General features: G+C 32.0%; 4 protein-coding genes across 6 annotated transcripts in view; 1 reads left to right on the top strand and 3 right to left on the bottom strand.

The window, feature by feature from the left end:
• LOC137923239 (venom protease-like) overlaps positions 1–7142 on the bottom strand; it is a 9924-nt gene extending 2782 nt beyond the window's left edge. Inside the window, exons 1-8 of the mRNA XM_068766430.1 lie at positions 6959–7142; positions 6324–6394; positions 4937–4984; positions 4036–4159; positions 3093–3155; positions 1940–2028; positions 1060–1239; positions 38–257 (exon numbers count right to left, since the gene is read on the bottom strand). Of these exons, the coding sequence (XP_068622531.1) occupies positions 38–257; positions 1060–1239; positions 1940–2028; positions 3093–3155; positions 4036–4159; positions 4937–4984; positions 6324–6394; positions 6959–6998 (835 nt within the window). The 5' untranslated portion in view covers positions 6999–7142. The remainder of the gene's footprint in view (positions 1–37; positions 258–1059; positions 1240–1939; positions 2029–3092; positions 3156–4035; positions 4160–4936; positions 4985–6323; positions 6395–6958) is intronic.
• A 9119-nt stretch (positions 7143–16261) lies between these two features.
• LOC137923381 (trypsin-like) lies at positions 16262–28884 on the top strand. 3 transcript variants are annotated; one of them, XM_068766623.1, is made up of 11 exons: positions 16262–16336; positions 16406–16461; positions 17410–17509; positions 18621–18682; positions 18849–18960; positions 19659–19715; positions 20388–20446; positions 21758–21940; positions 26113–26317; positions 27460–27617; positions 28678–28884. In XM_068766623.1, exons 1-11 carry the CDS (start codon positions 16306–16308, stop codon positions 28861–28863), a joined length of 1209 nt encoding a protein of 402 aa, XP_068622724.1. In that variant the 5' UTR covers positions 16262–16305; the 3' UTR covers positions 28864–28884. The 3 variants fall into 3 exon arrangements, with proteins under 3 accessions (XP_068622724.1, XP_068622723.1, XP_068622725.1); XM_068766622.1 differs by having other exon boundaries at positions 20385–20446; XM_068766624.1 differs by lacking the exon at positions 19659–19715 and having other exon boundaries at positions 20385–20446.
• Positions 28885–34254: 5370 nt separating this feature from the next.
• On the bottom strand, positions 34255–39322 carry LOC137923508 (serine protease snake-like). Its single transcript, XM_068766768.1, has 7 exons — positions 39176–39322; positions 38159–38221; positions 38003–38085; positions 37210–37383; positions 36146–36362; positions 35173–35339; positions 34255–34497 (listed from the first exon to the last, which is right to left on the bottom strand). Exons 1-7 carry the CDS (start codon positions 39228–39230, stop codon positions 34255–34257), a joined length of 1002 nt encoding a protein of 333 aa, XP_068622869.1. The 5' UTR covers positions 39231–39322.
• Positions 39323–45764: 6442 nt separating this feature from the next.
• LOC137923353 (serine protease snake-like) lies at positions 45765–56849 on the bottom strand. Its single transcript, XM_068766578.1, has 10 exons — positions 56791–56849; positions 54669–54844; positions 53052–53125; positions 51831–51969; positions 51545–51607; positions 50738–50814; positions 49706–49885; positions 48589–48805; positions 47262–47425; positions 45765–45993 (listed from the first exon to the last, which is right to left on the bottom strand). The coding sequence occupies exons 2-10, from the start codon at positions 54715–54717 to the stop codon at positions 45781–45783; spliced, it is 1176 nt and encodes a 391-aa protein (XP_068622679.1). The 5' UTR covers positions 54718–54844; positions 56791–56849; the 3' UTR covers positions 45765–45780.
• Between the last annotated feature and the right edge of the window lie 15240 nt (positions 56850–72089).

Raw genomic sequence — 72089 nt, 5'->3', positions numbered from 1 at the left:
CCTATACGTAACAATGTCATAAGTAATGGAAACTTACCAGTTTCAATAACTCCCCATCCAGTAAGTGTTGCTTTCGTTCCTAGAGGACTGGTGTCGAATTTAGTCCAGAGGCATGCTGGTTGCACGTATTTATTAAATGTGACGTGACTTTGCAGCTCTATGATAGCAATATCATTATACTTCTTTGGTGCTTTATAAAGGGGATGAACAATAATTTTTTTGATTCTCACGTCGACAGGATTCAGACCATTTGCATACTGAAAATATTCAAAATATTAATCTACTAACTCATTGTTGAGTTATTGATTGTATATAATCAAGTAATTAAAGACAAAAATATGTAAATCGATCGAACGTGTTTCATTTATGGGTTTAAATACCCGATCCTGGCTTATATCATTGGTTCACCTATTGGGGGGCCTATTCACGCTGCGTCGGCTGCATGAGCCACTGCCACTTCAGATAATAAAAATCTTAGCTGGGTTGAATTGTAAAAAATTCTATACCATTCTCTACACAGGGGTGGTCGACACGTCAAAAAAAAAAAACCTATCATACAGAGTAAGATTCATGGAATGCGAAGTGTTGTTAGAAGATGAATATCATGGCAGAAAAAAGTCATTACAAAAATTTGGGAAGAGAACCTGTTCAATTTTCTAAAAATTAAGATTGCCGTAATTGCTATCAACCGTCGTAAAATCGTGGCACTTTAAAAAGAATATATCATAACAAGAAAACCGTATCTGTGTTTGTTGTAGGTACTTCTCAGAACAAGGCGTGTTTGGAACACTGATAGCTTTAAATTGAAGGATGCCATTATAGGGGAGCAAAGTTTGATTCCAATTTCAAACAAATTAGACCCTTCTGACATTCATGACGTGTATGAATATGTGAAATGATCCTTAGTGGATATTAATACAAATAAAAATATAAATATATAAAGTGAAAGTTTTAACTAAAACTAAAGTAAGCGTTGTTATTTATCGACAATGAAAACTTAACACGAGTTACATTCGCGATAGTCAATGGAATAACCGATCGTCTATTGTTTATACTTACCACATCAATGATATTTTTGTCTCCCAATCGGACGATTTCAGGCACGGTGTTTGCTACGGTTGTGTCCCTGGAAGATACTTTAGAGCAATGCGCTGCGGTTAGCATGAAATTAGAGCTTATCAAGGAACTGCCGCATTTGAATATCCACGTGCCGGACGACGATTTCCAACCAACAGCACCCTGAAACACAATATTCTTGTGACGCATACAAAAGACGATATGAAAAACTGTTACAGTGAATTGAAATGTAAAATGAAATTGAAAAGTAAAATGTAATAAAGGAAATATTAAGAGTCTTTAAGAAACTTTAGCTTAATAACTAGACGTTGTTATGTAAACACATTATAACTACAATCCTTAATTACAGAAATGTATAACGTCTAAAATTCTAAATCATCTGCTCTTCAATTGACTACAAATTTAAGCTCTCTGTTCTTAACGATGATGACCCTTTTCATCGAAACTTGTCGGGCACTCTTTTTCGTCATCTTTGCAGGTCTTCTGTTTCGGCTAATGTTGTATCGAGACTTTAACGAATCAGCCCTTGAGGTTGTGGCGTCTTCTTCGCCGTCTATCCATTTATCTTACATGTAAAGATATATACTTGATAAGGAGTGTTTAGAAAATATAAACAAACACCTGTGTGAAATTATCCAAAAATTTCTGATTGAAAATTGTAAAATATATATGAAGTACATAATATTATTTTGCGTAATACTAAAAATTATTTTCTTCCTCATTTTCTTATACGGATTCCTTTTAATAGTTATTTATTCACATTAAAGTCCAGTTGCTGGACTTAAATAATAAAAATGAGTATTTGGAATAACAAGAGATCTTAGTTTTATTTTAATTAGTATGTTATTAGAGAATAACTCACCATGTGGGGGAATTCGCCGGGTTCAGTGATTCTTCCACCAATTGCATAATGCGGCTTAGGATTTTGATGTTGCAGTTTATAATAAAAGCCTGTGAACATAGACGTTAATACATATAATTAAGCATATAAACAAAAAAAAATCATGACGAGACATAGACTTTTTTCGTAGTTAGTCTAATGTAAAAGAATTCTCTCGAAACTCGAAATTCTCTCGAATCTCCGAAACTATTGTATTGGAAATGTGTTGAAATCATGGAAATAATGTTAGTAGCGTTGAATCGTTGAGCGCTCATCCCCGAAATATTTATCTTACAGCTGTATTTTTAATACATAGAATATATAATTTTAACTATAATGAAAGAATAATAACGAAACGCAAGCCAATCTGATTCAAAGAGGAAAATAAGAGAAACTGTTAATACACGAGTTTCATATTAAATTTGAGAAGTCTTCGCATTGAAATCTGTAATGAACGCCTCCACAAGCTCACCTGTGGATAGTATTATGAAAAATACGTTCTTAACTGACTTTTAAACGGAATATTACTAAAAAATTTCAAGTCCCTAAGTCCTACAGTTTCAAAGATTTCGTGATGACTCATAGGTGGAAACCTCTAATGTACATATGCGCGGCCCGCACTGCCCTTTGTGACTGGAATTTTTTAAAAAAGCATTTTTGCTAATATTTAGTATATCTATAAAAATATTGTGACCTAGTCTTTTATCTATGATGTGTATAGTTTGAAAATATGAATAATTTTAATGAATGCTCGCTCAACCGCCTTGCGGATAAAATTTCGTTAAATTAATATGAGTAACATTACTATTAAATTTTAGCTGTCTAAACATTATGGTTTCAGATATATCGTGATGAGTCAACTCAAAATATTATGTATATATGTATATAACTGTGTTGTTAAACTGTTAAAAGGTGTGTTCTTGTAGTGTTTTTTCCTGTTTCTTTTCCGCGACATCTTGCAAAGCTGAGTGGAGTCAAAAGTAAAATAGATTTAAAAAACTAATGATAAGTTGAAGATCAATAAGAGTTCTTTTAAATGTTACAATGTCGATAAATGAATTATATCTTTATTTTTTATTTTGTATTTGTGATTTTGCTATGTTGATTAATTAAATTTATCATTGCTCACACTTACATGCTTGGCTTTGTTTGAAGTCATCTTCGCGCCTCTTTACTTCCCATATATACTCGAAGCATTCTGTAAATAACATGCATGGGCAAATTGAAACTATCCCATTAACATAAACAAACACGATGCTTACACATATGATCCAACAGATGCAGAGAACACGTTCACGTTGTTTGTGTGCATGTAAAATTTGAATATGTATATATATATATATATATACATTTACATGCACTTTTGATTCGTCGGTTAAATAATTAACATTATAAACTAAACTATTTCCAAGTCCTAATGCTGGTTTGCTAAAAAGAATCGGCCAAAAGCTTAAAATTTGCTCTTTTTAAATGAATTTTGATAATTTTAAATGAAATCATTATAATATAAAACTTGCAGACGAATCAACAAACAAAGTTTCAAAATTTTCGATCAACCAAAAACTCCGAAATGCTATAATAAGACTTATTTAATAACGTCCTTTAAAAAGAAAGATATAGAAGACGCTGTCTCTCACTATATGAGAGAATAAAAAGATGCAGATGTCTTAGTCAAAATTACTCGAAACTTGTTAGGTTCTTAGCAAATTATACGAAATATAAATATAAAAGTCCCAACTAAGGCTGCCAGAGGACAAAATAACAAACAAATTGCATTTTTCAACGAGAGAGAGTGAAGCTAAACATCGCAGTTGAATCCTTTGACCTCAAGGTCAAATAACAAACCGCTTCTTTTTAAAAAGATATTGAAAAGGTCAGTTCCTTAGCTATTATTTAATAATAATAATACAATCTAATATTTTTTATTTGTATATTAAAGGAATGTAAGGCTCTTCTCTTTTGTCCTATAGATAGGAACATGTGAGTAGTGTATAGTTACTTATATTTACTTATAACTATATTTATATCATTAAATACATATTTCTATAAAGTAAATAAATAAATAAATTTTCACTGACTGGCTTCGCTTATTCTGCGACCGGGAACTTCGAAGTTTGGCTTTTCTATTTCCTTATAATTACATGGATTGTTTTCTTCTAACTCAGGATTTTCTGTTGTCTTTTGATAATTTAACAGGTTTGCCTGAAATTGGAAAGAGTGGTTTTAAAGAGAGCGTCGATATGTTAGTACTACGTCTATGAGGCTTATTGACTAGTGCCATCTATAGTAGGTTTTAGAGAAATATTATAAAATTGTTCCATATATTATACAAATATATATATTTACCAATGGATAGAGAAACATAAAGGAGTATCAAAAATAATATTTTTGGCTTAGAATACAATATTATAGTAAGGTTTTACACCTGTCCAAATTACGGGAAAATATAAATGGATTAACAGAGCGAATAAAAACCATAATTGAAAAAATATCGACAAAAACATTTCTTGTGTAAATAGAGCAACAAGAGCATTATATATATCCGGCGATAAATATTACACATCGACCTTTGGAAAGAGACAGTCGGCTATTTTCGACATCGTAGAGAGTTATCTCTGTCGCACGAAATACAACGACTGCCAAAACGTTATATAGTTAGTGAGGGACAGAGATAGTGCTCTATGAAGCCGTAATTATCTTCAGTGTGTAATTCGGCAAGTCGGTGAAACCTCTTACGAAAGATATTTCCGATGTGCCAAATCACACGCCTGTTTTAATATACGCTCAAAAATGAAAGATTAGTACAGTTCATCAGTTATTTCTAGTAAATCACAGAGGAATGTAATTTAAGGTTGTCTGGTGTATAAGACCTATGTATTAGGTACGCCGGTGTATAAATTTTGAATAAATAAACAAATGATATATTAAAGGAGAAAAATGATTAAAAGTAGTTGTAAAATTACAAATTTTAATACTCACATTAAATGTTGTAAATTTATTATTGCCACCAAACGCCGGAAAGTTTTGCTATAGTGAACAATAATCGTCATTAAATTGAAATATATTGAAGTAAATTCTATTTATAAATAAACATGGTTATTGATCATAAATAATAGGAAGTTTGGTCTGCGAATATTTTAAAATCATAATTATTGAGGAAAATGTATTACTAGTTTTTTGTTTATATAAGCAAGGTTTAATAAGCTGGGTGATTTAGGTACTGGGTGATTGAATATGGATATAAATTAGAGGAGTCTATGTAAAGCTCAACTATCAGCTAGAAGCTTTAAAACTTTTACATTTATTCCCAAATAATTGAGTGATCACTGGAAAATGTGTTACATTAGTTTATTTATTTTTTTATTGTAACGCGACAAACCAATAACTTCTGGCAGCACAAGGTCTGCACGAGCATATAGTAAACCATAATTAATTTTAAATGAAAAATTAAAAAAACCAAATTATTAATAATTAATCTTATTATTTTTTTTAATAAATGGATGTAATACGATTTTTTAATTATTTTTCTTACTACATTATTATTACGTTATTAATTCTAAAACCATTGACTTTTTGATAGGATGATACCATACATATATTGTAAGCAAATCAGCTAATTAGTGGCGTAGCTAGGGGGTGGCGAGCGGGGCGGCCGCACCAGGCACCACAAGCAGGGGGGCACCAAAGTTGAAAATAATTTTTTTAAATTTTTTTTTTGAATGATGAATAATGAAATGTTAAAAGAAAAATGAAAACTATAATTTAAAGTAAATAACATAAAAAGAATATCGAATTTTACTATTTTTGTGCTAAAGAAGTTGTTAAATAATAAGAAGATTAAAAACAAGTAAACGGTTACAAAAATATAATATACACAGTGCTTAAACCTTTCATTCGCAAAACACATAAAGTGTTTATTGTGTTATTGCAAGATTATTTAATGATAAATAGATTAAATAATCTTGCAATAATGTCAATAGAACATGAACTAGTCGACACTATTGATTTTGAAATTGTGATTAATAACTTTGCAGGCCAGAAAGCGAGGAATGTTCGTTTTAAATTTACCCAATAAATTTTATTAAGATTTAATGTATATTTATATAATTATTTAATATAATTATTTAATATATATTTTATTATTATTTTGAACCAAAAAAATATATATTAACTACATTCTGTTTTGAATTTTGAAATTATTTAGACTAAGCCAAGCACCAAGCCCCAATCTGCCCCAGGCCCCAAATACCATAGCTACGCCACTGCAGCTAATATTCACACCTATAGCTTATCACCCTGTATATTATATATTAGTAAAAATATTTATCTTTTTTTTTATCGAAGTGCTTTAAAACGTAAAACTTACCGGTCGACTGTTTTCTGTCTCTTTGAAAGGCTTCGGTACATTTTGTCCGTACGCCGTTTGCTCGAATATTGCTGCAAGTATGAATATATAGTTAACCAATTATACAAAATAAGCAATTAAGCATTCAATTTCCGTGTACAGCATCATCATCATTTTAGTCATGGGACGTCCACTGCTGGACAAAAGCCTCTCCAGCTTCGACGGTTTTAACAGGGTCAACTTTAATAATACAGCAAAATTATCTTATATCATATAATCATTAAAGTAATATATATTTTGGTTATATTTTTGTCACTTTTAGGAACGTCTTCACACAAATTTAATATGGATTAATAAAAGTGATTATTTTCTCATTTTTCCTTATAAGCCATTCCGGTATTTTTACCGGTTTTGAATAGTGCTTATGTTTAAAAATTAAAAGAGTAAAGTATCATAAATACGATTTTTACATGTGATCAAATGTCTTTAAAAACTAGCTCGAATCCTTAATATAAAATTTACGAACGTTTAATAATAATTTGTTAAAATTAATATTGAAACGTTTCCTCTAATATGTAAGCTTGATATTTAATAAAAATGATGCCACGGTTTAAATTATATGATTTTAATAAAAAATATCAAAATGTATAACTTACCTAAGGTAAATATTATGAGGTAATATTTAATGAACGTCATTGTGATTTCTTGTATTAACTATAATTTTAGATACAGATTATGTAATTTTAGGTTATATTGTAATAAATAAATATACACGCGTGAACCAAGAGTCGGACTCACGAATGTAACTTGCGAAGATGAATTGCAAAGTATATTTATTCAACGTGGTTCCGACAAAGGTATTGTCAGATGTGTTAAACCTGTTTTGTTTCTGTCGGACAAGTCAACTGTACAGTTGTAATTATTATTGTTGCGATGTTTTTAATTTTTATCAATGTCCGTTCAAATGCTGTTAAACACACACAAACGAAGGGCTTACTTCATTTGGTCAATCTTGATGTGCCTAAATCTAATTTGTTAACATGAGTGGCAACAATATATCACCATGTTTCTGCACGTAATACATTATAATCTTCTTCATAAGAAAATAGTGTCTTAGTGATCGCAGACAGGAGCATTTAGTTGTGAAATAAATACATTTAAAAAACTTTTAAGTTAAACGGTTTTTTGATACCCATATTGTGGTGGTTATGGAAAAATATGTACCTAATCCGCCATATTGGAACAGCGTCCATCTTGAATTTTAAATTTTGACATTATCATCGTGTTTTACTAGTGTAGACCTTTCATTTGATACCCAAATTGAGGGGGTTAAGGAAAAATATGTAATCCGCCATTTTGTACCGGCGGCCATCTTAAATTTATAATGTTATTGATTTTATTATATTGTATTGTCATCTAAATTAAATGTGTGTACCAATTTTCAGATCAATCTGACAACAGGAAGGTGCTTAAATTTCAATTTTTAATTTTGACTCAAATAAATTCCGTACGGGTCGAACTAAATAAAACCGTTTAAAAAATAAAGATTTTTTTAATACTTAAATAATTCCGAAGTTATTTTTATGTTTATTCATTTATGTCAACTGATATACACCCCCTGCAAGGGATAGTCCTTCCTCAAAGATCGCTACAATATTATGTGTAGTATTTGTTAATCCTTTATTTAAATAAAGCCAAAATAAAGAATGTTAAGGAAACATGACAAGGAAATAGCATGTTTTAAATTAAATATTTTTATCCTATTGTCCTTGACAATCATTTAGAGACGTCTATTAGCAAGTTATTACTTGACTATTAACTAACTCGACCGGTTATTTATTTACGTGACAGAGAATCTCATAATTTCTCCCAACAAATCACACTGCATAGTATTTCTCAGTTACGGGAAACCACAGCATGGTTTATAATTGACTTCTTTGTTTACAGAAGTTAGAATTATTGTAATAAGAAACATTGTATGATTTTATAACGTCCGTGATGACGTCATGAGTTTTTGCTAAGGCGCTATATTATCTATTATACTTGTCTATTTTCATTCATTTACAATAATCAATAAAACCTATGTACTATTTATGCAAGTCATAGTTAAGAATCTTCAAACCAGACCGACAGTTCTTTACACCATAATTAGACTGAATACACGGCCATTGATCATTACTTATAAAACATGTATATAACATTTTGTGTTTATGTTCTGTAGACCTTTTTAGCCATACTTTAATTGTATTGGTAGAGCATTTGTGTTCAAATTTTCCTGCCATTTTTTTACCAAAATATCCCGCATGTATAAATTTACAGGTAGTGGTAATAAAAGACCCCTGCGATGTAATAAAACGTTTAATAATTCAAAAAAAGATTACTATTAAATACAATTTTGTACAATGACATGTCACAAGTAAGCTAAATTTTCATTTATAGATTTAAACCGTGCTATTTATAATGTATTTTATCCTTATGAAGTGTTATCAACCGCTTGACCTATGCGTGACTCTCTATATCTGGTATTTCAATTTGTATTTATTGCGTCGCTTTTAAAACGGAACTTTAGCTATGTGTGCATATATAGTTTATATTTGATCATGTTAGAAATAATCCATTCGCAGATTCTTCTTAATTTTATCACCATTGGTCTAGAACGGTGAAAAAAATTAATATTTTTAATAGGTCACCACAGGCTTAACGTGGTGAACGGTATGACCATCTCACGCATCACCGCGATCATCATCATCATTTAAGTTGTAAGATATCCATAACTAGGCCTCCAAAAGGGATTTCTCAGGGACAACATCAAATAGTTTCTTTTGGAAAATGTATCAATTTGCACCATCGTGGTGCCCACTTTTTCTGTTCATTATTAGTATAAAATGATTGCTATGTGAGGTTGTGTGAGGTTTCAAAGAGACCTAAATCATATTACAGAGTTAATGGTATAGCAGCAATAGGTATATTGATAGATAATGAAGCGAGCGTGTACGATTTGTTGCCTTAGTCAATGCATTTTATATTGTTGCTTATTTTAATTGTAAAGTAGTTTTAGTTTCTACGATATTGATGATTTACCATAGATATGTATCGTCAAATGTGTTGCTAAGCGGAATATTTATAAACGGCTCGACCATTACATCTATTTAATTTTTTTTATCAAGATTGTGCATTTTTCTTCGTTTATATAAACCATAGAGTACATTAAATATCTGTTCGTCGAAGTCAAACATCTGATATGTGATAGGGTGTAATGAAATAAATTATTCTAGATCATAAAGCATTGTCAAATTGTCGTGGTAGTAGGCAGGCTATGTCACGTGGAGACCAGATGGTCCCTGGGACCTTAAGGGTCTGGAAAAGAGGCCACGGACCGGCAGGCGCAGCGTGAGGTTAGCCTACAAGAAGACCGTATGACCGTAAAGGACGAATGACCGTAGCCAGGTTGCTTCCAACCTGTCATATAAGAAATCTATAGAAAAGGCCTATCTATCATAAAATTAATAAATAAAGAGAATCCTGAGCTCTGGTAGCCCCGCGGTGGAAAACTGACAGTTGTGATCGTAGGTCGTGATTTCCATTCTAAACATACAGTCTTATATATAATTCACACTGTGTATTAATTATATAGGATTGCCACTGCTCACAAACAAGTCAATCAAGGGGATAGATAGTAGCGTCATCACCTTACTGCCAACGATTGTCGTTATGGTATATCCGCCAGAGATATCTTGGGGGGCGCTTTGTACGTCAATAGGCTGAAACGACGACGATGTTGTATTATTTTTTTATTGGACTGTATAGTAGACCAATAAATATCAATAATACGAAACCTGTCAGCGCAATTATTTATAACACATAGAGTTATACCTATTATAATTCTGACAATAATATTTTATATTTGTTTAAATAAAAATATTTTATATATATTTATTACGTTGTTAACGATCCAAATGTTTGTCACGTATGGATATATGCGTCCGGTGCAACGTGTTTGCAGTCGGGGGAGTACCGCCAGAGACAGACGCCTCGTCTGAGTCAACGAAAGGTTCTTTTTGTTGTGTATTAGTTCATTAATATTTCTTTTCAATGTATATATTATTTCTGATTATAATTGTGCCATTAATGGAGTGTTTGCAAGGGAAATAACCAATGTATATAGTCATGGAGTTAATAGTGAATTTATTCATTTAGTTTTCACTGGATACGTGGAAAAGTTCATTCTAAGGGTTTTCGTTATTGGACGACATTATGTTAATTAATTTTAATGTTATTCAGAAAAGATAACATTACAAATAATTATAAGTTAATATTACGGTATAGAACAACGTTTCTCTTGAATTTAAGAAGACAAAGCATGCAAAGAAATTAGATAGCAAATGTACAAAGAAATATTAAATTGTAGATTGATTAAAAACAGAAATTAAAAACAATCTATTGATATAGAACAAAACAAAATTAGGAATTAATTCTTGACAAATATCATTGCAATTTTTATGTCTCGACATTTTTCATATTGAGATGTTAAATTTTGATTTGAACTTCGGAGACGTCTCGTTTATATCTAATTTTTTTTTTGAAATTTGTATCTCCAACTTTAAAAAATATGCCCGGATTTCATTTTATTTTTTAGCTCTTTATAGAGATTAAAAGTCGGACTAAATAAATATCATATTTAATCATCAAGTTGACATCTGCACGTCTTGTATCAAAGCGTATTGACTTTAAAATAACTTTATCGTAACGGTAAATGACCTTTTACTCTGTCTTGTAACCTTAAGGTTGTCAGTTTAAGTCCCATATTGTCACAGCATGCTATAATGTAGCAATAATTATGGAAACGTGTTTTTAACAGATGACCAATGTATATTCATATATGGAAGGCTCTTGATGACACATTAGTTCGGTATTAGTCGCCTGATCCAAATATTATTTTTAGCGACACGCTTTATGTCCAATAAAACGTGTATGTACTGGACTGCATTTTTCGATACTGAATTGATACGATGATAAAACTCACAATATTTATAAAACGATGTTGTTTTGTAAGTATAGTGGTACCAAAACCGCTGTACCATGCCTTGGGCGTGAAGCGGTGGGGGCTGAGGTAAAAAGAGAACGAGCGCCGCCGTTGCGAGCGTTGATTGCGGACTGACGGAACGGCCGATACTTTCCCCGCCTCGCCGCGTGCATTCCTAAGGCTCGGTGCAATATTACTATAGCATAGAAGTCTAGAGTCGATTTATTTAGGCACGTCTATTGTATAAATTTATAAAAACTCTACCGAGAACAACACATCTATACGTAAATTCGGTTAAATAAAATTTAGTTAACTTACGTGCCATGAATTTTTAATTACGAATTTAAAAAAACGGAAAAGAACCGAAGTAGCGATACTTAGGCATATAACATATCATCAGATATTATTACCGGCTTGTAATTATACGATTGAAATTTGAATTCACGTTGGATGCAGGTAACTTCGAACCGGTCTTATTGGTAGAGGCTTATGTCCAGCTGTGGACATCCTGCGGCTTAAGTGGTGAGAACGATGATGATTTATGAGATGACATGGTATAACTCCAAAAAATCTCGCTTTGAATCCACTGATTTTGGCGCGACGCCTTCAGGTGGGGCACCTTATTTATCTTATTACGCGGTTGTCCCACCTAATTGACTTTTCTCGCGGGCAACGGTTTTTGGTCCCTTAGACGAGGCAGTGCCTTTATTAAATGTACATATATTTTTCAGAGGATTGCCATACGGGCCATTTTATAACTTGAAAGCTAAAGATTCCTTGAGAGATGTTTTTAAAGAAATTCATGTTGTAACGTTTGCTTCGCAATACATTTATGTATGTGCCATAATTTAAAATGGTATATAAAAATAGTGACAGACATGTGATAAATAGAAGAAAAAAAAAACATTTAACGACTAAATTTCAACTTAAAAAAAGTTCCAAAATCAATCTTAGACCTTCCTTTTCTTGGTTATAAATATAAAATAATTAAATAAAGCACATTGTTAAAGAAATATTATTATAAATTTGTCTTCTAAAAATTAATAAATCCTTCGTCGGTCTGGTTGTACGTATAACATATCTCCACAAGATATTCTAGATCTTCCATCTCATAAAAAAATATATTGATAAATACACCTTATCTCTGTCGCATAAATAATAATATCACCTATCTCTGTCGCATAATATATAACTAGTAACAAAATGTCATATAGGTAGTGTGGGACAGAGACAGTGCTCTGCGAAGCCGAAATTAGCTAATTGTCTCAAAGTTTTTGTCCAATAGTCGATGTGCAATATTTATCGCCGGGAACTGTACTGAGTTTTTTAATTAACACCCACAATTTTATTTACATTAATGTGTATATATATGTATTTAAATATATACACTTATATATGTATATATATATATGTATATATACATATACATATTTATGTACTTTATATACGTTTGTAATATAAATATCAAACTAATTAAAGTATGTAGAATGGTTACTAGATGACGCCACTTTGACTGACACTTTTATTTTATATCAGGGTCAAGTTTAAAATAGAGATTCCGAATTTGATTATTAAGTAGCAAGACGTGTTATGTCGTGCTTGTTAAGAATGAGAGTGTTTTTTTTAGTTTCCGGAGTGTGATTTTTACATATAATGTATGAACAGTTATGTGTTTCTTTCGATATATTATTAACGTCCAGTGACTTCGTTTATATGAATTTACGTGGCGTGTGATAACTAAATGAATTGTAACGGATTCTACCTAAAATATCTTACATTGTTAAAAATCGATTAAACAGGTTTGGGCGACTGTATGTGAGGTCTTGTTTAAAATAAACATAAAAATATCGATATTTTGAATTCGATTGAATTGTTTCTCTCGATATTTTTTTTTTCAAATATGTATTAACAATCAAATAATAAAACGCTACGTTGTAATACAAATAATAAAACGCTGGGTATAGATCAGACTATAAGCTACATTGTATAAGAATAGATTTTACGATTTTGAAGCTTCTTATATATTCACATTATTTTCTACTTTAAATAATATAAAGTAATATATATAGTATATACATCAAGAGATAAATGTACAAAGAGCTCATTTTAATTGAAAATTATTCGCTTATAATAACACCCTTTAGTTTAAAATAAAGGTTCAAAAGTTTTATCCTGCAATGGTTGCAAGAAATCAATAACATGCACAGGTCTCTATATTTTAACTTAGTCTTAAGTTAGATCTGTTTACGAAACGAACAATACCCGTGTTTACTTTTCATGCCACAGTTCATTCATCACTCATTTCAACGCTGACGCCTGTTAAGGGGTCAGTGTTGCTATAAAGCGATTTTAGCGTATTAATAACGATAAGATATTTTGTTTGTTAATAATTATTTTAAATAAGCTGTGTAAAGGCACTCTCTTAGTTTTATCACTATGTTAGCCGAGAGATGTCCTCTGCAACACGTAACTCCCTCTCCCTTGCCATAACAGCCATTATGTCCGGACCACATCCTGAATATATATTATAAATAATGTTTCAAGAATTACTTAAAATACGTAGAGTAATTCAATACAGTAAAATGTTGTCATTATAATGATAATTTCAGCCATAGGACGACTACTGATAGTTAGATATACACCTCCTACATAGATTCCCAATAGGACCGGTTGAAAGCGGCCTGCGTTCGGTGTTTTGTAACGACCTTAAAAAGGTAATGTGTACACCTTGAGGACAAACGTCGTACGCTGCGCTTGCCGGTGAAAAATATAAGGAAAACATTTACATATTCGGTCCAATACTAAAACAGTCATTATTTTATTTCCATAAATCATTATATTTATGTTAATAAAATTATTATTAAATAAAATTCAGGTGCAACTTCACCTACATTTTGACATTATATACATAGTTGTAACAAGGAATGTGTAGATGCGTGTTACCAGTCGATTTATGGTTTTAGGGATATCATAGGATATAGGGTGACTAGTTATAGGAATAAAAATAAGGGGAAGAGTTATCACTCATATGTAAGCAGAAAGTTTTAAAGCTTTGATATCTTTTTACAATCAAACTGTATATAGTCATTACTCTGAGACTCAATAAGAATGCGACGGACCAATAACTTCTGCAGGGACATATAGTAAACTATAATATATTTTAATATATAGCTATTCGAATTTCGAAAGTGATTTTTCATAACGTTATTTATTATTTCTAAAACTACTAAAGAGGAAGTTTTTACGCATATAACTAATCAAAACAGTACATAATTGATTAATTCCGGACAATCAACCTTGCGTGTCAATCTACGGAGCCTTATGGCTTGGAACAGTAACCATCTCAACCTCATTATTAATATGCATTTTTCCAATTACTCTTCATACTGTTACATTGTTATTTATTCCGTTAATTGTTATCATTTATCTAGCAGTTATTAGTGCTATTTTCCTTAATGTGGCGTTTAGCTTACAAAACGACTTTAAATTACGTTCATATGTTCTCTGATAGTGTCGAGCAAACAAAAGCTAATCTATTTATTTATTTCTTTGAAAGAATAACAGCTGCAGGAAATTAAAATTACAATCCCATATATTTCAGTACAATATTGGGTTACAAATATTCCTAATGACGATTAATAAACAGTTTTAAAAATAATGGTTACACATCTCCTTATTGGTAGGTGGTGAAAAAAGATCAATTTTATGCTGCTTACAGATAATATTAAAGTTATTGTTCGCACGCACAATATAACTATTTTTCGCACAGTTTCCGTTAAAATTAAACCATTAAAATATCAACCGGCTTTGTTAAATCGAAGTAGGCTTGTGTATCACAGGGGTCGCCCACCCTTGATTATTCTAGATAAAAGCTTTTATGGAGTTTCTTCCGTCACTTCTCATACCTGTCACGCTTTCAGTGGTAGTACTGTTGGCATCAGCAACCGGCCAAGTCGAGTTTCTGCCCTCTAGGGCGCCTTCTAGGAATTCTAACCTTTAAATGCATGACTTTTATTTATACTTTTAAAAAAAATATTTATCTTGCAGATAAGAACACTAAAAATTCAGGGAAAAATAGAAAAAAAAACATGTATATAGTATATTTTATACTTACTTTTTTTTAAAAAAAAACTTATATTGCAGATATACAACACTATGCATTTACTTTTAAGTGTAATACTCATTTTAAATTTAAGTGGTATGTTGCAGTTTTACATAGTTATGCATTTAAGGGCTAAACAGTTATTAACGACGCGAGGCAGTCCAAGCCACGAGTCACTCCACGGGCCAACCCAATCCGATGAAATTGTAGTATAGCGGCCCGAATAGAGGCTTCTCATTGAGACCTCGAGCTTTGCTGCCTTTAGAGAGGCTTTAGGCTAAGTGTCTCACCGCCCTACCTCATCGAACCCGCGCAAATCAGCAAATGCTACTTAAGCAAGTTTACTTAAGCAGCAGTGTTAACTAAGTAAAAAACCTATAGATAGTTGAGGCATGACAAGGTCTATTAAAGTTTATTTTAGAATAGATCGGGAGAATTCGTGATGATTTGATTTACAATTATATTTGTTAATTTTATCCATGTTATTAAAAAAGTTCGGGATACTTTCATAGTTTTACAATTTAGATCATAAAAAAGTGCTTTATTTCAATTGCATATTTATATAAAATGTCCCAAGCGCTATAGCGGTTTTATTTATTATAACGTTATTATTATACGTTATTATAACGTTATTATTTATTATACGTTAATTTGTGTTGTAATTAGCAATGTAATATAGCGTATTAGCAGTCTATTATAGCGTATACTTTAAAAAAAAATAATAAATTCGAACGAACGCTTTGCATAGGTACGGCCAGATGGCGTTTTTAACAGCGTAACCCTTGTAGTTTGTACATACCATATCAATTATACTTATTATCAATTATTCTAGAAATAAAATAAATGGACACATTACAGTACATGGATCTCTTACAATAATGATCAGTGTCGTATTGCTGTTTATTATAGGTAATGTCTTTTTAAATTAAATAATATATTATACCGGTGCAGTATTATTTCAAATATTTACGTTTTTAGTTACGTTTATATCGCAATCAACGCAAAGGCCAAGGGTCCATACAAGCGATTCTGAGGTGAGTTAACAGTTCATAAATATATATTTATATATGTAAGTATATACAATTTTATAGATAAATATATTTATACATAAAACAACATCGATTTAATCAATAAAAGTAAGTAAAGACATTCTTTTTTAACAAGAACTATGTTCATAATAATTATATATTTATGATAAAAACAGAAAACAGGTTAAATAATTAAAATTAAATACAAAATAACACCAACTGAGAAATTAATAAATTTACGAAAATAGACTAAACATGTACTAACACTAGTAGAAGTAAGCTTTATTTAATAATTATTACACATGATATTAGAAAAGAAAAGATCAAAGTAAATATTTTGCGCGTCCGTCTGTGCGTGTACGTGCGTGTGCATATGCGTGCGACTACGTACGTATGTGTGTATATATATGCGCAAGCGAACCTATTTAACATATTATGGCTTTTAATTTTATTTAATAATTTTGCTATGTTTCAAGTGCCTTGCAGCACATGTGGCTATGGGTACGACTCAGCTGTTGCACGTCCATATAACATAGTTATTCCGATGCCATTCATAAGTCGTTTCAGCGCATAAACGCCCTTTGTATGACATTGGCCTTCCCCAAAGATATCTATGGGGGGATATATCACAGTTGCTACGCTTGGTAGGCGGATTGGAGATCGCATTGTAGTATTATGGTACGTAGAGGACGCTAGTCTCCCATCTGGAAACTTGTTTGTAACCAGTGACAATCCTATATAACTACTGCACAAACAGAATTTTATAAGATTTTGTCTCGGGAATAGAACACGAGACCAATGATCTTAAGTCTCAGTCTTCTGCCACTGGGCGACCACTGTTCGAGTAACACATAGGTAGTGCTATAGCATTAGACAAGAAACGATAATAAAGCTTGTATATTTTAAATATACAGTTAAAGATAAGTGGCTTTTTCAAGTGTAACATCTTTTCAGTTCCATCTGATATTACTCAACGCAAGTCGTTTACCGGATCCAAAAGATATCAAAATTGATATCGATTTTAGATCACGTCCTGAGAAACGTAAAAATGATAGTAAGTAAATGTAAATAAATATTTTTATTATTTTCAATAAACTAATGGTTCTTTCAGTAATGATTATATAACTAATAAATATAATTAATTTATGATTAGATTCTCTGATTATTGTCACCGGCAACCAACTAAGTTCAATTTGGCTGGACGTTTATGATGTACTTCTATAATAAAGGATACCAAGAAGGAGTTAAAGATAAGACATTCAATTGCTATAGTGGTGATGAGCTTAAATGTGTGATAAAGATTCAAATCGATTGAAAGAAATTCAGTTCAAATTTAGAATAAAAAAACCTATGTCAACAGACGATTTCATAACTTCTACTTTATTTGGTGATGAATCTATGGTTTCGTTTATTTCGTTTCAATTATTTTTTGTGATGGCTACAAACACATTATGTCACCAAACAAAATGGAATCGAATTTTCATATAAAATGTTAACGAACGTTTTCCCCGACATATTTTACATAAAAACCGATTTATTTTTACCACTCCGTCATTGAAAAATTGTATACTAAATGGCAAAAGGTTGTTGATAACGAAGGCGAATATATTGTTTGAAATAAAAACTTGTCAAAAATGTATTTGTGTGAAATTAACTTCAGTTAGCGACATTACTTTGCGGTCCCTCTAATATACATATTACGTTATACTGTTCATTATCATTATCTAATAGACGCACATTACAAGGCTTCATACAAACAAAGCCACGATGACCGGTCTTGCGTTGCTTATATCCAGCGACTTCCGATCTCGTCGGTACACCTAGCAGGAGTAAAAACTCCGAAGATGTCGGAAGTCGGTAGACCGGTCGGAAGTGGGCAGACCCACGCTGCTTCTACCGGCACATGGCCATTCGCGACTTGCTACCACATCAGAGGAGCATTCCCACTTCACGATGTTAGAATGTCATAAATAAATATATTTGTTGAGAAGTATGGAACAAAAAAGATGTATTAAACTACACCTGGGAGAAAGAGCAAAGTAAAGTTTTTTTTTCTTTTAGATTATTACATCTATGTATGTATATTATTTAACACTTGGTTTTAAGTTAGAAGGAAACTGTAATAAATATTTGTGTTGAATAAAATATAAAATTTTTGTTCTCAGATTTTTTTATAGACGTTACGAAGAAAATTTTTAAGGAATCGGATAAAAAAATAGGTTCTCAGGTAAGTAACAAATTTTATATTTACTAAGTAATTTTTGGAGCAGGTGAAAAATGAGAAAGAGAAAGGAAGATGAAGCTAGGTTCGGTTTTGTAAAGCGTTATCTCAGTCTTAAGCAATTATCGATATATCGTTTAAGGGTTCTACAGGAACATAAACATTTTTTCAGTTCCCCTCATTGTTTCTCAACGACAGTTTGTTACCGGATCCAAAAGACATAAAGATAGATATAGATACGATCATTGAGAGTCCTGGAAACTTCAAAAGAGTATCCGAAAGAAGTAAGTAAAAATATCGCCTTAGTAACTAATACAAAGAGAATTAACTTAGTCTTTTCTTTTATTACTTAGTTCTTCGTGATATGAAATTAAATAAATCTAATGTAAGCTTAACCTAGAATCAAACTGATAATTTTGAGCGAATATTTTGACTATATGTCTATTAAAATATGCTTGTTGTTACCTTTATTTATCAGGAGAACTGGAAAGTAATTTCGTTTCCGTCGACATATTTTACAGATTGATTTTTACTTCTCCGGCATTTAAAATGTGTATACTAGATGGCAAAAGGTTGTTGATAACGAAGATAAAGATATTGTTGATTAGAAATAAAAATTTGTGAAAAATGTTATCGTGTGAATTTAACTTAAGAAAGCGACATTACTTTCTGGTCCTCCTAGTATTTATATTACTATTTATTCAGGATCATTTAAAAAGATTACTTGAATACGTTATGAGTAAAATGCCAGAGGAGCCCAATTTATTAAAAACTAGGATTGATTTTTGGTGGTCAATCTAAGATATCCTTATGAGAGTTATTTTGGAACTCCCGTGCCTTTAAGTTGAAGGATGCCAATACAGGAGAGTGTAATATGATTCTCGTTTCAGTTAATAAGGACTCTTTTGGCTTTCTTCTCCATAATGTCATACATAAGCCTTTTCTTTGACCTTAATTTGAATAAACCTTCTTTTCGTTCCAGAATGCTACGAATACAAACAACTGACTTCGTCGTTAAAAATAACTAAAAGAGGGCGAAGTTAGTAGAAGATGCCAGTTTTAATCTATGTATGAATATTTCGATTTTAGGATACAGAATTTATTTCTGCTACAGATTTTTTTAGAATTTATAAACATTTCTGGTCGAGGAAGATAACGTTAGAATTTGAATCCGTTTTCTTTTTAAAGCTATCACTGAATTAATAACTATGTTTTCTTTCATTCTTGCGTTTACTATAAAGTAAAAACAATATTTACATTTATTCTATAGCGCTATATGTAAATCTATCAGTGATATTCGCGATAGTCTGTATTAATCATTTACATTCAATTGTTTTAACCGTATAAATGACATAATGAATATTTTCTATAGTAAGTTAATTAATTTCCTTTTTCCTCAATAACGGTACCCAATAATCAGGTCAAGAATAAAATGCTTATTCAGTTTATAGAAAAGATACAGTTATTCGAGAAATCTCCTTGTTATATTGATATGAGAATGTACATTTTAGAGAAACAACTCAGTTTTGGCTGGCATTATTTTTCTGTCATTATTCTGGCACTACTTTTCTTTGAAATTATTTTTCTAAACAAATGGTTGCTTTTGCTTCTATATTCTGTATATGTATTTTAACTAGTGGACTTGGTAATTATATCATCTTCAACAGCTTATATGACTTTAGTGTATCTAAAATTAATTCCTATCTAGCAGGAAGAAATCTTTCAATACTCGGCGGTCAAAATGCAAACATTCAAGACTATCCTCATATGGTACAGTATTACTTTATTTTAATAAATTAGAGCTTACACATTGAATTTCTAATAAGTAGTAAAATAATTTATTTAAAAAAGTAAAAAATAACGCGCATATAAGTGAAGCGTGGCAGAAAGACATCAAGGCAATTAAATACAGTGGTATGAAGCACCGACCAGTGCCAAACACCAAGTCTTTGTGACTCGGTGTTTGGCACTGGTCGGTGTAACTTTACTCCTGAGGATGCCTCGAGGAGGGGTGAAACACGTGTTGAGTGAATAAACGGTGGTAGTTGTGTTTCGCATTCTTTGTCGCATACGCATTAATCATGGGGCTGGCAGGCGGTGCACTTCATTACCCGCCTACTGCTGCATAAACGAAGTAGCTATATATTAATCCCTTTCTTACTTAGGATGGACTTCCTCAAAGTAACGTCTATTTATTAGATAGTGGAATATTAAGGATTAGGATGGAATTCAATAAGGTTGTGGGGTTCTTCCTGGGGCCTGTAGGTTTTGAGGTAGTAACAAAAGAACAAAAAAAACGAAGTCCGAAGTAGAAATGTGTATTTTCGAGCTTCGCCTGTATTTATACCGATGTAAATGAACTTTATTTCTGTGTTATTCCCCTTTTCGAAATTTGTAATGCCATGTACGGAATTGACGAATAAATATTTATTGCAACTGCATTATTTAGATTTGCATATGGTATTGGAGAGTTCACACACATAAAGTAAGTAAGTCACATAAATTACTTTCCTTAATACGCTATGTTAGGTTAAAGTATTGTTACAAAGCACGAGTTACAGAACCCTCTAAACAATAAACACCGAAACCTAGTAAACGCCAAACAAAAAAAGTGCCGTAAACACGCGTGACCTAAGTTATTTATAGATTTTAGTGTGCGGTTCTAGGAAATTCTAATTGAGAACTATCGCGAACTTATTGGAACCTTCTCCGTGGTATATAAATAGGTGTACTCTCCATGTCGTGAGTTCAGTGTTGTTTTTCGAGTTATAAGATTAAGATCTACGACTATTGTGACTATTTGGTAAGTTATTTGGACAGTGATTTGTTGAGCGATTTGAAAGCTAAGTTTGGACTAAGCGAAAGTATACTTAGTGTTAAAGTATAATGACCATCTGATTGGTGAATAAAGGACTCCTTGTGATCCAATGGCGTTTCAATCCGAGTCACAGTATAAATATATTACACACAAATCTTGGAGTTAGTTCTTTATAATATTCATCTGATTGGAATCCTTCAACCTAATTTATCCGATTGTAGTTAAAATTTCTAGAACAGTGTATAATCAGTAATTTGTTACAGGGAGCCTTAGGATGGAAGTTAAGCAATGAAGAAGATTCTTGGATTTTCTTATGTGGTAGCTCTTTGATTAGCCTAAACTACGTTTTAACAGCCGCACATTGCATCCTAGTGTCGAAGAGTACCAATAAATATGTTGACAGTAAACCAGATATTGTCAGATTTGGTGTCACTAATATTCAAATTGTAAGTAATAATTATGAGAATATTCTCTAAAATTATGTTTGTTTTTATCGTGTTCAATGATCTATATTCCTGTTTCTAAATTGTAGAAATAGAAATATAACATGTTATATAAATATAATAGGAATTTACATTTCTAAAATTTGATTGTAACCAAATTGTACCAGGTAAATTAGTTGTATCATTAATGAAAAAATAAAAAGTTAAAGAAATAGTACGACACGAGGTAAAATAAAAAAATTCTTCGTAACCACTCCCTTCTATTCTTTACTTTTGTATTTGGAATGGCGATTTATGCTGTATGGTACAGAGTTATAGATATTCATAGAAACTATGACCGAATATATTCAGACGTTTTAAATAAGACAATACACATTATTGTGAATATGAATAGCGTACAGATTCTCCAAGGACAGTATTGTACAGACTATCGTAATCTTGAACAAATTTAAAATCAAGAAGCTGCAATACTATTGAGTTGTAATGGCCAACTAAAAATACTGTATTCTGCAGTGAATCCTCCTCTACCGTATGTCGTAATCCTCATCGCTGAGGATCGTGACCGCCTCCTTGGATATTTTCATAGAGAGGGTGTATTGAGAATTTTTTAGCTTGTGGGTTTCCACGTCCTTCCACTCTCAGGCTTTTATAGCTTTTGCCCTATTGGAATCTTATAGCTGCTTCGTGCTTTAAATAGCAACGAAGACACTACAGACCTATGGAAGACCACCTTTCTAAGTCTCGATGTGGTCGTATGTGTACGCATACACAAAACAACGTATCACGCATACATACATAATCACACAAATACACATACATGGAAACCATCATGTTTCATGCGTGTTTGTGTTTTTATAAGTTAAATTACTGTAATTATTGTGTTCAATAAATGTATTATAATAATAATAATTACAATAAATTGTCGGGTAACTTGACTGCCGCCCGATGATTGGTGTTGATAAACGTTCAAGATGAACACCAGAGTGATACTCAGTGGTGCACCTTCGAGAACTATAGATAGACCTTATATATATTAGAGAGCCTCTACCTGGTTCATCTGGGTGGTTATCATGGAAAGTGTGTAAGAAGATTGCATGAATGATCTTAAAAAGACTGAAAGAGGAGTAAAGAAATAAACAGAAATATGTAAAATAATTAATTAAAAATTGTAAGTTCTCTGTCCTTAAACGAGATAGAAGAAAACTAGAGGCCCCCTATAACGGTAAGAATAATAAGTACTATAAAAATATGTGATAAAGAATGCCCCCATACATTTTGGAACATTTTCATAGAAATAAAACAGTTTAGTAATAAAAATAAAACTAATGAAACAAAAATGTAAATAGTAAACAGTAATTTTAAAGATTGTGGTGAAGATAGCGAGAGATATGTGAATAAAAGAAAAGAATATACAAGAAAATGTGAAGGTTAAATGAATATATCGTAATACAAATTACGAAGAAATAGAGAAGAGAGGGATAATAAAATATTAAAAATGAAGTTAAGTAAAAAGATAAGGGACAACGAGAGATCCCAAAAACATTGTCTTAAAAAAGACCCAGAGGTCTTCTCTCTGTCTCAATGTCTTTGTCTCTCCAGAGAGAGAAGGGAACAAGAGGCCGTAAAACCGAGTCATAAAAAAAACCTCGGGAGAGAAGGGAGCCAGAGACCCCAAAAACGGAGTCATAAAAAAGAACCTCTGGAGAGGAGGGAACAAGAGGCCCTAAAACCGAGTCATAAAAAAAGAACCTCGGGAGAGAAGGGAGCCAGAGACCCCAAAAACGCCCCAAAAACTAAGTTAAAAAAAGAACCTCTAGAGAGAAGGGAACGAAATTCCCCAAAAACAGAGTCATAAAGAAAAGAACCTCCGGAGAGAAGGGAACAAGAGTTCCCAAAAACTAAAACATCATATACACAGTAAAAATTAAGAGAAAAAACCTCTATGGAGATGGCAACTGTCATCGTCTCTGTTTTATGGCATTGACCATTGACATAACAGAATTTTTTTAAATAAAGATTCTTAGTGTTTAAACGAAATATTATTAACAGTGTACAATAATACAATTCATCTCGTTCTCGAGTGGATGCAGGATTATGAAAGGAAAATGTTTTGTAATCCAGATCTCAGAGCCTTAAGCCGAGGATTTCGTGAACCCGGGATGCCTCGTACCCAGCTGTATCTATTTAATCAAGAAAAGTTCATTTTATATTTCTCATTCACTCTCATTCATTTATAGTGACCAATTGTGTACGTAATGAGAAGAATACAAGAATAGACCTATTTGATAGAATCTAGAACTAGACAGATATTATAACAGAGTTAGTCTATAATTAAATCTATAACTATAAGAATTCCAAGTACACTCTCAATTGATAAAAGGCAATATCAAATATTGATTGGTTCTTTTTTTGGGATCACTTTTACAAATGTCTTAAAACCAGTAGTATGAGTAAGTAATTCGTTCCCAAGATTTATTATCGCTTAGGAAAACTTTTCCTTTTTATAATAATATTTGTATAATTGTGTTAAAATAGGTTTTTTTAAACACATTTTCTGTCATTACTTTCTAAATTCTTAAGTTATTTATATACTTTTTGTTTCGAAAAAAAATGTTCCTTTTCGTTATTTCATGCTTGCCATATTTGTAATATAGTACTATTGCAGCAATGGTAGCCCAGTGGTAGAGGACTGAGACTTGTGATCACAGGCCGCGCGTTTGATTCCCGGGATATAATTTTATATGTTTGCCGCATACGCATTTATCAGCGGGCTGGTGGGCGGTGCACTTTGTTGCACGACTACCACTGCATGTGCGGAAGTGGCTAAATATTGGTCCTTTTCTTACTTAGGATGGACTTCCACAAGATAACGCCTGATTCCATTAAATCTTATAAAATTTACACTTTGTGCAATGATTATATAGGATTGCTGCTGCTCACAAACAAGTTTCCACAGGATGGACAGCAACTGCCACCATCGACCATTCTGCTAAGTGTGGCGATTGTGGTATATTCACCCATAGATATCTTTACGGGTGGTCTGTGCCTTGCAGTAGGTATTTATGGGCTAAAATAAATGCACGAGCGAATGGAGATAGGTCTAAAATTAGAGGAATCTGAAGTAATATCTGATTTGTATAACGGTGATATATTACTATATTTCATTGTCTTCATGACGTGTTTTCAATGGGAGAAAACGCATTAACCTATTAGTTAACTAAAATAATAATTTTGGGATATTGCTTCCTGCAGTTCCGTAGAATTATGTAGATGGATCCTTCCGTATATAAAATTTATGAACATTAACGTGTCAATGATTTGAAAGTTTTGTTATAAGAATTTAAATTGTTCATTACCAGAGTTAAGTTTATTGTGAGGTTTTACTAAAATAATGCATAAGAGAAAATTATAATTTTACCTACATTCAAATTATTTAATTTGTGATAATAACTAAATTATCTTTATTATAATTTTTCCTTATTAACTGCAAATATTAAAATGGAGTTAATATTTAACTTATATTTGGCTGCATTCATTTTACCCACATTGTCCTTTAGTTAGATAAATGCTTATTATTATAATGTCATCAAATCAATATTCCGGATAATTACATCACTATTTACTTAAATTATTATGTGTATTGAAGGATTTCTTAGTTACGCAATATTAAATGTTATAATATAATAAAGGTTTCCGTTGCGGGCATTAATTAACTTTTAAGGAATATTTAGTATAAGTTAACTTCTGCAATCACATGTCGGAGTTAACATTTTGAAAATTATTTTATTTTAAAAATTCACCAATTAATAATCTATATTCCTTAAACCTGATTTTGGAAATTTCCATATTTTTTGTTATTACTGTCAAAGAAAAATTGTAACTGTGCTAAATACAAAAATTATTATGCTTCAGGCTCATATTTTAATTTTTTTTATTCCGTTATAGAATTTAGTACTGATAATCATACCTCTCTATATTTTAATAAGTTTATATTTTCTTTTACTTTTTCCATATTTCTTTAAATACATTCGCTTTTTTATAATTACTTGTTTCTTTTATTACTAAACTAATTCAATATTTTGCTTCTGTTTATTTATATATGTATAAATTATATTAATATATGTTTTCTGGAGAAAGATTTTTGTGTTAAAATACTTTAATAATGTCTTTTACAGCAATCGAAACATGACTTCAAGTTGAAGAGGTTTATTCAACATCCTCTCTATCAAGCGCCAGTGACTTACTTTGATATTGCATTAATAAAACTAGAACGAGAAGTGACCATTAATCATAAGGTTCGACCAGCATGCATTTGGAGTAAGCAGGATTTGAATGGAATAGAAGAAGTCATTCTTTCTGGTTGGGGATCCATTGATAGAGGTAAGCAAAGTGAATTTCTTTCAGACGTAGGAGTAATTAAAGTCATTTAATTTGGCAAATTTAAGAAAGAAGAAGTTCACGTACGGATCTGCATTTACTACCATTAGATTGCATGCATGCATTTTACAAGAAATTAAACAGGTACGTTTTTTAATTATTGCAAATCTTATGATTGGGTTTAGGGTCTTGAAGTAGAGACTGGCGGAACGGCAAGCGTACCGTAGGATACCCACGCACTAGTGCAGAGAACCATGTTAAAATCATCTTTAGACACTAGATACAAGCTACTTCTGATATTATTAGAAATCCATGGTCTATCCTAGTAACACTGGACGTCCTGCAGTTGACCTTAAGTCATCTGTACCTATGAATCAGAATCTTTGCTGGAATTTACTGGTACCCCCTGGTATGATCAGATTTATTTCAGTAGAGACGATGCCGCGTAATTAAAAGGAGCATCATGATAATTTTAGTCGGCGCAAGTCTGACATTCTCGTCGAGAAGGGGATTCAACCAAAAAAATTGTCGAATATTAATGTTAACTAACGTAGTTTTTAATTAGATTCAGAAACTGATGTTCAATAACAAATAATAAGTACATACTGATGAAATAACGACAATTATTAATAATATTTATAATAATAGTTGACATCATGATCAGAGAGATCAGTCTATAGACGCCCACTCCAAGGCCTATGCCTAAAGATCGCTATTCCTTGACAATGTTGTCGGTTAACCTATTGGTGGGCCAGCCCACGCCATCTGTCGACAAAAATAAATAAATGACAAATTGAATGTAAATGCAACTTTTTTACAATTTTTTTTATCTTAACACGACTTAAATTAATTAAGTATTAATTGCAAATGAATTCTGAAAACAATTTTGTTTATTCAATACTAACTATCCTCTGATCTCTTCAAGAACCAATGGACGTTCCCACAACCATCCTTACAAGGAAGAAATTTTACCAAATTTCAAGTCTTATGATTGCTTGATGTGTCATGCTCATAGGTGGAAATCTTTTATATATAATTATACAAATAGTAGATATTGTATATAGTAGTAGCAGGATACAACATATATACTGTGTGTTGTTGTTAGTCTATTTTATGTATGTATATATGTATGTATTGTTTTGTAGATGGCGAAGATCCAAATACAGTGCTGCAATCGGCAACTGTAGAAATAATCGATAAAGATATCTGTAAGCCGTTGCTTAGTCGCAATAGAAATTTTCAAACACTCCGTGAACATCAAATATGCGCCGGAAATTTGTCCGGCGGTGTCGATAGTTGCGAGGTAAGAAATTTATTATACAACAACTTTTCTGCCAAAAACCTAATTAGAATAAGCATATACTAGAAAAATACTAATGTAGATAATACAATTATATCACGACAGTTTTAATAATAAGAAAGTAATGGTGTATTTCCGGAGGAGCAATAGAGAGGTCTATGATAGGAGTTTGGCAGCGAATGTGGCAATGAATGGGGCAAATCGTTCGTGTAACCTATGACCGAAAGGTTTTCGAGTAGCGGCGTTAGCAGAATTCCCCATTAAGTGGACTGACGACAAAGTTAAAACCGCGAGAAATCGCTGGACGCGGGCAGAGCAAGAGTCTTAGCCTTGTAGTGGGCGTCCTGGCAAAAAAGACGATAAGGTGTATTTATACTTATACTAAATATTTCTATTAGGGCTCTAAATAATAAGTGTTACATAATTAAAAATAATATTCGAATGTTATCTGTGATATAAAGCTATTGTAACAGCGTAAGTATGTATCGCCCATAAAAAATAAATGAATTACCCTAGATTTTAGGTCACATGCATTTGTGTACTATTTCTGAAGTTTGCGCAATGGCGGACTAATAGTCCTATAGATATTCTCTTAGAGAGGTGCAAACATAACAAGTAGACAAGTGTGTAAATATGGACAAAAAATAATACAAAATTGATAAAATACTGTATATTATAACCATGATAAATATTATATTTAATTCGGAAGTGTACTATAAGTGTTGCCATTTTAACATTTAATACTACTTATTATTTTGTATTAGCACAAATATGATAGAACAACATTTTATTTTCCGTTACGAATTTATTCATTTAAATATTTTTTATAGTTTTAGAATTCGAATGGCTTTTATTGGACTGCTGCGTAACTTAAAAAAAGAATGTCAGATGAGCCCATTTTGACGGCAACCAGAAAAAAAATGTAATCTCTTTTCATGGCATTCTTCAATTTAAAATAATAGGAATCCATAAGAAATTTTGTATATTTTTACTAAAAATATCCATGACTGTTTAATACTATACTGCTATATGTCGTTTTATGTTACCATTATATACTTTTTAGGGCGACTCAGGAGGTCCTTTACAAGTGAAGCGGGACTTGCACGCGTATGTCGTCGCTGTGATATCCTTTGGTCACCGATGTGGTCTTATTAGGACACCGGCTATTTACACCAAAGTGTACGCCTTCATAGACTGGATTGAACTCGTCGTATGGGGAGATGAGTTAACGGGACTCTTGAAGATATAATGCAGAATTTCTCACCGAAACTTTTTAGGGTTATGTTATAAATTTGTAAATTAAAGTTTAAAAAATATTAGTTGCCTTTTTAAATTGTATTAATCTTGTCATTTTATCATCATCATCATCATTTCAACCCTCACATATTTACAATAGAACCGATTAGAAGCGACCTGGTTCCAGCATCGTCCAGCGATTTTGACAAGGTCACCTCGAGGCGGAAGTCCTATGCTATAGCCAGTGCGTAGTCTTCACTACAGAACGTCTTAAAATTGTATTAATTTAGTACTACGCTATATCTTTTCAGAAACGAGGCTTGTGGTATAAATGTCCAAAAGAGTTTTTGAATATGTGCAATACGTATCTAATCCGAAACAAAACAGTTTTACACAGACAACCGCATTTAGATTATTGATCATCTTAACAACTTAGCTGCGGTAGATAAATGGTAAACTTTCATCTGCAGCGTTGTAGAACAATGTGCCCCTAACGATCTTTCTGTCAATGCATAGCAGCTCTTTTTTTCATATACTGTAGAATGCTCTGAAATGAATCATCCTAGGTTTGAAGTCACACGCATTTGTGTACTATTTTTAAAGTTTGCGCAATGGCGGACTAATAGATAGCCCTATAGATATTCTCTTACAGAGATGCAAACATAACAAGTAGACAGGTGTGTAAATATGGGCGAAAAATAATACAAAATTGATAAAATACTTTGTAGTATATCCATGATAAATATTGCATTTAATATCAAATTACTAATAAACTTACACAAAAAAAGAGAGCATTATGCTCTACATAATATACATAAATAATACTTATGAATATATACTACATTTTCATCATATCAGCCGATTGACGTTCATTGCATGACATGTCATGTGCATGAGAGATCTCTCCCGAAGATCGACACTATGATCGGTCTTACGACTGCCAGACATTGATTATTTCGTCGAACTAACTAGTGGTGTGCCTACCCATGGCGCATACACCGGCTCGTGATCGGCTCAGGTATCTTAACGGCTGCCGACTGCACGAGCGAAGTGCCTCATTCACTTCAGACGAGAAATTCTTCAAGTTACGAGGATGTTTTTGGTTCTTCTTCGAATCTCATCATATGTGATTCGATCTCACAGCGAAACTCCAATTATACTTTGTGAACTTGAGCCTTCTTATATAGCCTACAGTAAATAGCCAAGTCTTAGAAGTGATCACCAACAACACTCATTTTTCAAAGACCTTCTTTCTTTGGGTTACAACTTGTCAATAATTTTGCTTAAAAAATGGTGTAAATACAGTGAGTATTTCATTATGTTTTACTTTATTTATTTAGTTATTAATTCGTTATGTTTAATTTGTTGCAGAATATGCCATATGTTAGATACTATATATATCGCGTACATGATTATTCTTGTTCCGCGGGGTGTTCTTTCCGATCAATACGTCGTTACTAAATGGTCGTTTCTATTATGGCGTCGATATTATTATTATTTATTTTTGGTAATTATTATTTAATTTAATGTTTTTATAATATTTGTAGTGTTTCTTTTAACATTTTTTTTAAATATTTTCAGCGATAGCTGTGCTGGTGTCATATGCGTAAGTTATTTTTATATAAATAACATTGCCTAAAAACTACAATGAACTACTTCAATTTTGTACAGGATGTTTAGTTATGAATGTTAAAGTTTTAAAAGCTTGAATGTTTAGTTAATTTACTATAAATCAATGGTTAAGTGCTTCGCCCAAAATTAATGATATCAAAAATAATTAATAACCTAATGATAATAATTACAAGTACAAGTTACGTAATGAATTTAATTAGTTTTTTGTTTACTTTCTTTAGCTGCAGACTTTGTACTGCAATAATGAAACAGGTGTAAGATTTTTGCTAACAAATGATTTGCAATACATTAACTCTTTCAAATAATTTACATCTTTACTCAAAACAATCAAGAAACTAATATACTTTCTATATAGTTTTGTTGTAATATTCGTAGCTATGAATTATTTAAGGGCCAAACACTAGAAGTAAAACATGCCCAACTAGAGATAATACCCTTTTAAATGTCAAAAGAGCTTGGGAATTAATTGCTTAAATTATTATTAAGAAATTTTGAAAAAAGGATAACAATAAAAAGACTGAGAGTTTGTAGTGGACTCTTCTTAGATAAGAATTTTTTTGGAACCCTTGAAGCTTTATTTTAAATTAACTATCCCCCATCTGTAATGTCATAAAATTTCATAAAATTCCATTGTTTCATAAAGTTCCACAAAATTATTAATGGAATCAGGCGTTACCTTGCGGAAGTCCATCCTAAGTAAGAAAAGGACCAATATTTAGCCACTTCCGTACATACAGTGGTAGTCGTGCAACAAAGTGCACTGCCCGCCAGCCCGCTGATAAATTCGTATGCGGCAAACAATGCGAATCACACAAACGCCGCCGCCAAATTACTCAACACGTGTTTCACCCCACCACGGGGCATCCTCCGCTACATCGATTAGTGCCAAACACAGAGCCTCTGTATACTGCATGTGCGGAAGTGGCTAAATATTGGTCTGTGGAATATTAAATCGGCAATGTTAGCAAACAGTGAAGGAATACATTCAAAGAGAAATGGTATATCCTGGATTTGAAATTGTAATGATTGTGACCTCCACCAAATTACTCTGCACCCATTTTGTATCTCAGCAATATTTTGGAACTCTTCGAAAACGCTTTCTGAATTATAAAAAAAATATTTGAGAAGACATGGCGGCGGTCCCAAAAGTTTATACTGAAGTTTATACTGAACGTTCCTGAAGGTCTGACGGAGACTACAACGATATAATTTTAAATAAATAAATTACATTCCTTCTGTTGTTTTATATTAAAATATGTGTTCCACATATATATTTATTTCTTAATATATTTTTTTTAAAAAGAGAACTTTATTATTGTCAACAATTAATAATTTCGTTTTGTGCACAGTTCTTGGAAACGAACTCGCAAATTCTAATTACTCGCATAAATCATATCTCATTGTCAAAGTGAAACATTTTCTTTTATAAGTTTTTTTTTTAATATTAATGTGTTTGAAATTAAATAACAATAGTTTGTATGACTTTCAGTGTTTTTCATAAATGAAATGGATTCTTATAGACGCAGACCCTGGTCGGTAAGACATTTTACTTATTTGATATTTTAAATGAAAATTTAACAGCGCTTGAGGAATTTTCGTAAAATTATTTATTTGCAGGATTTGATTTTGATTTGATTTCTTTTTTATTAAATAATTTTGGAGTTAAATTAGCGGAGTTTTGTATGATCTCTGGCATCAAAAGATAGCATGAGATAGTGGATTACCGGAGCCTGAGTCGGAAATTTTAGTATTAAGTAAAAAAGTAATATATTTGAAAGTTAAAGTAGTTTTAAATAACTGTCTAGATAAGAATCTGAAAGCACATAATAATCAGCAAAAATTACCGTCTTATAATTAAACGATGTTAAAAAAATTCATCCTAAAATAATATTTGTTCAGTTAAGAGCAGATCACTAATTAGTTCATTCAATACTTTCAGAATAGAGCCAGAGATAGATCATACCTACCTACAACTTACCGCAAGAAGAAAAAAAAGGAGCGTTCGCAAAGCATACTTCAATATCCGAGAGAAGTAAGCAAACTTGCTTATTAAAATAGTCAAATGTATTAATCATCTCGGAGAAAGTAGACTGTAAACCAAAGACCGGATATCAGAGGTCAGGGTCCGGGTACCGGGAATCAGGGATTCAAGTTTAAACATAAGGCTATATTTCGAAAGTAATATATATAATCTTTGAATGATTCCTTGTGTCATTCGATAAATTCCCATTTCATTTATGAAAAAAAATATACATTTACGTTACATATATGTATTAAAATGTCTTTCAAATTATTGATGATACGTTGTAAATTCAATACAATTTTATTTATATGATTTCAATAAATATAATTAATATCAAAATTAATATATTTTTGCGTACATTTTAAATATGTATTAAATAACGGCTTGCGAAATAATATCCTACACTGCTAAATCCAGCGTATTAATTAGTGCTTGTAATTCTGTAAATCAATTTCCTGTTCTATGTTAAGGCGAGGAATTATTAATTTACACTTGATTATATTCCAGCGCCCGGTTGCTTTACTCATTTGTGTATAAAAGTAAAATAGTTTTGTTTAAGAAAAAAAGGTTTTTTTTAAGTTTTTTTATAGCTTAATGATTATATGTTATGAAGCCTGATTTTTCTTTATTATTTAGAGATCCTTGGTTCTTTAGTGGTAGATTACGACAGGCCTAACAAGGCTCAAAGTCACCCAAAGAGCAATGGAGAGGGCTATGCTCGGAAATTCGTTCCGAGATCGAATGAGAAATGAAGAGATCCGCAGAAGAACTAATATCACCGAAGAAGCGTGATGAATTGTTTGTCTGTATCGCTAGTATCGCTTGTGTAACCGTTGGCCCTTGGGCCGAAAGGTTTTCGACTGACGACTATGAGCCGGTAGACGTGGCGTGGGCAGGCGTTCCACTAGGCACACCGACGACATAATTAAAGTCGCAACCTTAGGAAAGTAGAACAAGCAGTAGATCCTTGTAAACGGTGTCCGCGGCAAGTTTTCGTTACTATATAAATATTACGACTAAAACTTTTTACAAAATTAAAAAATTGCACGTACAATTATGTTTATTAATTAACGTTTATTATTTGAAATAAAAGTAATATTACTAATATTATGTTACTAACTGTTACCATCTGCGCGATCTTAAACAATGTAAAAATTTAAATATTATATTTTTCATAAAATCCGATCTTTGCTGAACTGTACTAAGACAAAGAAAATATTTTAATTTTCATTTTAAGTTTCTAAGTCAGATAGGTTCTAGACATATCATGATATGTTAGTTCATAGATAGAAAATACATATATAAACATATAAATATATAAGGATATACATCACACAATAACATAGAGCAGTAGGGAACCAGAGATATAAGACTGACTTGCGGTCCTAAGTCGCGGGTTCGATACCCGGGATACGGTTTTAAATATAATTTACATTTTGTGCATTGTTTATATAAGATTGCCATTGCTAGTTTACTAGTTTCTTGCGGATGAAATATCCTCTGCGTACCATAGTACAAAACTACGGTCGCAAACGCGCTTGCCGTGCATGGCAATTATGGAATATCCCCTCAAAGACATCTATGAAGGAAGCCTTTGGCTTGCAGTGTGCATCTAAGGACTGAAATGATGACGACACAACATAAATTCAAATTAAATTAGGAAAGTTTAAGAGAACCATTCCTACAATTAAAATAAAAACTAGGCCTTTTTTAAATTTTAATTATGTATTTCAAAGTAGACGGTACAAGTTAAACCGGTCCGTATATGCTGGTGAATTTTTTTTCTGTTAAATATTCACGAACTTCTTCTTCATCCGGCCATACAATCTCTTCTATCCAGTCTATAAAGCTCGATACGCGCGTGTAAATGTTGGGATACGTGGGAGAGTGACAGCCGTAACTTTCAACTTCAACACCCGTTATATAGTGAACCGTAAAATCCGAGAATCCTGGATTACGAATTAGCGTCATTAAAGGACCTCCAGAATCCACCTGAAAAGATTTCATCGGTTATTAACAAATTTACTAACCTGCTTAATTAAGTATAGAAAAGTAAGACATGTCAAGTGTACTAAATCCATCTTCTAGAAGATTCCATTATGACATGTTTTTGTTTTGTCTTAAAGTATTTTATAAAGCCATAGTGGGGGTGTGCTATGGATTTCCCTATGAGATCGAATCAGGAATGTGTATATCCGTAGACGAAACCGATATACCTCAGCGAATTGAAGAGTTGAAATGGTAGGCCATAAGGAAAAAAATCCTTCTAGGGTGTTTAGATGCTAGAGTGGAGACCACGGGCCGGCAAGAACAGTGTAAGACGTTCTCTGCCAAGGAAGTCAGACTCTAGGAGCAGGCGCTTCGAACCGGTCTTATTGGAAATCTATGGGGAAAGCCAAGGTCCAGCAGGAGACCTGCTGAAGTTATGATGAAGATGATTATGTATGATTCAGGAGTTAAAACTTCCAGTAGGTTATAGATGTCGCTTATCATCAGACTGTGTATTTGCCACATTTAAGGCTAATGTCATCGGAAGACGGTGGGTACAGGCCGTTTTCAGCTGATGCCATTGGAAATATCTGTGAGATTCCTATGTCTTAACCATGGACGTCTTACAGCTGAAATAATGACAATTTTACATAGTTTAAAAATTGTTAAGTAGCTTACCTTGCAAGTGTCGTTACCAGAGTAGGTCGCACATATCTGTTGTGATATTTGATAAGATTCTGGTGTGTTAAGACTTTTAATTTTTTCCTCGCACGTTTTGGAGTCTATTAAATCTAAATCAGCGATTTCATATTGTGGTACATCCTTTGCATTTAAAGGTATTTTATCTGAAAAAAAATAGGGTCAGATAAATAACTATAAGTTAAGTTAAATTTTCCAAAAAAGAATTGAAAATACTATCAAAACCAATGTTAATATTAAATCAAAGGAGAGACAGCATGCGTTATGTAAAAATTAGATAGTCAGAAAATAAACGGTGTTTTAATAATAAATTAAAAATATTTAGAACTAATCATTATTGCATATATCTTATAATGTCATCGATTTTAGGAGATAAATATCCTGTAAAAGACTACATTAGTACATGGAGCTCGAAAACACGTTAGACATTGTTGGTTTACTTTCCGTTTTAGAGCCATGGCCATTTTATGGCATATATGTGTTATTACTGTGATCGAAAAGAAAAGTGAAATTGTCATTTAAAACTCCTCAGAAACTTAGGAATAAAGGAATATTTTTTCTAGGTTGTTAAACTGTTTATTAAAGGAAAGGATGAGAATAAGACAGCCTTGGTTATCATAGTGGTTGTGACGTACCCACGCCGCGTCGTCATGAGCAATATGCCCCGCCCACAGCTTTGGTCATTCTATATTTACTTACAAGATGTACAAATGACCTCTTTAAGGTCCAGGCTGTTTACACTCCATTCTTTTTCATTGAAATCTAGAGGGTAAGCCTATGTTGAGAGGTGAACGACCTGAGGCTGAAGCGGTGATGATGATAGACGCCGTAGGAGTTGTAGTTTTCCGTGGATTATACATATCGCTTAACATGTCAGTGTTTATATTGAATATTTACGGGATCATTGTTACTTTTGTTGCGTAAATTAAGAAAGATTTTAGAAATGACTTACCTGATTGCACCACTCCCCAACCAGCTTCGTAAGCCTTTCCAAATAGCTCCTCGTGATCGTTAGGCCAAACGCAAGATGGATTGGTGTACACTGTAAATGGGACTTTAACTTTTAACTCGATCAGCGCTATATCGAACTGCTTAAAGGGATGTCGGTAATTTTCATGAATAATGAAATTTTTTATATTCACGTCAATCGGTTTCTTCCCGTAATTATTCTGCATGAAAAAATATTTATTATTCAATCTGTAATACAAAATGTATGTACACAAAAATATATGCCAGATTTCCTTGACCACGAGACTCCAGAACGACTAAATCGATTCTATTCTTTTTTTAAGTTTCTTAACTCTCTAACCATGGTACCAATGATAAAAAAACAGATAATCGTACAGCGAAGAGTTTCAGAAAGTGATTTGACATTCGCACGTTTGACAGTTAATGTGTTGCATGCATATCATCTGTATCGGTTAGTATGAATCCAGGCCAGGGATAAGCAACCATTTTAATCAACGGGTCAATGTAAATTTATAAATTTTTTGGTGGGTCGCACATAACGTAACATTTATAGCTTACAAAATGTTATTTTTAATAAACATTAGAATAAGAAAATATACAATTGTCATGTAAAATAAAAATAAACAAGATATGAACGGAAAAACTAATAAACCTGAAAATTTTTAGGAATAATTGGCCCCATTTTTTATACACATACATATATAAATATATATATATATAAATATATATATATATATATTTATATATATATATATATATATTTTATATACATATATATATACACATATATATATATGTATATATGTTTATTATTAAACATATATACATATATATATATATGTATATGTTTAATAATAAACAATAATAAACAATAATAATAAATAATGTTTACTGTTGACAAGTACAGAGACTAATTTACTTTCTGGTTGCGAAGAACAGTTCTTTAAAAGCTGGGATGGAAAACAGACATATAGCCAAATGCCGTTATATAAATTCCACCTAAACATTAGTCATTCATATGAATAAATACAAAGGAAAAATACTTACAGAGTTTAAAATATTATTCGAGCCAAGTCTCACTATTTTCGGTGAAGGGTCAGCGACCCTTGCGTCTGTTGACGTAGCGCAATGCGCTGCGGTCAACATAAATCGGTCACTAATTAAGGCGCTTCCACACAAAAATATCCAAGCACCATTAACAGTTTTCCAGCCGATTGCGCCCTGTGAAAATATTCCGATTTACAACCACAATAATGAGTAGTGTTCAATACTTTGAGACTTATTAGCCATTGAGAATTTTGCATGGTAGGATTAGTTATATACCCATAAAGCTCAAGGAGTGAAATATAATCAACCATAATTAAAAAAAAAAGATATTTTTTTGGTTAAACTCAAACGAAATATTCTCTAAAAAACAAAAATCATTATTATCATTATTAACAAAGTGGTTTGAATTTTTTGTGGGTGAAGGTCCTTTGTTGCACTTGCCAGTGGTCTTCAGAACCTTAATGTCCCAGCGGCTATCAGTTTCATGCGCGATGTCGCTAGGCCATAATCACTTCAATTTGCCAAGTCATTGGACTATATTTACTTTCGTTCATCTACAAATCTCTTTATTCCTGATTCGATCTAGTAGAAACATCCTGAGTATAGACTCTTTGGCTCCAGTAACTTGATAACGATAATACTATACTAGAATTCAAAAAACTAATTTAATAGGATAGTTATAGAAAACTATCTATGCAATTAAACCATATGAGTAATACTCGTAATGGGAACAGGAATAAAATTGGTCATAATTGACGCAAGGCTTTTTAAATAAATTGTGAAAATACGTTACCGTATGAGGGAATCGCGTACTTGAAACTTCTTGGCCATTGTAAATAGCAAAGCTTACATAAGCGCCTTCTACACCTGTTTTGCCTTAAAACATAAAATCCAACTTGTTATGAAAGAATTGCTAAATATATTACAATCGATCTAGAAACAAACTTACATCTTATTTTTTTCAGGAGGACTTGATCGTAAAATTTCCTTTTCCATAATTCTTCGAGACATTCTGAAAACAAATATAATTTTAATTATAGTTTTTTTTATAACATATTTCTACGAAAACTAGTTGATGCTAAAACTAGCCTGTAATTCCTAATTTAACTATGCATATATTTTTATTTATTTAATATTACTGAATATTTAATTCTAGTAGGTCGATGTTAAGCAGTACTAGCTCAGCGGTAGAGAACTGAGACATGGGATCGTAAATCGCGGGTTCGATTCCTCGGTTTATAATCTTATATAATCCATATTTTGTTCATTAAAAAAAATTGCCACTGCTCACAAATTTCCAAAATAGGGTAGCAACGTACCATAACACCTTACTGCAATCCGGTAAATCCTTCTATAGATTGGGGGAGGCTTTTGCTTCATAGTGGGTGCCCAAACGCTGAAAAAGAAACTAGAGGAGGAAGAGAAAGAGTATGACGTTTGCAGCAGTACTTGTTATAAACTGTCTTAGCTATCAGCGTTCTTTTCCTTAGCGGAGGAGAGCAGAGAAATGAATAAAAGCTTTGGAATAGAAACGTGGATAGAAGAATTTGTGTTAGAAATTGAAGAATATAGATTGGGGCCCTTTACCCACTGTAAGATATACATACTTGTACCCAGTACGGCTATGTTACCGTTCAACGCTAGTATCGCTCAGTTCGGATTTATCGAGATTAAGCTATGGACGTGGTTACCATGTATCTATATATCTATCTATCACAATAAAAAAATTATATTTGGTAAATGTATATAGGAAGATCAAAAGAAATGAAAAAAAGACGTGGTACGCCGAGGAGAAGGTACGAAAGGCGGTGACAAGATTATTTTTTCCCGCCATCTATGTCAACAAGCTCCCATATTCATACAACATTCATAACCGTGCCTACATACACCGATTATAACATAGATTTTCATTGTATACATACAACAGACCTAATAGATAATGCTGGTAACTTAAGTTCGTACTTACTAACTTCACTTATGCGACGACCAGGCGCACTGAAGTCAGGCATCTCCTGTTCCATAACATCACATGAACTCGACTGGAATAGCTCATTCTCCGGCAATTCGTCTAATACTTTGAAAAGAAACTTTGTATTTTTTTCCACCGGTGTTAGCTTTAAAAGAGAAATGTGAATTAAATTTTATTAAAGTTATTAGATAAGTATTTTTTAAAATAAACGAACAACGTATATAATCGAAGTAAATAACGTAAGTAACAAAGTTAGCGTTACGTAAATAATAAATAATATCACTATAAAAAGTAGTACCAGTTCGAGATTTGGTTTATAGGGTAATGTAATGGCTTCTATTACTGACATGCGTACACTTTTAGCGTTTCCTAATCTTTATTTATTACATATTTTATTAAATGCTGAAACCTTTGGTAAGTTTTAAAAATGTTGTAAATTTATTTTTATGGAAACATTATTTTTTTTCCTTGACTATCTTATACTACTATTTCAATATTGGTGCAGTCAGCATTTAAAAAAATTTCCTTAAAAATACAATAAACAGGTTACGTTACCCGGCGATAAATATTGCACATCAACCGTTGAAAAGCGACAATCAGCTAATATCGGCTTCGTAGAGCACTATCTCTTTCTCACACTACCTATGTGATGTTTTGTCAGTCATTGTATTTCGTGCGACAGAGATAACGCTCTACGAAGCCGAAATTAGCCGATGGTTTTATTCTAAAGGTCGATGTGCAATATTTATCACCGGGTAATTCTGTACCAAAAGTAAAACAAAAAGCAATATTTTCTAATTATTACATGTTTCAAAGGCATACTAACTGTTTCGTTTCCTTTTTGCTTCTTATGTGAAATAAAAACCGAATAAGCGGAGACTTGAAGGTATGTAAACAGGTGAAAGGACACTGAAATAAGAGAGAAAGAGGGATGTTAAAGTAAATTTTAGATTAGGTCGTGATTTTGTGTTAATCTCCAGTAGCCTTATAAAATTACATTCAGAATATAGTTTTTATTTCGTTAAAGACAGACCCATCTGAAAAGCCTACTGCAAAATGAACCAAGTTTGATGAGAATTTACAGAAGATCCAATATAGAATATATATTTATTAGTCTTCCTGGACTATTCATAAGAGTGTATGTCTCCTTCATCTCTCTCCCCTTTACCCTGTTTTAGGCAGTGGTTAAACATGAAAGAATGTATTATGGCAGATTGTAAATCCTATATTACTTGATATCAACGGTCTTATAAAATCAAGTTGGCAATAATTAAAACAAGAAGACAAGGAAGGAAAATGCACCGAAATCAATTATGACATTACGTGTAACGTAATTATTTATTATGAACTAATTATAAGGAAAATAAGACGAAAACTATTAAATAACAAAATACATAATACAAATTCCTTGGTAATAAACATACGGGTAAAGAAAAATGAATAGTCAGATGTATAGCTAAATGAAAAACTAACACGGCTAGTCTGATTCGGGTAATCTTATTTCTATTATTTTTGTTAAGGCACGAAAAACGTTTTTGATTAGATCAAAATGAAGAAAGCGTGTAATGATGATTATATATAAATCAAAGTCGTACTGGTTATAATCAAAAGTATATAACTCAAGAACAATAGTACCAATTATAAAGATTTTGTGTTTTTATATTTGTCTTCGTTCGGAATGTGATAATAAGCATTAAAATGTAACATTCATTATTAAACAAAATATAATCGAAAAAAACAAGTAGCGGTCCCACACGAATTAAAATCAAAATCGAATAAGCTGTTACAAGCATTTTCGGATCGTCAATTAACATAAAATGTCAGTATTATTAGTCCTACAGGTAGCTAGGATCAACATCTAGAAAGCATTTTTGTTGCGAAAAGCCGGCGAGAAACTCAACAGTTGCTCTTTGCTTATATAGTTTCATAAAGTGCTTGACAATAATTAGCTTTCTTAGTAAACGTAAACAACATATAATTCAACGCATTAACATCAGTATAGTATTATTGGAATAAGATTATATATACAGCTATTTAATGTACCAAATGTAACAAACGTCACTATAATATAATCTATTTTAAGGCAATGTTCGAGGTACGCAGAGCCGAATTGGACTGCCAATCGAATGCCGGCTTTTCTTACACTTTTAATAATACCTATATATATGTCCATTAAAATAATAGACCCCAATATATGTTAAGTTTTATAACACCACGCATCCTACAAACGTAATTTATAAATTTACACAATTATTAATTTGAATATGAAAACATAAATTATTAAAAATTTTGCGTAAATTTCACAATCGGAAACCTGCACATTCATTGGTTGTTAAGCGGATCGAAGTTTGCGAAGTCAGCTAGTAATCAGAAATATAGTATCAAGTATAGTATCATAAAGCAATACAATAAAAATATAATCATTTTATTACTAAACTAAAGTATAGGAAATAAGAAACTTGTTATGTAAGTCGTTATTATTTAAGTTTAGGCCACTAAATAAATAAATAAAGTTATAGTTCTGACATATTTACGTTATATTTTTTATTATCTAATGGCCTCCGACAAGCCAATAACTTTTGACAGCTAGTTATAAAAATAAATATAATACGCACCTAAATAAATAGTCACCATTAATAACATCGTGTACTAGGAATTGTAATCCACTTTGTAATTCTTTGTCGCAACAAACGCGCGTATGACAAGACGTCAGCACTTGAAGTAAGAAATAACCTACAAAAATTTTGAATATAAAGGTTCATAGTCATTGGCGATAGATTATTTTGTCTAAGCGTATATTATATGCTATACCAGTGCATATAATCCAAACAATATTCGCTTGATGCTTTTATATGAAGACTTATTTACAATACGCTGGGCAAAATAAAAACTAATGAAAAACAGCGAGAAAAAAAATTTAACCTATTTGTTTCTTTTTCAAAATTCAATCGTTTTAATGCGAAAAGAATCTTCCGATATAATGTAAAAAATCAAACATAATTAAAAAAAATAGAACTTTAATTAAGTAATAAGTTCATTTAAAAGCGTTATGTAGCAATAAAATAGTAGCAGTTTATTCATTTTGTATATTACAGTGTACTTTTCATTTTTGAACTGGACTACTGTTTATATCAGCTTTACTTGTCTCTAACTTCCTATTTATATCCAATCTTTTTTTAGTGTATATCACTCTACGAGATATGTGCTTAGTGACGAGAGTTTTGTAAAAAAGTATGTTTTATTGTAATTCTGAAGTTATGCATACTGGAGGCTTTTTTCTACCGTTCGTATGGGAAATCTGTGGGAAAGTTTCCATATCTATGTCCAGCGGTGGACATCTTACAGCAGAAATGATGGACATAAATTATTTTTTATCCTATTACTCTTTTTGATTGACACCGTAAATCAAATATTTATGTAACTAAGGCATTCCCCAAACTAGATTATTATTACCGGAATATTTTATAGTTTGTTATAAATCTCATACACAATACGGGATACAATAATAGCGCTATAACTTTCCTCTCGAGCACAAAGGCGTTTATTCTGTATATTCATCACTAGTTTAACATAAGCATAATTCACCGTGCCACGAAGAGGACTATTCTTGAGATTTCTCCGGGGGATCTGGAGAAGACTGAAAGCATCAGAAGGTGGGTAGGTCATATGGCGCATAGAGCAATGTCCCCAGCAGCCTTAAGCTTTTGGAGTGGAGATACAGACCGGAAAGCTTAGCTTAGGACGTCCACCTGGTGTATAGACGACCTTGTTAAGGTCATGGGAAGACAATTGATACAAGCTGTTTCGAACTGCTCGCACTGTATGTCCTGCAGATGAAAAAACAAGCATAAATTAAAGCCATTTATACAATAATGGAAACAAGAACCAGTTTATAAATTAAGTGTCACCTTGCCACTTCGCCAACTATTGACACTGTACAGCAGTATTTTTTAATCTTTTACGTTCCATGCTATACTTTAACCTTTATACAACTCTTCCGCGTCCATATATATATGTATTTTATATTAAAGATAAAGGGTTAAACTTTTGAATTGCCCCCTTCAATAATCAAACTGCCTCCTTTTGGGAAGTGGGCCCCACGCTATGAAACACTGATGTACATATTTTGAAGTATTAAAGTTAAACTAAATATTATTTAGAGTCAGTGAGCAAGGTACATGACATCGGTATGTTAGTGGTCTAACAGGTCTATGGCAAGGTCAGTACTTGTGTAAAACATTACTTTGTTTATAATCATCGGTTAGCTGTGACGCCTGCTTAATCGTGGGAATTTTTTAACTCGTGGTGATCAAAATGAATTATTGTAATATTAGAATTAAAACATTGTTAAACGTATTTATGGTATATCTATGTCTTTAAATTATTGGTGGCTAATACTGTATCATTTTCAAATCCAAGCTGAAACACACACACATATATATATATATATATATATATATATATAACTTCAAATATTATATATAAATAACTTCAAAATTTGACATGTTTATATATATATATATATAACAATAAAGTTCATCTAGTAATATACTAACCCATGACGATATTTCTGAAAACATGAAGCGTGGAATCTGGAAGGATATTCATTATATAGGTGGTGGTCAGGATGTTATGAAATTCCCGCAAAAAGTTGCGGGGGCTTACATTAACAAATATAAAGACCTTATGGGATAAAACTCTAAGAGTCAGGCGACTCTGTGTTTGGCACTAATCGGTGTAACATTACTCCTGAGGATGCCCCGTGGAGGGGTGAAACATGTGTTGAGTGATTTAACAGTAGCAGTTGTGTAATTCGCATTGTTTGCCGCATGCGCATTTATCTACGGGCTGGCGGGCGGTGCACTTTGTTGCACGACTGCCGCTGCATGTGCGGAAATGGTTAAATATTGGTCCTTTTCTTACTTATGTTCAAAATTACTTATAATAACAGGCCTTGAGAAGAAAGCGTGGGACAACCAGTACTATATATACATATAAAAGTATAAACATATACTTTATTTTATAAAACATGTTTATATAATATGTGTGTAAATTTTAACAGTACACTAGAAATCTAATGTACATAAAACGGTTTTAAGTTTATAAGGATGTTTGTTGATTATTATTCTTAATGACGAGACATCAAACAAGATAACCTTATGAATCGTGAAGTAATGATAACTGTAGAAAGGTTAGAATATTTGTCATATTATAAGATTCACGCGGTATGTGGTAGATATGATTTTAATACTAAATAGGTACATATATTATTTTTATTTATTTACATAATTTGTAACTTTATATCATTTATAGCGATCAAATATGTTTTTCAAGAGAACGTCAGATGATCAAAATTCAAGACAAAGCAGAATTAAATAGTTACCCTATGGTGTTATCCGCAAAATTTAAATAAAATACGATCTGATCCAAAACGAGCCAAAAAAAACATAATAGACAGAGCGTTATTTTCACAAATATGACTTCGATTTAACTCTGTTAGAATAACACACTAGCAAGTTGTATTATCATTCAAAAATATCTCTATAATACTCGTATGTTAGAATTTTTTAAAGTATTTATTTTATGGTCTTTTTTCATATATTGTACAGTAACTATAATATATTACAAAGGAGTTTAGGAGGGCTGTGGTAGCACAGTAATAACGGTTGAGACTTGCGATCGAAGGTCGCGTATTCGTTTCCTAGGATATAATTTTAAAATCATCATATACAAGTTTCAATAGGATTGGATAGCAGCGTCTTCTGCGAACCATAATATCGATCTACGATCGCCAACCCGTCTGCCAAGAATGGCGATTATGGTATATTCCACCATAGATATCTTTAGCAGAGGCCTGTGTCTAGCTGTGGGCGTCTATGGCCTGAAACGCCAACGACAAGGAAGTATTTAGTAGAAACGTACACAATGTGTTTCTACTCAGTCTCAGCTATATGAAAAGTGTAAAATTCTTCCGCTTGTCATAAATAGACGTTCTTATGTAATTCAATCAATGGAAACTACAATATACTGTTTTTTATACTTTTACTTTTTTTGTTTTATATCTGTACACGCACAATTGTATTTATGTTATGTGGCGTGATACGTATTTGTATTTATCTATCTAATATTTAATTTAAAATATTGTACATATCCTGTTTAAAATCTATGAGGGTGGCTTATATCCATAACATGACGTCATCTCACTGAAATAATATTTATGATGATATATATATATATATATATATATATATATATATATATATATATATATAGATGAGGTGCTTTATTTATTCTTAGGTGCTTTTTTACAGATAGCTCGGTCAATTACAAAGTACAGAGTAGACGTGAAAAAGGAACAGGGGTATTATGAAAGGATGTGTGGTGAGAATTAATTCTAAATTCAAAAATAAGAAATAAACTAAGCGAGTTTTGGCCATAAGTTTATTTTGCATTATTTATTATGTTTTGGGTGGATTTTATTACCAATAGAGACATATTTAGAATAGCGTTGGATTTGAAAAGAAAACGAAATCCTTTTAATAATTCCATATAGCTTTTTGGTTTAAAAACGTTAATTCAAAAGTTTGAACACTAATTAAAAATTACTTAGTGATATTATATCTTGAAAAATAATCCTTTTCCCAAACAATACTCTCGATCCAATCTGCGAAAGTCGACACTTTTGTGTAGACGCTTGGCATGTTGGCACGGCCGCAGCCGTAGCCGAAAGAAGTGATTCCAAGAAGGTACTGCATCTTCCAATCAGTAAAACCAGGAATTTTAATATGCATTTGCAGCGGACCACCGGAATCACCCTGGAAATAGAATATAATTAGATTTTGTTAAAGTCACGCACCAACCAAAGAGGTCTATTTATTATATTTATTTATTTATTTACTTTATTGGAGATAAACAAAACAAAAAGGCAGTAAGAAAGTACAAACTTAGAAACTTAGAAAAATAAAGTTACAATTGTTACCTTATAACTATCTCACTAAGAACATTTAATGATTTAAAGTCAAACAATGACAAAACAAATAAATAAAAAAAAAACATTTCTAAACAGGGATCAGACATCCAGCGCATTCTGCATATCGCAATCGCAATAATTACGGGTCACAGCAAGCCGTCACGTACCAATGAGATTTAAATTGTATTGTATGTACTCAATAATTTCGAAGGTCAAGGAAAAGATGAAGAGAGAAAGAATGAGAGTTCTACTATAAAAGGAAGAGGAGAAAGATTAGTGAAGAAATTATTACAATTAGGTTTTTTTAACCTCTCCTGGCAGGTGTGGGGCATGGATGTTACAACTCGGGTATAGGATTCATGACTTTGCTGTACTCTTTTAAGAGAAGACTAATAAGACTAACTATTTAGTCTCATTCTTTTCTATGGTATTTTGTACTACTTTTAAGGAGAGTTGTAGAAATATAGGGCGACATCTGTAATCGCCCACCAGGAAGGCGATGCTGCCTTCTCTGAACCTCTTCCCCATCTCGACCTCGGAATCAAAGCGAAATCCTCCAAACGCAATATAGTATCTGCATGTTTACCAAATATATATAATTTTTCTTCAACGCTAAAATTGATTTCTACTACTAGACGTCGAATTTTTTAGTGGGCAACTGTTTATTGACACGTTGTTTATTAAAGTATTTGTTTAAATTTGTATTCTTGGCGAGAACTTCAGTTTACGTGGCTATGGTATTTCATGCGCAACTTACAAGTATTCCTTTATATATATATTTATATACATATACTATTAATTTAGTAAATCTTACAGAAAACCACGTTCACGCTCGTCACCTAGCAACATACTATTTCTTCGTTAAAATTGATTTGTTTAATTAATAATGCATTAACATCTTTATTAATATACGTTACTGTAGTTTTTTAAAGACAAAGAAGTCAATGCAACTATTGTAATATATATCTTAACATTAAAAATTAAGACCATTATGTAATTAAATTTTATAACTTCGACACCTATAAAAAGACAAAGAAGATTACGTAATTACTTGACTTGAAATAGATTATTTTGATAAAATATAACGTATGCAGACAAAACACGTGTTTTTACCTGACAAGAGTCGACCCCACCGTCAAGGTGTCCAGCGCACATCTGGTGGTAGACCAGTCCTCTCCATAGCCTGTTGCGGCTGGATTGAAGCATACGGTCACAAGAGTTCACATCCACGACGTCCACTTCGGCGAATTGTAGTATAGGGTGTGCGTCGGTACCGTCTATAATTATTAACTTTTATATCATATCGGAATATCGTGGTTTTTTTTGTTACAATATATGAATGGTAGACGTGATCTTCCGTTAATTCGGTTACCTATGGTGATCACCATGCTGACTCAAGTCAGCATGGTGATCACCATAGGTAACCAGAGTACACAGAAAAATTGGTGACTGTATAGCATTTCAACGGAAGAGAGTCATCTACAGGACATAGGACAATACTTCAAATTAAATTTTAGATAGGTAGATATGTACATAAGTAGATAAGTAGATAGATAAATAGATCCACACACATTTGTATCACACCACAATAACACAAATATAACTGTTGTGTACGACATACAAAACATTTAAAAAATAATAGTGAAAACAAAAAATCTATATTGTAGTCTCCATCCATTGAATTATACAAAAACGCCAATATGACAAGAAGAAATGTAAACATTTCGTGTAGCTGAGTCAAGTTGTATAAATAATAAATACCAATACGAAATACAATCACGTCGTCGTTTCAGCCCATAGGTGCTTACTCAGAAATTTCTATGAGGACATGTACCATAATCGCCACACTTGGCAGACAGGTTGACGATGGCAGTGTGGTATTGAGATACGTATAGGACGCTGCTGCTTATCCTCTGGATACTTTTTAGTGAGCAGTGGAAGTCCTTTATAATTAATGTATAAAGGGTGATTTATATAAGACTTCATTCAAGGAATCGAACCCCCCGACATCGCAAGCCTCAGTCCTCTACCGCTAGGCTATTACCGCAGCTCATTTGCTGACAAAAACTGTGTAAAGTATTCACTCTGGAAAATGTTTTGTTAATTCATTTTATCAATTGGAATGCGAAGGAGCCCATAACTTCTGTCTATAGAAAAAGTTAGTAAAAATAAATAGTTTTTAAAACAATTTTAGCCCGAGTTTTGTAAACGATTTTTCTTACTATATTGTCGTTACATTATTTAATTTTTCTAAAAAGGCCTACTTTTGGATATTGTATACTATACCTTAGTTGACAGCAAATGGACTATACATTTATTTATTTATTTGAAGCTTTTACATGTACAATCTATATGTTTGTGTAGTATGTAGCATTTACTTGCAATTTTTGATTTTTTTTTATTAATCAAAAGAAACATTAATGCATATATGATAAATCACCTGTTGCAGTGACACCCCATCCGGTTAATATTGCTTTTCCTTGTACCTCGTGCATCTGATTTGACCAAATGCATGCGGGATGACTCATCATTGTAAACATTATCGGGGTCTCAAGTTCTATCACAGCAATGTCGTAATATTTTCTCGGAGGTCGATAGTATGGATGCACAATGAATCTTTTAATAAACGAGTCTTGTGGCGGCTTGTATTCCATGTCCTATGAAAAAAAAAACATAAAATGTATCTTGAAACAGTTAAAATTTACTTTATTGTAATAGTAATATATTGTATTACTTCATCTTCATTCAGACATGGAACATTCATTGCTAGATAAAGGTCTCTCATATAGATTTCCAATAGGACTGCCTGAATATATATATATATATATATATATATATATATATATATATATATATATATATATATATATATCGAGCGTTTTACGACGACTTTAACAAGATGGGAAATGGCTAACTGTTCTAAATGTTATGTGACCTATTCACTGCAACTTAAACTTGCTGATTAGCTGAGCTATGGCGGTTACTACTACAAGACCGACTACAAGAACACAAAATGTTATTAGATATCATGTTAACTATGGATGTAACTTAATCAATAAATAAAAATTTGTAAATTAAATAAAAAAATGTTAATAAATAAATTAAAATAGATGCTGCAATAAAAACCGATGATGTGCAAAAGAGCAACAAAATGTGAAGAATAAAAGAATATTTGAAAGTTGTAAGGTAAATAAAAAGAAATTGTGAAGAGTGAAGTAGGAAATGTAAATAAATAATAATAATACTAAAGAAGGTTATTTAACCCGACATTGTAACATCTCTGCTCCACATTAAGCAATGGGAACGGGCGTCCCACGAAACCGGGGGCCATTAAAGTCAAAAAAACAAAGCAATAGATCATTTAAAAAGATTTCTTAAAACACGAATATTGAATATCATTACTACTTTTTAAAAGATGTTATAGACCTCTTTCTTCTGCAGCAAATGTCTGAATTAGATAACTTAAAAAAAGAAGGATGAAGTGATAAAACTGCAATGACATAGATGTTCCACTTCATGTCGTGACTCGCCTTACAGTTTAATGACATTACTATTACCTTAAACGAAATGTTTGTGACCCCGACTCGAACCATTTTGGGCACGGGGTCGACTATTTTGATATCTCCTCGTTTCACGCGCGAGCAATGGGCGGCTGTGATCATAAATCTCTCCGTAACGAGCGAGGCGCCGCACTTGAACACCCACGAATCGTTCACTCCTTTCCAACCGACTGCGCCCTGGAACAATTGAAATATATGTAATAGTCTTAACCATTATTTTCGCCCGATCGAACTTTCTGGAATATTGAACATGCAATGGTGATATAATATTGTTTTTAGCTAATAGACGCCCACTTTTGCGCAAAGATCTCTCTTAAAGATCGCTGCGATGACCAGTACTGCGCTGATTCTGCTGCTTCCTACAATCACAACTATGTCGTCGGTTCATCCGTGCAACCGATGGCCATTGGTACCCGATTGGCGACCACAAGCCGGTAGACTGTGAAGGTATTGGTACACTTTGTCCAAGAAATTAAACAATTTGTTGGAAAGTTTGTATTAATTCTAAGAAAGGGACTAATATAAAGCTACTTCCGCTATGCAGCAGTAGTCGTGCAAAATATAGTATGGATATCGTTGTTTCAGCCCATAGACGCACTCTCTGCAAGGCCACCCACAAAGGCTTCTCAAGGCGAATATACGATAATCACTAAAAATAGTCGCGCTTGCAGGCAGATTGATGATGGCAGTGTGATATTATGGTTCGCAGAGGACGCTGCTGCCCATCCTCTGGAAACTTATTTGTGAGCAGTCGCAATGCTATATAAATAATACACAAAGTGTAAATTACATATAAGACTGTATCCCGGGAAACGACCCCGCGATCAACTATTGCAAGTCTTATTTTTTTACCTCTTACTACCTCTGTTCATTGTTAATATAAAAATATATTAGCTTAAAATTTGAGATGTCGTAGAAGTTTTTAATGGCATGCAATAGTCAACCAAAACAATAATGTTTAAATTAATTTAAAAAAACGTATTTTATTTTGTACTATTCTTTCATTATAAAAACAATTTTTTTCAATACCATGTGAGGGAATTGTCCCTGAACTGCATCCGTGCCACCAATAATAACAGTCAAACTAGGGTCAAATTCCAGACCACCTGTAAAAACAAGAGTTGACTTGTATAAGTTTTAAAATGTTCCTATAGTCCGAAAATTTAAATATATAAATAATGTAATATGTAAATTAATAAATGAATAAATAACTTTACTCAATAATTGACTATACAGATTTAATTATAATTTATACAAATGTGTTCTGGCGATAATTAAAACAGTCATCTACAATCGAAAGCTAAGCTTGAACTTATTATGAGTAATAATAATATACCATAAAATAATTATTTCACATATTTGTAACATAGGTTATATTTGCAAATGCCGCAACATACGTAATACTGATAATTCTCGCACCGTACGAATATGTCTTTTAGGACTCAGTAACTTCGAACGTCGTCGATAGATGGCGTTGTCACACAATTAAATCGCAGTATGGTCAAGTGCGTGTCATACAAAATTATTACTCTCTGTTAAGATGGCAATTAGCAAAGAAGAATGATGAAGGCTCACAACACTTTTCGAATAAAAATAAATGCTGTTTAGGTTGTTGCTTTATATCATTCTTTTTTTTTATTTTGAACACTTTTATCGTACAATTATACATACGACTTTAGAAATTATTTTACCAATTACAATACTGATTTTTTTTACGAGAAAGCGCAAATATTAAATAAATATAAATACTTTTTTGTCTGAAATGATAGTGACAAACGAATCAATAGTTAAAAAGTAAAATACGGTCACGAAAAAGGTTTTAATATAAAGACTTACATCTTATATGTCTCACTAGCATCTGATCATAATATCGCATCTGCCATAAATATTCGAGGCACTCTGTAAAAAAAATCATATAAATATAATTGTTTTTTAAAAAAACATTTATTTGCTATTAACTCTAGTCATACAGCAAGCGTTCGTTTATAGGTTCTTCGATTTTATCAAATTTTTTGATCAAATTTTTGTGCAGTAAATAAAAAAAAATCAGTCAAGTTGGATTATAATTAACGAAATTACCAATATGTAGAGCAAAACTTATGTTTGCAAATTAAGAACTCACTTATTTCACTTATCCTCCGCCCGGGCGCTTCAAAATTTGGTTTCTTGGACGATACTGGATCGCATGAGTTGATATCAAAATTGTCGAACTGGTCAAGCACTGTGAATAAATTTGCAGCTGTTCTCGACACTAACGACACCTGTGGACATTAAAATATTCAAACGGTTTTGAGGGGTATTTTTACTACAGATCAACATTACGATCTAGGACAACATAAGAAGCTTACCTACGAGAAGAACAGATAACTTTATCAAAGTTTTTGGGACCCGCTAGATGAAAATCGCTTTATATCAGTGTTATTGGAAACCTATCAAGGATGTCTAAGTCTAGTAGTGAACTATGACTAAAATTATTATAAGTCTAAGTTGAGAGACCTAGCTGTTTAAACAGACGTTACGTTGAACAACAAAACGCAAGAGCTTTCGAGAGGAAACCTCAACTGGGCAGTTTTCGTTTTTTACTGAAGTTATTTAGACTTTAAGCTTGAAGGCGGCCTCAATAGCTTCGGCTCGAGTTGTTACACGATTCTTTAAACAGCTAAGTTGCTGCTATGTCATTAGCTTATTCATGTGGACGCTCTACTGAGTATCCATTGGTTAGGACTATCACTACAGACATGTTTATTACTTCGATTTGAAGGTGCTTGAGACGACCAAGCCACGGTTCGACCGGTTCCCAATATATATATATATATATATATATGTATATAAACAAGCAATGTTGGTAGCGCTATATTCTAGTTTCATTTGATATAATGAATTTATTTGACTATTGAGGTAAACCATTTTATATCATAACACGATATAATTGATAATTTCTCAGGGATAGATGAATAGTTTTTCTTGAGTAGGTCAACAGTTGTTTATTGCTCTTGGGAATTAAAATTGATTGTTGATGAAGACCCATACTCTGTCTTCATTATCATCATTTTAGTCCCACGACATTTACAACTGGACATAGGACTCTCCATATATGTACATTAAGATTATTTGGAAGCGGCTTGTATCTAGAGTCGTACGAAGACCATAACCAGGTCATATGTCCACCTTGCAGGTAGACCTCTTACATTGTGCTTGCTGATCCGTGGTTTTTATTCCATAACCTCAAGGTTTCAGCGTTCACTAGACCTTTACTATTAACAAAATTAGTATAATGATAAAGTACAGTGGTAAAACCTAACGAGCAACGTTTCTGTAGATTAAAAAATTCTAAAGCATTTACCTCTTGGGTGTTATTATTCGTATCATGGTTTAGTTTTTTTCCTCCTACGACGTCCGTATATGAATCTGATAAACCTGAGAAATATATTTATGTTTTAAATTGTATATAAGTTAAGCATAACGGAATAATCACTGGGAATATGTTTCAGTGGGAAAATCACAGGAATAACGTCAGTAATGAACATAAACATGTAAATAATGTATATGAAATATTGTTTAAATTAATATAATAATAAAAAAAGAAACTTATTAATATATATGTAACAATGTTTCTACTGTTGAAAATGTTTTCCACATAAACCATAGAATACTAGATATATCACCTTGAAATATATTTTATCTTACTTTTCATTTTATTATTTCGGTATTAAGTTTACTGTTACACACACACACACATATAAATATATGTATATATATGTGTACATATATATATATATAAATATATAAAACAGCACATCTACGTGAATAAGTGGAAAGCAGTGGTAGCTGGCGGTACATGACTGAGACTTGCGGTCGAAAGTCGCGAATTCAATTCCCAGGATATAAATCTCCTAATTCACACTTTGTACATTAATTGAAGAACTGCGACTGCTCCTAAAAAGCGATTTCAGCAGCAGCGTCATCTGAGTATTATAATACCATACTGTGATTGTCAACCCGCCTACTAAGTGTGGCGATTCTACAATCCAATATATATCCCCCATAGATATATTTAGGTGAGGCCTATGCCAAGCAGGGGGAGTCTATAGACTGAAATGAAAGAGACGAAGATAAAAAAAAGATTTCAATTTGTTGAAAAATGTGAACAGACATATATCATTAATAGGGGAAATACATATTAATTTAGGACGAATTGATAATTGTTTCGGAGAGAGCCTATTTATTTTACACGTCTTTTAACTTAGATACGAAATTTCAAAGGTCGTGCGTCATGTTAGTGTAATTCACTTTTTTCACACATTGCGCAATGACACTTAGTGCCTTATAAGCATTCTCTACCAATCAATTTAAATTTTATCATTACGGTACTAACTTTAAACGACTGTTTAAAAATATCGGTATATCATATATTTACTTTTAATTTTGCCGGACGCAAATGTCATCAACAAAACCTTTTTTATTTTGTTTTCAGTGGAGATAACTTGATGTTGTTTCTTGGTATCCCTCTGGGGGAGGATTGGGTTTTGTGCGATACCTTTCCATGAACTAGATCCTAACGTAACCTATTATTCCAAAATTTTTGAATCTGTTGGCTATCCTCTGAAAATTTGTTTTAAGAGCAGTGACAATTCAAACTAATTGATGAACAAAGTGTGAATTATATAAGACTGCATCATGGGAATCGAAAGCGCGATCTATCAATCGATCGAATTGATATTTAAGTAAAAACACTATTTACTTAAAAGTTGAAGTTAAAAAAAGTTGTTTTACGTATCGCGTTTTAATCACGCGAATTATAAACACAGATAATAATAAAAAATGAACAACAAAGTTGAAAATAATTATACACTTGCTTATATTATAATCTTTGCTGAAACTTATTATAGATTATTATTACAAAAAAATAAAACAATGTTTAACAGATTACAATTAAGTATGAAATTTTTTAAATACATACCAATAGTTAAAAGCAATGCAAAAGACACTCCGACAGTAGAGACGAACATTATTTTTAGTATTCTGTGCGGAGAGGCGTGCGTTATTTCTTAAACCTCCATTATTAATGCAGGCTCGAGGACGGCTGGTTTAAGAGGATAAACTGCAGCCGGTGAACCTGTCGATGTGTCGTCATACCTAGATATATACATTATATACATGCACAGTGGTAGCGTACTAATAAAATCACTACTATATAGGTTATACAGAATGATTGTTTATAGCTGTTAATACTTTAAAGCGGTGAATGTATAGCTCATTTGTCAAAGTGATAATTGTGAAATATATTACACTAATTATTTTTTTCTACCAGAATGCAACAGGCCAATAACCTCTAGTAATATAATGTGTCGAGACAGATAGTAAACAATAATTAATTTTCATATATAGCAGTCTGATTTTGGTAACGCTAGCGCTTCCTTTGCTAATATTTATTGAGTAATGTATGATTTATAAAACTATTCATTTTTGCTATTAAGCTCATGTGTAGAAAGATTTCAAATATCGAATGTTTGTTCTTAATTTAAATTTTTATTTACATATAGTGTAGATAAAAAATAAAAATCCAAGGTTGAAGTCCTGGAGTATATATATGTGACGGAAACATAGTAGCATATGACAACATGATAGCAGTAAGAACCGAAGAAAAAACTACACACGACAGGCTTGGTGGCCATTCAATTATTAAATACTGCTCAATTAAGACAACTTAATATACAGTGTTCAAAAATTATAGTAAAATCGTCACTTAGAACCGACAAGGGCCTGTTCCAAAAAATGAAAGTTTTAGTGCTTGAAAATCGTCGATTGATAATTAGAGACCTCGTTAATACTATTGCAATATAATTTGGCTGAGCTCAAACCATTTTGAAAGATGCACTAAACATCCCAAACGCGTCAAGCCTAGGTTAATCGATGTCATAGTGTATTGGTTCTTCGCGAGTTTTTGCAATAAACTCGACTTATATCGTTCCGCAACCACGTATTTGTCTGATAGGTAGGTTATATAGGTTTCGTGCGACTTCTGGCTATTCAGAAAACTTAAAAAACCAAGGCTGAGACGTCTTTTTGACAAGATTGAGGAATTACAAACATAATCGAATAAGGTCTTGAAAGCTATACAGGAAGAATACTATTGCAACTGTTTCGAGGACTGGAAAATACGTTGGTTAAAATGCTTGTTTTCCGACTGCGACTACTATAAAGTGGATGAAATTGATTTGGAAAATTATATACATGATTTACATTTTATTAATAATGTTACATTAACTTTAAATCATATTATTATAAGTAATAGGGAAAGCATAACACACATATATATATATATATATATGTATGTATATATATCTATATATATATATACATATATATATAATTAGGAATATAAAGTTACCCAGTCATTTAAGTCATGGGTTTAATAAATAAAAATAATTTTATATACGTATGTACTGCATGGTTTGTAAAAAACATGTTCTCAGTAACTAATATACGATAATAATAAAATGAATAACGATAAAAAATTACAAAAATTCACGCAATACAAGCATAATAAATACATTTGATGTGACAACAACCAATCATTAAACAAAATACATATATCTAGTTTATGAACAACGCTGAAATCATATGCAATAATTTAATTACAATGTGTTTCGAATGAATATATATATATATATATATATATATATATATATATATATATATATATATATATATATATATATATATATAATACCATGAGGGCTAAATCTTTATTGTTGAAAATAACTTTATGGGACTAAGAAACAGAAAGGGTATATATAAAACTTATTTGTAACAAAAAGTTTTAAAAGTTATTATTTTTTCTAATCATCCTGTATAAAGCTCTAAAATACGACAGGTCAATGACCTCTGCTCTGATTTTACGTAATTTATTATTTCTGAAGCCATTTCGATTTTTGAAAAAGATGTGACTTGCATTAATTGACAGCAAATGGGCATTCACACATATAAAGTTTTAAACTTATAAAGTACACTCATCCAGTGCAAAGTTAAAATTATTTTTTCTTCACCGTTTGTTAATAAATATCAGTGTTATAATTTACCCGAGTTTCGAACCTGTAGCCGCGGATTTTAAGTCAATGTCCTCAAGATATCCACTTATAATTATTGCATATAAAAATTAAACACAATTTACTTGCACACCATATGATTTGAGAAGCAAAACTGAAGCATTGTGAGAAAAATTTTTTTTTTTAAAAAACTCACACGATTAACTTTACGATTCTTTGCACCGAAACGGCATCGGTGTGACGGTCACGTGCACATAAACGCACACATGCAAGGAAAATGAGTGTCTTGTGCAAAGGGATAAACCAGTGCGTAATGTTTATGCAAATTGTACAGCGTGTTTTTCTTTATCACTTAACGTCAAGCTAATAATAGAATGAAGTCGCTCATATTGTTTTTAATGTAGAATACAGCAACAGATAAGTTTATTCGGACTAAATGAGAAGTATTTACAAAAACAATTTTCGTCTATATTGCAACATTGTGATCACAGTAACATTCGTTTCTACTTTCGATTGTGAACATAAAAGTGGTCAACTTAGTCAACAATCTTTATGCAGGCGATGAACATTTACATATTATAGATGTCATTACATTTTTTGAATTGATAAGATTTGTTATAAGGACACGTGGTCTCTCAAGTGGGATTTATGCATGCTATTATAGTCACTGAGCCATGGCGAGGGCTAAACTTGCAATTTTTCTTCGGAGACGAACGAAAGGTACCAAAACATAATCCAGCAAATTAAAAAGTTGAAGTAGTAGCAGGCAATCCCTAATATCGCGAAACAGAAATGGCCGCAAGCGCAACGTAAGACGTCTATCTACTATATGTAGAGACGACATCATAAAAGTCGTTGGAATATGCTGAATGCAGGCAACTTGCAACCGGTTTAATTACGATTAAGAAGGAAGATCGACAAGAGGAGTATCGCTTCCATTACAAAAGACGAAGGAGGCAGAGCATGCTTCCTTAATTACGATTAAGAACATAATCGTGAGTAAATAAAACATAAAACCAAAAATTGAAATAGGGTCGGGTTAGCAATTTAAACAAGAATAAAAACTTAGAAGAGCAATAAAAGTAACAAATTAAGGTATTAAAATATAAATGTAAATAAACATATTGAAATAGAGAAAAACCAAAGAACTATGAACAATAATAAATATATATCTTTGATACAAATAAATAACTTAAGCTATAATGAAATAAGAATAGACTGTGATACATTGTTACGGATACACCTAGATTGTAATAATAGAGGAGAGAATGAAAGGCGATGCAAGGAAGGAAATTTAAAATGAATGAGAATGTTAGATTATGCGATGTATGTTAGAAGAGTGAATGAACGATAATGTGAAGACTGGATGAAGTGAAAATAAAAGACACGTGAAAATTTATTAAAATTGTAAAAATCTCTTACCCACAATAAGCTAGAGGTGTACAAGAGGGCCCCAAAAACACTTATAAAAAAACCAGTCTAATTAAAGGAGTCTTTTCTAAATCCAATGTTCATCAGAGGACATATTACGGCTGAAATGATAGTGATTGCACTTTTAGTTTTTTACTTGAAAAAGAGTCAAAAAACGATCAAACAACAGTTCAAGCAGCTTAAGTGTAATTGCATGCGTCACACCTTATGTGAACTCATGTCTACATACAATGCCTGCTCAATCTTCTTAGTTATTATTGAGAGTCCGTGATTAGAAAACCACATCCCGTGGGACATCGGTATTAAGATGCTTTTGACGTTACAAGGAAATAAACAAAGTTATTGTTAATTAATTATAAAATAATTATGGAATTTCCGACATTTTGTAAGTTCGATCAAAATTAGTCTGTAAGCGAGCACAATTTTTTTCTTGCTTACGGCCAGTGAGCTGTGTAGATGTTATTTAATAAACACAGAGTATGTGGGAGTAAAGTGGCAGTCGCAAACGACAATAAAGAACTGATCTTCCGATAACTACGTCATCTTTACGGGAAACAAAACGTGTTATTATTGAATAAAATGGAATTTTGATTTGATTATACAATAAAAACTAAGTCAAGAAATCCAAGCACACGTAACTTTCAACAGACGATAAAAAAAAATCTTTAAAAATAATAACATTGCAACGTAACCTTCAGAGCGTTTTATCACTTTTTTTTTTAAATTTTTAAATGGCCCACGTATAAAAACTTAACACACCTAACAGCGTTTAAAATTAGAATAATGCTTACTAACAACTGTAGTATATATATCTAACAGTTTAATGACAGAATATGTAAAATTGAATTATCGATAGAACGTAATCCTATTAGAACTTTAATATCTCACGATTGCTTTTGTTTTAAATTTAATTGATCTCAGAAGGAAGTTCAATTTAATGTTTGATCCTTTTTAAGTTAACTCCTAAGGTCTTATTTTTTTATAATCGACGAAATCTCGAATAAGGCGACTATATGTGGTTGTGTTGATAATGTTACAAGTGTACTAAGTAAGTTCTTCAGTTCTTGTATTTCGTTTCATACTAGCAACTGCTGTAAAATTTAAATACGTACATCTAAAGACTGAAAACTTTTTTTCTTATCTTATACTACGCCGATGTTTGGCTTAGCTCCAATTAAATGTAAGCGGGCACTGGCCCAGGGTTCTAGTTAGGCCAGTTCCTATCCATTTTTTACTTCAACGCAAAACTACATGGTCTATTAGACTACATGTAAGTATATTTGGACGTATATAATCAAATTATGGAGTTCTAGAAAGAACTCAAATATGGAATTTTCGCAGAGATACTGAAATTTAGCACTGAAGAAAATAGCAAATGCAATGGTTTGCCAAAAACTTTGAAATGCGTGAATATCTGGACATGCCTGCTGTAAAAGACGAAGTAGTTAAAAGTAGCCAGAGATATATTCGAATTTGAATTTAAAATGTTTTTATTCAAATAGGCATTTACACGCAGTCTTGAAATATTATTTTAACACTAACTGTGCCCGTGACTTCGTCAGTATGGATTTTAATTCAAATGTTTAGTTTTTTTTTCATTTAAGAATTTTTAAACAATTACTGTCGCCTAAGTTACTTATACTTATTACATCTGCCTACCTGCCAATATAAGTCCTGTCAAAATCGGTTCAGCCATTTCAGAGATTAGCCGAAACAAACATACAGATATACAAAAGTTTAAAACATATAATTTTAGTACAATTACCGTATATATGTATACACATATAGTAAAAAGAAATTATAATTAATATAACAAACAGACACGCCAATTTTATTTATATGTGTAGATAATAAGTTTACGTAAATTGTTCACCTACCTGTAAAGTAACTAGCAATAGGCGTATGTTCTAACCATTAGGACACTTCCTTGAGTACTAATTGAAATATATAAAAGTATACAAGTATAATATATGAAAGTATCTTCATATAAGAAAATATCAGAGAAATCATTGAAAATATCATATATACTATGAAGTACCTATTTCTATTGTTAATCAGTTTTTAGTTCTTAATATCCTGTAGTGGGGAAGACTTACAACCATAGAGTGACAATTGAACTCTTTTAAGGTCATCGGAAGACGCCTGATGCAGGTAGCTTTTTGACGGTTCTATTAGAAATCGATGGGATGTACCCATGTCCAGCTGTGGACATCCTGTGTTGATATTATGATGATTTGGCAGAAACGTGAAGTCGCTTAACCTTTATTTCTATGCAGCAACTAAGTTTGAGGACTATTACATTTGATATTGAATTGAATTGGAAGGACTCTCATTTCTGTACAAATATACCGTATAATACTTCTGCCGTATTAAAACTAACGATTACGTCTATGAATTTCAATAAACATAACATAGAGCACAGGGATCATAGTATTATCATTACGTCAATAAAGTAAAAATAAGTTTGTAGTTTAACACTTCTTTCATTGACATTTTTTATTGTGATATATTAATAAAAATCTATCTCAATTTGTTGTCTAATTATTGAAAAGTAGAATAAATGATTTTCTAATATTTCGATTATAAAATAAACAAACCGACTCAGCTAGTGTTCGCCGGGATAGTAGTTCCGAGCTGACCTGATATTTTAGCCTTTTCCAGCTTCCTTAGATGTTATTTGGAAAGCATATAGTGTATATCTATGTTATGTTGTATAACATTATAAAGTATATTTAACTTAATACACCACTGCAATTCACATAAATAAAATCGTACTTTCATAGTTTTATGCTATAGACGATTCAAAATATATTAAGGTTCCTTGTGAAACTATTAATGAAGTACAGACGCAAACAATTCGTAACCTGAGCACTGTCGAGTCCCCGGACTAATAAATATCCAATGATTTCAGCATCCAATTCGACTTGCTCCCGGAATCTCTCCTATGGGAGTCGTACATTAGCATTTGATACGACACAATTCGATTTCGCACAAGAGGGCGATTAAAAAACGCAGACTCTGCGCTCGATTCAGAGAGAACGAAAGGAGATTATTTTAAATCTAAATCGTTTTATTGTTAATGACTAAGTACAATTGTATTCTTCTTTTTATTTTTATTCAGTCTCTTACAGGTAAAAGTCCAAACATTTACAGTGTAGTTATTACGTAATTTCCCCTTAACGTTTTCTCTACTTGTCACGGACACTTCTAGTGTCTTTGCAAAAAAAAACAGAAAAAATTTCACTCTGTCCAACATTAGGGTCTACTTTTTCTGTTCAGGAAAACCTTTTCTAAAATATAGGAAAAATGTCTTATTATTAATCTACGTTTATATGTCATACAATACATAAAAACTCGGTGATAGATGACGATGGATGAGATATCTCCTGCTGAGGAGCACCTTAAACGAGATGAAGGAAAAGGAATAAATCTGGCTATAGCCTGAAAGTGTTTGCAGATAAGCAAGAAAAAAAAGATAATGCAATAAATGTAAAAACTTCATGAAAACTGATAAAGAAAATGCTTGTGAATTAATTACTGTATGAAAACGATTTTGATTTCCCTTATTCATCATCCTCTTATATTTAGTTCACTGGAAATCTCTAATTATTAATCGAAACTTATTTATTTTATTTTGTAAATGTCAAAACGTCCGATTTTCATTTATGTATCTTGTAAAGGTTTTTTCGTACGCGCCTACCTAACGGGAAAGTACGAAAAAAACCCGATGGTTGAACCTTTTGGTCGCTCCTATATTGTAAAACAGATAAAACTAAAGTTATTGATATTTAATTTAAAATTTATTTCATTTAATTTAATTTGGAAGTCATGCAGTGGGCATATTACTGATCATCCGTGGGCGTACTTGCGCAACTGTTACGCCACATTTGATAGAGCAGAGGGGCCAGCTTACAGCCTCGGCAAATGTAACCGAGTTACCTTTTCGTTTTTGTGTTATTATATTTGAAAGCTAAACAACGATTATCATTAATTAATAATGAATTATTGGGAAGTCTTGTCACCAATTTAACAAATTTTAAAGAATTATCGGAAGTAATAAAATAAACGTGTTTATTTTTTTACCCTAAAAAAACAAGTAATCTTAAAAATACGTTTGATTTTCTATTATTAACAACTTACAAATAAAATAATTATGTATTTAAGGGTTAACATTCAAATGAAAAAAGCCTATTTTGTGATCTTATGTTTATGTTTTTGATAACATAATTTTTGTATAACATATCTTGTATAAGTTTTTAATACGAATTTATATTTTATTAAATTTTGCAAAATGGTTCGGACTGTTGAATAGAATGATCATTCTTGCCATAGAGCATCATAGCTTGAAGTACCAAGCAACTTTAATATTAATATGGAAGGATGTATCGTTCTTCTCTTAATATTTTCGTATACAGTTTGTGGTGATTTTCATAACTGATATACAATGTTGAGCCGTCGGTATTCAGAACTATAAATCAATTTCGAAAATCGTCTTTTTTAAAATATTCATTAGAAATATTAAAGATAAGACAAGTTTAGTTATGTATGTAAGCAAAGCATATTTTAAATTAAAAGAACAGGTAAAGTCTATATAAAATAAAAAATACACGTGTTTATGTAAAGAAGACATTAATTTTAGTTATGAATATTTTGAAATGAATGTAATAAATATTATTTGAATGATTTATTTAAATAAGTATTCATCTCAAAAAAAATCTTTAGAGAAACCATAAAAAATATTGTTAAGACAATTTTTATTACACAGTCAGTGAGTCAAAACTTTGATGAGATTTTAATTCGAAGAAATTTTATTCGCGATTTTTGTTATTTTTTAAGCCTTGGGATTTATTTTTAGTTTTATTCGGACTTAGGTAAAGCTAACAAAACATTTGTATTGGCTTGTATTTTCAATACATTATATACCAAAATGTATTTCAATTAAAATCTTAATCTTATTACTTATTTATGAAAAGAATACAACTCAAAATACGTAAGAAGGTACCAATGCCCGGGCCCTGATTTTTAGTTCTCAAAGAAAGTTTTACATTAATGCTATACAAACGCACACATTTACAAAAATAAATATCACAAAGGCTTCAGGAATATGCAGCAAAAATATTTATGTGTATGTAACAAAGTAATAAAGATATTTTTAAAACATTTATAAAACGTAATTGATTAGGTAAGATCGATTAAGAAATATTTTCAAATTCATTCACATCCTTTACTTGAACCAACGTCGGTAGAAATATCCCCGCGTCACTTTCCGACACGAACTTCGCACTAAGTTCAGATAAAACTTTGAAGATAGTTAACTGAAGCCAGCTCGTGATGCGACCAGCGTTACTTGAGCCGCCACACTACAACAAATTCTACGTGATAGTACGTAACCAGTGACAATGAGGCAGGCTTCGTGGATACTGGTCACTAGTAACTGCTTACACCAAAACTTCTAGCAGTAAATTTCCACTTAGCGGGAATAATTCTATGAGAAATAATTAATGAGAAATCTCGTTGAAGGTTATACGATGCAGATGTTTTATAATGTACGTGGAGGAAGTAAAGCTCGCAGCACATATGTTCCGAACGGTCAAAGGAATCCAGTACAAACAAGTTACAAACAAGTCTGAAAACAAGGTAACTTTACCTTTTTACTTTTATTTATTAATGAATACAATTTTATGTTCTCATAATCTATATCGTATATAACAGACGGCTGCTGGGGTCTGGAGAAGAGACGACGAAACGGCTTAAAATATTTGTAAGAATTTTGCAAACTTTAAATAATTTTATAGATTTATTTGTAGATCTACAAATTTAGTCGACCTATTCTTCTCGCCAAGTAGCTTTAATACAAAAGGTGTTGATTAGGCTTTAAATGCAAATTTTAATTAACAACAATACAACTCTCTTATTATTCTAGCGTTAAAATAAATATTTTCTCGAATTAAAAAAAAAACACAACAACATTAAAAATTAAGTATATAGTAAAACATAAAGAGGTGTAAAAAATTTACCCATATACAGATGTTTGAAGCAACTAATTTATATGCAATAATAAAATAAAGCATCAAATAACACAAACAGTGCTTCCGTACACAACTGGTTCTATTTAATGCTCCTATAGCACAACGTTCACTTTTATAATTGAGGTTCCTCACTTAAAAGTTTCGAAAGGTTATTTGTACATCATTTTTTATTATAGATCTTCTTATGTACATAGACCATATTATCATATATATCGTCTATTTATCGTCATAATAAGTAAGAAAAGGACCAATATTTAGTCACTTCCACACATGCAGTGGTAGTAGTGCAACAAAGTGCACCGCCTGCCAGCCCGCTGATGCATATGCGGCAAACAATGCGAATTACACAACTGCCACCGTTAAATCACTCAACACATGTTTCACGCTTCAATGGGGCATCTTCAGGAGTTATCTTACACCGATTAGTGCCAAACACAAACTCTATCGTCATAATATTTCAATACGAAACATTCTGCTCTCTCTAGGTTTTATATTATAGATTATACGAGCAACTCTCTACTGTCGTGTTTAAATTCGAAGTTTTCTTAAATTTTTCTGTTTTGTCATGTACGTTTATTCACAATGACGTTGGAGGTTGCGTTTATAATCTTTTATTTATTTTTGTCTAACAAATTACTTTTTTAAATTTTAATGTACTATCTGCCTATTTTTCTCCAGAATTCGAAGTTTTAAAAAGCTAATAAATTAAAATAGATATATTTTTTTCAAAGTCTTAGTCCACGATCCTAGATGATGTTAACTAGCGATGCACTCTAAGATGGTTAGCCTATTCACTCTCATTTCCAAATGCCTTTTTAAGAGAAGAGTGAATAAGCATTAAAATCGGACGAAAGCAGACGCCGTCAATTTATTCCAGTGCTTTGCGGTACTAATGAACGATCAAATAAACAGCTATAAACTTAATATTTAAAATCTTTTTATTAATATCAGCTATTTTATTTTATTTATTAAAAACATAAATACCTGAAAACCTATTATTTACGCTAAAATCAGTTACTTGAGTTATATATATTTTAGCCATTGTATATCTTTTTAAAGTAAATAATTTAAGTGGTTTCTGACAGTGGGATATATTTGAAAGCTCACTGCTGCTCAACAAACCGTGGAGAATCCAATTAGGAATGACGAGATCAATCCGTATATGAACAAAAGTGACCGACATAGTTCTACATAGAGGCAAGTTAAAGTGACATTGGTTCTAGAGTAAAGTACCACGGATTAGCAAGCGAAGCCCAGAATTTCTAGCCATAAAGTAGATAGAGGATGATAGATCAAGGCCGCTTCCATTCGGTTCCATTGATAATTTATCAGTGAGATCTATGTCCATCAATAAAGGTGTTATGTATTGAAATGATTATGATGAACCAATTTACATACCCATTTTTTCTAAGATATATTTCATGATTGTAGTTGTAATTAATTTCTTGACACTACATTGATTGTAAATTTGAGTCATATTATAAATTGACTATTACATTTGTACGCTATAGAGGTAAAACAGCGCGCTGTTACTGTGATTTATTATCGATACTTATAACTACCCAAATTTTAATAAATATATTTTATTACAATAACTGTGTAACTGTGTGCTGTATTTTCGTCCTCATAAAATTAAACAAAAAACTATTTAGTTTTTTTTTTTTTTTTTCAATTTTTCATTTTTATATCACCCACAACTCGAAGTCACAATACATTCGCTGTTTCGTTTCAATTCAAATCAGCATAAACTGTTACCGCAACATTTGAAATTTGTTAAAACGACAGTGGTGACATGTGTCGAAAATTGGTCATATCAACTAAGAAATCTTTGTGGGCTCATCCACAACAATTTTGCTAAAGACTATCACATTATGAAATGCATATTATACGATTCAATGAAGGACATACAAGCAAACATATATTTTTATACATATAAATAATTATTGTAAAATAATATGTACGAAATTGGTAAAGAAAATTGGTAAAAAAAACGTTCTCATAGCTCGACTGAGAGAAAAACAACTCCATTTTGTGTTTATATAGATAGTTTTTTTTCGTAAAAGTTTATTCGTTCTATTATTTGTATAAGTTGCAAACGCAACAATGCTTTACGCGGCGGCTTTGATCGGTTTTCTAAATACCCTGCATAGTGACTGCAAACTGTATGGAAACTATTTTAGCATAATTTATTTTGGAACTACGAGAGCGCCAAGTATCAAGCGCCGGTAACATCAAAGAACATGGCTGGGATAGTTGTCGCTGTTTAAATTTCCCCGTTTACTGCGAGCCATGTCTTAAACATTCAACAAAATTTGAGTCACGCTAACTAAAATGTGTTATGGTTTAACGTTGTTCTTGCTAATAATAGCATAACGCTTTTTATTTCATAACTAAAATTATATAATTCTATAAATAACATCATTACAAAATACATTTCGAAACTAGCTAATAAAATAACTATAATAAATAATAAAATATCTAATTACAGTATTACAAAACATCTGCTTACATAGCGTACTTGCTAATTAATTCATAGTACATTATAAATAAGAATAAAACACTGTGCACATTAATTATAATTAAAAAATCCCCATATGTATAAGTACACATAGAAAAACCGAAAATGTCATTTTATTAAGAAAATATCTTAAACAAAGCTAATATAAAGTTGTGTATAACATTGTTTTTACTAATAAGTAAAACCAAAGTAGTGGTATGCATTTAATTATTAAAAATGTGCTTATTTATTTATAATTCTTTATTAATATTGCGTATTTATAGTAATGCTATTAATATACAAAATAAATAAGCGCAATTTTTAATATGAATTAAAAAATATTATTTGGTAAAAACTTATATATATGTTATGGCTATAAATTATCCACGCTAATAAATAATATCATGATATCTCTTATTAAACTATAAAAAATATGTACATTTTATGTACCTTTTTATTTATATTCCTCCTCCGTATTTATTGAACTGGTATAAATAATACACATAATAAAAAAGCGCAATTTCATTAATACTTATATATGTGTTATGACTATACATGGCGCATGTTATTAAATAATATCATGATACATGTTATTTAATAATAAAAATTATTTATATTTATTTGTACGTATTTATTTATACTTCGTATTTATGATCCTGATATAAATACAAAAATAAAAAAACTCAAATTTGTTATATGTCTTGTGATTATATATTTTCCTTACTAATGAATAACATTATTTAATGAAAAAATTATGCACATATTTAGTCGCCAACGGGAAAACCTCCCATGTATAAACGCCTCAAACATTGAAAAAGGTTAATATTACAATAGATCTTATACCTGAATCACTTGACTTTAATTTAATCCAATCGGATCCTTGTTTCTCTCTACTCTCCGATACTAGGAATATGCGAATATATCTAATGAATGCAGTAGTTATATTGTCATATCCGTTGATTCTGTACACCGCTTCTATTCCAATATTGAAAATTGTCACCCAGATTGAATTCCGTTCTAATCTCTACTGTCGAACTGTAACAAATTATCGGAATATCTTTGTCCCGTTTTACTCATATTCGCATCTATAAGTCCGTATTTTACACTATTTTCCTTGTATTGTTTGCATTTTGTGTTTGGTTATGTTTTATTATGCGACTTATTCTAAATTAGTATTCTATTATAGTAAATTGTAACAATCGTATATAGCAGGACGTAATAAATAACTGTATATTTTATTTGCAGGGACAGCGTCAGGGTATATCGAACTTGTTCTAATTTACATTTTCTTACAACCGAGATATGCACCCATCTTGGTTTCTCCATCTAAAGCGGACAACCAGCAAGAGAGCGAGTGCTCATCAATACTTGCCTTTTTCAACCCTCTGCGTTTATCCTTGAATGCCTTTTCAATATACCGCGTGCTCCGTAGCAACGATCTGGATATGTTCTTGGTCCAGATGCTCACGGGGCACGAGGAATCCTCTGAATACCTTCACAGATTTAAGCTCAAGAAGAGATCTTCGTGATTCTGTGAGGCGGAGGTGAACCAGACCATGGTGCATCTGGTGGTCGACTGTTTAGACACACTCTACTAGTAAACACAGCAATTTTCAATTGTTCTGTATAAATTGATCACTATGTAAAATATTACATTAATCATTATTAGAATCTGACCGGCTGATATCTTCTGGCAGAAGTCTGCAGACAGATAGAAGACAATAATTAATTTTATATATGTGATAATCTGAATTTTGAAAACGTGTTTTTTATTATATTATCATTACGTTATTTATTATTTTTGAACTATTGATTTTTGAGTATGACGTGCCATACATTAATTGACAGCAAATAAGTTACACATTCAACCTTTATAGCTTTTACATCTATATCAGTGATCTATCGTTGTATTTGTTGAAGTACCAGTATCACAATTGAAAACGCAGCTATGTTTAGACTGTCGCAAAAACTATTATTATACGGCTGCATCCTATATAATGAGGAGACTTCCTGATATTGTTTTCCTGTACCTAACGTAAGTAGTAGTTATAAATCATACACTTAACATGTGCATTTAACAAGTATCCAACCTGCGATCACAGCTGTTATCATGATTATAATTTCAGCCGTAAGACATCTTCTGCATGCCATAGTTACTCCTTCTCCTCTGCCATTGACAAAAATATTATCGGTCTCAAGTTCTATCACAGTAGTTTACACGTTGTAATACTTTCTCGGAAGTAGATAGTACGCACAATGAAACTTTTGATAGTGTCCCGCGGCGGCTTGTAGTCGACGCCCTTTGGAAAAACAAATAGCAAATTAACATATATAACATAAATTTATATATTATCACATAACAGTAATACAATAATATTTTTAAATTAATAATAACACTACACTTTCTCTTCATTTCAGTCATAGGATGATCACTACTGGACATAGGCCACCAAAAAAACATTTCCAATAAGCCTAGTTTGAAGCGGCTTGCATCAAGCATCAACGTCTTTAAGAAAGTCCTCTATTAACCTTGTAGATTGATATCCTATGCGCTTGTTTATTTGCGATCTTTGATACAGAAGGCCTCAGCAGCTATCGGTTCTGCGGGCCCACGTGCCCACTGCTACTTCAATTTGCCAGTCCGCTGGGCTATGTATTTTTTCTTTCATGTACGTAAAGAGGTCACGTCTCCTCATATTTGATTCGATTTTACGTAAAGAAACCCTGAGCATAGCCATAGCCCTCTTTATGGGTTGTTAAGTGATTGTGAACTTGTTAAGGAGGTCCAGAGACCATAGCTGTAAGGTAAGAAAAGGACAAATATTTAGCCACTTCCGCACATGCAGTGGTAGTCGTGCAATGAAATGCACCGCCCGCCAGCCCGCTGATAAATGCGTATGCGGCAAACAATGCGAATCACACAACCGCCACCACCAAATTACTCAACACGTGTTTCACCCCTCCACGGGGCATCTTCAGTAGTTATGTTACACCGATTAGTGCCAAACTATGTGTTTGGCATTTATCAGCGGGCTGGCGGGCGGTGCATTTCATTGCACGACTACCACTGCATGTGCGGAAGTGGCTAAATATTGGTCCTTTTTTTACTTAGGATGGACTTCCGCGAGGTAACACCTGATTCCATTAAATATATAGCTGTGAGGTACGATAATATACAAACTAATATTACGTCTACGATTCCGAAGAGCCTGTTCTTGTAAATATGAAGATAGTTGGAGTTATCAGCATCCGTTCTAAATCCCCTGCGGAGTAAAACGGTTAAAACTCTCCGTTTAAAATATGCAGCACCGCGTCTCGTTCAAACAACGATTAAGGACTCCATTTGTAATAACTACGCCGTTCGTGGCACGAATTGCAAGTTGTGGATTTGAAATTGTACTATTTACATATTGGACTGTACGTTTTAACTATCATCGGAAATGAAATTTTTTTTTCAATGTTTATTCTCTCTTTGTTGTACATAAACAGAACATAAAAGAAGTCATTCAAAATAGGCAAAACATGAAGTACAATATTTATTTTTATTGTTTATTACTTTATTGTTTACACATTACGTTACATATTATGTCATGGTGGACGTAATGTTTTATAAATGACATAATAGTCTACCAATCTAGCTAAAGTGATGAAGAGGTAACAACTACAAAGATGTGTTAATGTGATAGAAAATGAAACAAAAGACTAAAAAACATACAAGGTGATTTTTCGTCAATTAGTGTATGGTATATCATGTCCAAAAATCAATGATTTGAGAAGTAGTAAATCACGTAATGATACGAGTATATAGTAAAAAATCCGTCTTTAAATTTTGAAATGCTACATATCAAAATTAATTAATGTTTACAATATGTTCCTGCGAACATTGTTATGACAGAAGTTATTGGTTTGTCGCTTTCCAAAAGACCTTTCTGACAAATAAGCCAATTTAATTGATTTTACGCTTATACCATACTCGTATGTACTATATTACAATATGTACTTTTATTTCAAAATCAGGTTCGCAAAATATAAGTCATTTTTCAGTTTCAGTGGATCGATTACTTCTTCGAGTAACCAGCTTGGTTCAACTTTGCCTATTTATGTGAGGAGGCTTTTCTTTCCAAGCTTTACTCTGTTACAGTTTGATGGGCGCCATAGCTAGCGCAAAACCTGAGCTAACGAGACGTATTGTCTTATTCCTTATTTCACTATGTAGTTAAAGGTTAGATTTATCATTTAACTTCAGTTGAATAACCTGTTCTCCTCTTTTTTATTAATAGTATTCAATAAAATCTAATTTACCTAATACATTGTAGTGAATACAACAATTATGGGATGGATTTATTTTTAAAATAGTTTATTTATTTTGGCACCCCAACAACCAAACGTTATATAAATAAATAATTAATTTAGTTTTGTGGAACATAGTAAAAGATTAAATAAGTTTGTCTATTGCAGGCATAAATAGCCTTGGCCATAATTATGCTAGCTTATATCTTACCGGTAAACCATGAATAAAACAGAAAAGACAATGCCAGAAGGAGTTCAGTGTACCAATAAAATAAGACGAATAATCTATGTAAAGTTAAATGATGAATACAATTTTATATTTTATTTACAGAGAATTTATTAGAATTTTTTTTTATTTTTGAGGAAAGTGTTTAAGTAATTAATAATTTAAATATATACTAACAATTTAAAATATATTTACGACGAAAGGGTTTATAACATTTTACGATTAAGTTTCGTGTGCCGCACGTCTATTCCGTCTTTGATGCAAAATAAAATATCCTTCTCGTATTTACTATAAACCTACTTTAGTTAAAGATGCACTTGAGTTATCAAAGCCTTTAACCGCACATTTCATATATTTCTTCATTTTATTATCCGCTACATTTAGGAGAAAAGATTGACTTTAAGAACCTAGTTTAATAGAAACTAGAATAGAAATGTCGCTGTCGTTTCAGCACATAGATTCCCACCACCCACCACTGCAGGGCACAAGGCCCACCAAAAATGTCTATGGGGGGATATACCATAATCGCCACGCTTGGCAGGCACGCTGGTGATCACAGTATGGTTTTATGTTACGCGGAAGACACTGCTGCCCATCCCCTAGAACCTTGTTTGTGAGCAGTACCGATCATATATAATTAATGCAAAAAGTTTGAATTATATAAGACTCGTATCTCGGTATTCGACAAACAATAATAATTCTCAGTCTTTATCGCTCGGCTACCTCTGCTCAGAAACTAATATGTTTTTGCCAATAGTGACATCCTTCATTTAAAAATGCCTGGCTACGAAGTATTCGAAGGCGCCACGATTTGAGATGAGCCCACAAATACTCGGTGGGATTTTTTGTGATCATCATC

The sequence above is a fragment of the Battus philenor genome, unplaced genomic scaffold (assembly GCF_028537555.1).
Source record: "Battus philenor isolate CCGP_79_NKW_IND1 unplaced genomic scaffold, ilBatPhil1.0.hap1 SCAF_21, whole genome shotgun sequence".
Taxonomy (NCBI): Eukaryota; Metazoa; Arthropoda; class Insecta; order Lepidoptera; family Papilionidae; genus Battus; species Battus philenor.
This window is presented reverse-complemented; position numbering and strand designations above follow the sequence as displayed.

What these genes read in the sequence shown, in the direction of transcription:
- LOC137923381 (XM_068766622.1), top strand. Translation starts at nt 16,306, where the DNA reads ATGATCAGTGTCGTATTGCTGTTTATTATAG. An exon ending in TTCAAGACTATCCTCATATG is followed by an intron (nt 20,447 to 21,757) that starts GTACAGTATTAC and finishes AATTTGTTACAG; the next exon opens with GGAGCCTTAGGATGGAAGTT. An exon ending in GCGGTGTCGATAGTTGCGAG is followed by an intron (nt 27,618 to 28,677) that starts GTAAGAAATTTA and finishes TATACTTTTTAG; the next exon opens with GGCGACTCAGGAGGTCCTTT.
- LOC137923508 (XM_068766768.1), bottom strand. Translation starts at nt 39,230, where the DNA reads ATGGAACAGGAGATGCCTGACTTCAGTGCGCCTGGTCGTCGCATAAGT. An exon ending in TCGTCGCATAAGTGAAGTTA is followed by an intron (nt 38,222 to 39,175) that starts GTAAGTACGAAC and finishes ATTTGTTTTCAG; the next exon opens with AATGTCTCGAAGAATTATGG. An exon ending in TTGGGGAGTGGTGCAATCAG is followed by an intron (nt 35,340 to 36,145) that starts GTAAGTCATTTC and finishes ATTTTTTTTCAG; the next exon opens with ATAAAATACCTTTAAATGCA.
- LOC137923353 (XM_068766578.1), bottom strand. Translation starts at nt 54,717, where the DNA reads ATGTTCGTCTCTACTGTCGGAGTGTCTTTTGCATTGCTTTTAACTATT. An exon ending in CGAATAATAACACCCAAGAG is followed by an intron (nt 51,970 to 53,051) that starts GTAAATGCTTTA and finishes TAATGTCCACAG; the next exon opens with GTGTCGTTAGTGTCGAGAAC. An exon ending in GCTAGTGAGACATATAAGAT is followed by an intron (nt 50,815 to 51,544) that starts GTAAGTCTTTAT and finishes TTGTTTTTACAG; the next exon opens with GTGGTCTGGAATTTGACCCT.